This window comes from Orcinus orca, chromosome 15 (assembly GCF_937001465.1).
Source record: "Orcinus orca chromosome 15, mOrcOrc1.1, whole genome shotgun sequence".
Classification (NCBI taxonomy): domain Eukaryota; kingdom Metazoa; phylum Chordata; class Mammalia; order Artiodactyla; family Delphinidae; genus Orcinus; species Orcinus orca.
In genome coordinates, this window is record NC_064573.1 from 75,640,240 (window position 1) to 75,710,804 (window position 70,565).

The following is a 70,565-nucleotide window of genomic DNA, read 5'->3' on the forward strand; positions in this document are numbered from 1 at the left end:
TTGCACTTTCAACGTGGAAGTCTTGCATACCTTTTGTTAAATTCATTTCAAATGATATTCTAGTTTTTGAAGCTGCTGTGTCAAATTTTAATTTCATTTTCCAATTATTTGTTTGTAGCTAATAGAAATTAAGTTGATTTTTGAAGAAAAGAAAAAGAAAATCAGTGACAGGAGTAACATTGACTCATCAATAAAAACAGCAAAAACAATAAGAAAAGTAACACCTACTAGCACTATGATGTTTTATGATGATTGAATGTTAATGGCAAGGACTTTCCACAATCTGGGACACACAGGGAATGCTCAAGACAGGATGGCAAAAATAAACGGGGTTGGGGGGGGAATCTCACCTTCTTGACTTTTTTTTCCATTGGTAGGGAAATTTTTGACAATTCTTCCTCCAGACCCCCTGGACCTAAAGGCCCATTGTCATAAGAACTGTCATAAGTACAATCACTAGATCACTAGACCTTAAGGTGGTCTTTTAACAGGTGGAATGGCTCCTTTCTCTTGATCCAGGTGTCATTTTGCACATCTAAAGCAGGGCCAGTCTAACCACTGGGCATAATGGCCACCCTTCTTCAGACGAGCCCAGGGGAGTGGTTGAGGGGGTGAACTTGCCAAATTAAAACTCATAAATGCTTGATGTTGACAAAATATAATTTTATGTCAACTTGCCAAAGCATAACTCAAAACTGTATTTATACGAAATTATATTTATTATGTAACGTGGGTGCATTTTAAGATATGGGGTGAGGGCTCCCCGAAAGTCAGAATGTTGACAAGGTCCTCGCCGAAAGTTTGGTAATTGTTGAAACTAGATGAGAAGCACAAGAGCGTTCGTTACGTTTGGATATTTGATCTAGTTCCAGATTTCTCGAAACATCTATGTAAAAAAGCCCTCAACCCTTGAATTCCAGTTCATCGCCAAGTCATCCCTCTAAAAGACCTTCCACTTAGTAAAGTTTGAAATATTTCATTGAGTTCATTCCTCCGATCGCTAGACCTTAAAGTGGTCTGAGATCTCAGGGGACAAGAAGATGAATAAACAAATATTTGTTTTCTGCTTTTAAAATTCTGGAAGGTACGAGGCAGTACATGAATAAATTAGTGGATCCTGGATGGGGTTTTTCTGAGACCCTGGTGCTGTGGTCCCCAATCTGTTAAACAGTCAACCCACCCTTGTTTTCAAAGAGAGGTGGTTGCATTTCAATGTCTATCATGAATCTCCCTTCCCCAGGCTGGGAGTCCTGGACCCGGTGGCGTCTAGCTGTCCTCACAAAGACAAGCGATCTTTTTTCCTAATTCCGTCCTCCCCAGCAGGCCAACTGGGATTGCCAAGGAGGGAGAAATGTCTCTTTGGATGTTCTTCTTCTGGGTTGGTGCAAGTGTGAATCGGTGAAGGTCAGTTTGGTGAAATGTATCATAAAACTTAAGAATATGCTTATCTCTCCTTCTGCCCTTCCGACTCTTGGAATTTCTCCTGGGGGGAAATCTAGGAGATGGGGATGCTAAGGTGAATGTTACAAAGGTTTAAGGGAAAACAAAAATCACAAATGAAATATCTGTTCGTTTGGATAGAATGGTGATATAGCCCTAAAACATAATATTTTCCAGATTTTGCAAGTATTAAAATGATGGCGGGAGAGGGGCCTTGTGGGTAGGGACTTGAAAAAATGTTCTTCCTACTCTAAAAAAGTAAATTCAGTTACAAAACAATAATATTTTTGCTAAAGATAAAATTCACCAGGCTTGTGCTAAGCACTTTGGGAGTGCATTCTTCCAAGAAATCTTTTATCTTTAGATTTAAAAAAAAAAAAAATGAGGGGCTTCCCTGGTGGTGCAGTGGTTGGGAGTCCGCCTGCCGATGCAGGGGACACGGGTTCGTGCCCCGGTCCGGGAAGATCCCACTTTAAAAAAAAAAAAAATGAGGCTTATCTACATTTTAATAGCAAAGCAGCAAAGTTATTGGGAAGGGGCTCAGAAAAAGTGCTGATTCTGAGGCCAGCTCTTCCCCTTGTTGTCTATTGTTTTTAGGTTTTGCTTCTAATGTCATCTCTTAGAGAGGGTCTTCTGGTCCCCCTCTTCCTAAGTGGCCCCTCTCTCACATCAGTCTGTTCAGTCTTCAGAGCACTTATCACAATTTTTATGTATCAGGTGCATTTTTTACATGATTTTTAATCTCCCTGCCCGCTTTAGAATTTGAGCAGTGATCCTGACCATTTTATTCACAGCTGCAAGCCCCAAACAACTGTTGGTAATGTGCAAAGCGTGAGGGGCAAAGTGTTAAATGTAGAAGGAACAAATCAGTAGATGATTACATGGATGACTGAGAGTAGGAGTGAATGAATGAGGGAGTGAGTAAATGAGCAAGTGAATGATTGAGTGAGTGGATGAAGGAGTAAAGAAACGAGTGAGTGAATGAGTGAGTGAATATCTGCCTAAATGATTAAGTGGTTGAGGAAGTGAGCAAGTTGATGAATGAGTGAGTGAATGAGTGAATCAATGAATGAATGAGTGAATGAATGAATGGGTTAATGAGTAAAAGAGCAAATGAATGAGTGACCGAATGAGTGCAGGAATGAATGAGTGCAGGAATGAGTGAATGAATGAATGAGCGACTGAATGAATGAGTGATGAATGAGTGAGTGAGTGAATGAATGAGTGAGTTAGTGAATGAATGAGTGAGTGAGTGAATGAATGAGTGAGTGTGCGAATGAAATTTGACGTTAGTGCAAGGCATTTTCTCTGTGCATGACTCAGCTTCATGGGACTCTCCCAAACGTGGTCCCCGTGTACCGTGATGGCCAGAACAGGAGAGTCACATGGGTGTCCCAGGAGTCTGGAGGCCCCACACCAACCCCTCCACTCTTTCAGCCAACCCTGCTCAAGGTTCCAGGAGTGTCAACAGAAGTGCATCTCCACTCCCAGGGGAAGCCCTCCCCTGTGTTAATTTCCTTATGGGGGTTTTGTCCACAAACTTTCCTTTGGCTTCACAACAACCCTTTGGGACCAGTCTTATTATCGCTGTTTGAACTGATGAGGAAACTGAGACCCAGACAGGTGATGTGTTTGTTCTAGTTCAGAGCACTCGGGTCAGAGGGAGAGAAGGGACTGCATTTCACAGCCTGTGTCTCATGTGAATCCCTCAACAGGATTTTCCCTTTCCAACCATATTTACCAGGGGGAGAGGGACAAAGAGGAACCAAAAAAGAAAATCTTCGGAGAAGGAGCCATAGGAAGAGACTCTAGCAATCAGTCTAGAAAATCCTCAGTACGGAATGGAAAATGAATGAATGAATGAATGGGACATGGTGAAGTGGTTAGAAGCACAGACTCCAAACTCCATCCTTCCCGCTCCCCTACTGTGTGATCATAGGCGAATGACTTTAATTTGTCCTAGCCTCAGTTTCTCCAACTGTAGAATGGGAATAAAAGCATTTCCGGGATCATCAAATACTTCAATGACCGTTAGCGTTTAGTACAACACAGGCCACAACGTAATGTCTGAAGCGGTTGTCAAAGCCACATCTGGGTCTGTAGTAGCTCCCTGCCATCAGTAAAACTTTTGTTATTCTCTTTAACTTGGAGGCTCTCCGTGGAAGACAGCATTGTTCAGAGATCTTTGGAATCAGGCGAATCTGGGCTCAAATCTCATTTGCTGTGACTCACTCTGTGACCTTGGGGTTGTCACATACCTTCTCCAAGTCTATTTCCTCATCTGCAAAGTGGGGTTTACTTACTCCTGATGGAAAGGGGTGATGTTTCTACGAGAAAATTTCCAAAGGACTCAGCTCATAACCAGCTCTTAGTTAAAAGGAAGGTGCTGTTAGGTCCTCATTACAACGGAGCTGCCCAAGGGCTTTGCTAGAACCCGGGGTGGAAACATGGCACCGTTCTCTAAGGATGATGGTGACGATAGTAAATTGATTGATAACAGATAGAACTGCATGTTCCCGGGAGGGCCTCTCCAGGACCGCATTTTTAATAGGCATGAAGGAAATGTGATGGGTCAGAATGGTAGCCTGTAGCCCTTGAGGGCAGGCCCTGTGGTCCTCATCTCTGAGTGCCTGGAGCAAACCATGTCTGATATTAAAACCCGAATTAATCAGTTGTTTAACAATTGCATCTCTTAGTTGAGGCCTGAAATTTGAGGATTTCAACTTAGTAGATCTAGCCGGCAGAATTACCTGCAAATCCTGGAAGACAAAAACGTGATAAAGTTGATTCTGTGTCTTCCTAATGATAAAAGTAACAAACAGTGACCAAATACTAGATGCTAGATGCTCTTCTAGCCACTTTCAATGTGTTAAAGCCGCGAGTCTGTAGATAGGGTTGTAGCATAGTCTCTGCTTTAAGTGTGAAAATGCTGAGCTCAGAGAGGTTAAGTAACTGGCTCAAGGACACACAGCGAGAAAGCTGGGTTTTAAATGCAGACCTTCTGGCAGAATCTATATTCTCTAGGCCAGTGTTTCTCAAACTTTTTATTATTGCACCCCTTACGGAAACTTTTTAGACATTTTTTTCCTAATGGCCCCACCCCAGGAAATGTTAATATCACAGATACCGTGATATTAAACACTGCACATCTATGCATGTACTGCATATGTTTCTTTGCTTTCGACATAGAGTAAGATTTTCGCCCCCCCACCCCGAATCAATCTTCGCCCCGCCTTTTACAGTTTGCTGTAAACTCCCTCCCTCAGCCAGGGCCTCCCTGCCTTCCTTTATGGTGTTAGGCTGGCTTGAGGGGAGTGGGAGTGGTCGATATTGTGGTTGCCATGTCCCCCTCCAAAATACAGACCCAGGTCATCGAAAGGTCCCATCCTGAATATATACTAAGCCATTTCTGTCCAGAACAAGGACTCGGTCCCTAATACTGGCCGATTATTATTTCTGAGTCCGTTCCTCAATGCCTCATGTTTTGAGATTTCAAGGGTGGAATCGGGGAGCGGGGGAGGTTTTCCAAAAACAAAGTGGGCATTTTTTTAAAAAGAGTGAACAGTGTGGATGCTTCTCGATTCTGAGTTAAAACCTCATGCCCTAAGCCCTCAGGAGCCCCAGGGGGGAGTGTGCAAGCTCCCACCCACTCCCCACTTGCCTTTCGTTACTCCCTGAAGACTCAGGGGTCTGTCTGAAGTGGTTGTCAAGAGAGCCTCCCGGGAGGGAGCGCCTCACCAGGGACCCACTTGAGTCTCCCAGCCGTGGACAATGGGGCTGCATTCTTCCCTTATTTCCGCTCAGCCCGGCTCTCTATGACCCTCAAACAAGGGACCACAAACAAGGCCCTTACTGGAGGGACTGACATGGTAATGCCAGCTTTTGTGGCCTCCCCGCAGTGTCAGCAGGATCCGCCCCCGCCCCCACTCTCGGCTACTTCCTCCCCACTCCCATGAACTGATGTCAGTCCCAGAAAGAGTGGATTGTTCTCTGAGACCGCCTGGCGGCAGAGCCCACGGGTCCAAGCCTGGGAGAGAGCGGGCGCGGAATCACGGAAGCACCCGCCACCCCGAAGACGGAAAACTCATTAAACTTCTTGCCAAAGACGCCCCCATCTGCGGGCGCCAATCCTGACATTGGACAGCAAAGCTGGCATTCCTGATGAGGGAGGGGATGTTTGCAGTCCCTTCTGAGCTTGTAAAACAACGAATACGGCACCGAAAGGAAATGGAACGGGGGTGGTTTTGAAGTCGAGAGGAAAGAGATGATGATGGTTATGGGGTTCCTTGGCTATAAATGTGTGCCTTCCCTATTTTCTCTGAGGTCTCATGGCCTTCAGCCAATGAAACACAGTAGCTCCTTGGGTGAGGCAGGACTTTTGTTCTAAACATGAGGAGTCTTTTAGAAAAAAAGAAGCGAACTGAAATGGGCAAGACATTCGGCCTTGATTCTGACTGTGATATGTTGCCGAGGGCCTTGGGAATTCCACTGGTCCATGGTGCCCATTTCACAGTGATGACTAGGGAGGTCCGGAGGAAAAGAAGGAACTTACCTGAAGCTCCTTCCTGGAGCTCACCACCTAGACCCTGGGTTCCTCGGGCACATCTGCTTCCGCAACAGGCTTCTCCTGCCCAGAGCTTTCCATTGCGTGTCACATCTTCTGTGCGGAACAAACAGGGAATTCTCTTCTACGGTGACACCCAGGCACGCCGAGGAGAGCTCTGGGATTTGGATCCGCTTTGTAACCGTGCGAGTTGGGACGATCCATCTGGTTGGAAGGCGCCTGCAAGCCGAGGAGAGAGGCCTCAGAAGAAACTACCCCTGCCAACTCCTTGGTCTTGGACCTCCAGCCTCCAATGCTGTGCGATAATACATTTATGTTGAAGCCCCGCAGTCGGTCCTTTCTACGGCAGCCCTTCAGTGTTGGGCTCACTTGTCATATAATGTCCGTCTTAATCTTCCCAATGACCGTGCAAGAAGAGGATAGCGCTTCTCTCTTCTAAGTGGCAAGACAGAAAATTGGTTGTCTGCCTGGAGAAGGACGGATTTTGAAATGGGCAACATGGTGATGGTTAGGGAACAAGGAAGACGCATATACAGAGGGGTGAGGGGGACCGAAGGCTGCATCACGTACAAATGGGGAAAAAGCAGGAAACTGCAAGGGTGCTGATGGGAAGACGGCCAGAGATGCAGGGGAAGAACCAGAGGGCCATGGGGTCATGGGAACGGAGGGGAGAAAGAGACATCGAGGAGGAATGGTCACCAGGGTCAGTGGAGCCAGGAGAACCAAAGAAGATAAGGCCGTGACCTTGAGCAGTTTTAACCCAGGTCTGAACATGACAGCAGCGGATTTAGTGCCTGAGATGGAGTTTGATCCCTCGACGATCTCTTTCCTGGAATATACTTAGTGTGACTTAATATTGCAACAGTGACTTTTAAACATTTGGGAAGAAGGGCAGGAGTACCCGCTTTGAAAATTTGATGAAAACGATGGACCATCTCCCTCGAAAAATGCCCGTCTACGCGTTATCCGTCAGCTCTGCCTACGATGCCTGGGGGTCATGGATTCACTGAAACCAGACCCTGGGGAAGAAACCTAATAACCCAAACTTTAGGCCTGGGGTTCAATGCCTTCCTTCTTGTTCTTTTCAAAGCCTCTTTTGACTCAAAAAGAAGAAAATATTAGTGTTCTTTTCTTCACTGCTAAACACGACTTACGAATGAGATTTGAGTACCCTGGAGGGATTATCAATAGCTCCCTTATCAGGGACTTCCCTGGTGGCACAGTGGTTAAGAATCCGCCTGCCAATGCAAGGGACACGGGTTCGAGCCCTGGTCTGGGAAGAGCCCACATGCCGCGGAGCACCTAAGCCCGTGAGCCACAACTACTGAGCCTGCACTCTAGAGCCTGTGCTCTGCAACAAGAGAAGCCACCGCAATGAGAAGCACGCACCGCAATGAAGAGTAGCCCCCGCTCGCCGCAGCTAGAGAAAGACCGCACACAGCAGCGAAGACCCAATGCAGCCATAAATAAATTTATTTATTAAAAAAAAAAAGAGCTCCATTATCAGTGGTTTAGTTGTTCTTTGGAATCACTCAGGGAGTTTTTAAGAAGTACCAAGGCCAGGGCCTGTCCGCCAAACTCTGACTCAGCAAGTCTGAGGTTGGATACAAACCTGATGCGTGTTTGGGGCGAGAACGGCTGTTCCAAATGAAAGGTTGTCATAGACACGAAGTGACTGGAAATAATATACCTGTTTGATGTTTATCGTCCCTGCAAATGTTCTGATCCACACTCAACACTTTTATCCTCCTTTTCGCTCGCTGAGTTGGCCTTGTTTTTACTGAACACTGAGTTCTCTGGCCCTGAAATGGCTTCAGGTCCTAACATAAAACCTTGACCTTCTGGGCCTTCCTTTCCTTATCTCTAAGCGAGGGGTAAGCCTGCCAACCTCCTGCTTCCCCGCCTGGCATGATCAGCAGCGATAAATAAATAAGAACAGAGGCAAGAAGCTTATGTACTCGGAGCTCCTGCTTCTCCTTGATGTCATTGGGCCAAGCTTGCTTTTCTCCAGACTCTGTTTCTTTTGAACTAATCTACCACAGCCTATAAAACTTTAATGCATGGATTTCCCATTGTTCGGGTGTCCGTGGGGCACCAGCCTTCCTGTTTCGCTGTGTGTACTAGCCGACCGGGAAAGATACTGGCTGGGAGGTCTGGGAGTAGTTGCCTTGTTTCTGGAAATGTACTGGATTATGTCCACTTTAGCAGACACTATCTCAGACCTCATCCCCGATAATAAGAGCAGGCGGACATCGGACTTACTATATGCCAGTCCTGGGTTCTCCGTGGCATCTATATTATCTCCCACCAACCCCAGAAAGCAAGGGTTATTATCGGCCCTGTTTTAAGGGAGGGAAATGAAGTTTCCAGGAGCTGAAGCTTTTTTTCCTCCTAAGCAGATTGGAAGCCTGGGGGGTGTGTGTTGGGGGGCGAAGAGAAGGAGGGGACAAAACGACTTCACGATTCACTCTCTTCTTCTAAGAAATTAGAGGTTTATTTTCAGTTTTTAAAAAATTCTCCTTTATTTGCTTAATTTTCTTTTCTAACGGGCGGGCACACACGGAGATGCGCACGTGCGGTTGCTGCTTTGATGTTTGAACGTTGGAAGCAAGAGTTTTTCACTGTAGAATTGCTAGGGGTGGAGTGTGCCTCATGCATGGGGTTTTGATGGAAACACAAAGGTTATTGACCTCAAACACAAATTGGCTTGGCCCTCTAGGCCGGCCTCCTTCCCACCCCCCGGGGTTTTGTTCTAGCCGGCTCTCCTTAGCTACTGGGCCCTGTTCAACCCGGACAAAACAAACAGGGGCTGTCGGGAGAACTGCCTCTTGAACAGAGCAGTGAGGGGGGAGGAGTGGAAACAATTACACCAATAATTCAGACCTGGATGTTAAAACACTCACAACACAACCCCAACGTTTACCTAAATTATCTGGGTAATTGCCTTCATTTCAGCTTGGATTTGGGTTCTGTACATCCTGGGGCTTCCGAAGGCTAAATAAGGAGGCTCTCATTTAGGCCAAAGCTGAGAGGGAGGCGAGGCGTCCTCATAGAAAGAACACAGAAGAGAAGTCCCATGCTTTGTGATGAAATCACGCCTTGGATGCGGAAACCTGGGCTAATCACTGAAGTTCTCGAGGCCTCAGTTTCCTCCCCTGACCCTCAGAGTGAAGGCTATTATCTGGAATAAGGTGGAAGGAAGGAAGGAAGGAGGGAAGGAGGGAAAGAAGGAAGGAAGGGAGGGAAGAAGGAAGGAGTGAGAAAAAGAGAGAGAGAGAGAAGTGGTTGTAACCTCTTTTGTGTTTGGAATCGCTGCAAGCCTTAGAAAGGAATAAACATGAACTTATGTCGCCTTCATTCAGCCCAAAGCAAAGCAAGTCACAAAAAAAGTCATTCATGGCAAGCCTCAGCCTTTGTCTTGCCGCTGTGGGCATTCTGCTTTTCCTTCACTGAGTGAAGAATCTAAAACAAAGCTGATTTCACCTGGAGTCTGCCCAAGCCCGCACCATTCCCTTTCCTTAGACTCCCACAATCTGTTATTTTTGACTTTAGTCAGAGTCTTTTTAAACCGAAGCTGTCTATGTCTTGCAACCAGTGCCTTTTCTGCAGGATCCTGTGCTGCTGCCCTGCGGAGGTGATCTTTTGTGAATGGCTATTTTATTGAGAACCTACTAGGTGCTGGGAGTCTTACCGCTCTGTAGCTCATTTCCATTTCAAAGCAACTTTGAAGTTGTTATCCTTAGCTTCATTTAACCCATTCTGAGTCCAGCCTTCAAGCAACGGGGCCCCTGGCCTGCATTTTTTGTTTGTTTGTTTTAAAAACAGCTTTGACAATTTCTATGCTTTACTTATGTATTTGGTCTGCATTTTTTTCTTCTCCCAAAGTCCTCCAGACTTTCTCGGGAATTGTAGCACAGTTTTCCATCTTGAAAAATGGGGTGTAGGGACTTCCGTGGTGACGCAGTGGATAAGACTGCGCTCCCAATGCAGGGGGCCCGGGTTCAATCCCTGGTCAGGGAACTAGATCCCACATGCACGCCACAACTAAGGAGCCCGCCTGCCACAACTAAGACCCAGTGTAACCAAATAAATAAATAACCGATTTTTAAAAATTGGGTGTAGTAGCCACTCTTTTCTTTAGATGTGAGGCCGGCAAACTTTTTCTGCAGTAGACCACATAACAAAGATTTCTGATTCTGCAAGTCATACCATCTCTGTCAAAACAACTCACTCTGGCAGCCGGGGAGAATATGTAAGTGAATGGGTGTGGCTGGATTTCCAATACAACTTGATTTCTGAACACTAAAATGTGAGTATCAAGTCTTTTTTGCACGGCACTAAGTATCCTTCTTTTGACTTTTTTTAACCATTTAAAAATGTAAAAACCATTTCTAGCTTACAGGCCACATGAAAAGAGGTGGCAGGCTGAACCTGGCTTTCCTCTGACACCTCGATCCCGCTGTATCTTACCTTCAGGGGATGGCCATGAAACTGGCTTTACTGGACTGCAAATCTCATGAGAACAGAGACTGTGTCTCAGGTACAGTTACCTGCTGAATAAATAAATGAACAATGAATGAGTGAGTGAATGAATGAATGAGTGACCCTCTGTCTTGCCAAGTCTTGAAAAAGCCCCCTTGCAGTTCCCCATAGCACCAGCAGATGGCGGCAAAGGAACGGCCAAGCGAAGGCGAGTGAGGGCGGTTGGAACTGAGCTGCTTTTTTTTTCTGTATCCTCCCTCCCGTGAGCTCTGCAAAACAGGTAGCTTGAGTTTTTTTTTTTTTTTTTCTCCCGGGAGAAACCAAGAGTTAGTGCTGATTGACTGCAGTCTCCCCTTCCTGTTTGAGCTTTCTCACCTTAGGTCTCTGTTCTAACTCAGAGACCAGTATGTGTCAAGAAATCGGGGGAAGTAACACCAGGGGGGCTTTTATGTCAAATAAAACCAGCGCAGAAATGGCCTGTTTATCGACAAATGGGGAGGGGGAGGGGGAAGCGCGCTGCGTCCTCAGCTCCCTGAGGCAGGCCCAGGCTTTCGCCAAACGCTGGTCTCACCATCCACGCTTTTCTTGTGATACATCTGCAGGAAAGTCTTGGGGGAAAGTTTGGAGTGAACTTGAGGTCGGTGGGGAATTTGTGGATTTAGGGGGGCCGAGATGGCAGCGGTGGAGAGAAGTTGGGAGCCTCTGCTTACATCACCTCGTATGAAATCCATCTTGTCCTGATGCCAGGATGAAATCCATCTCGAAGTGGCCAAGTACGACCAAAAGGGGTTCATTTAGGCAAGGCCTGGGGGGATGAGGGGCTTCCCCTGGGGTCTTACTTTATCAGAGAGGAGGAAACAAGAGAACCCTTCCCTCTTTCCTCAAACATTCTGCCCTGTTTAGGACGTTTCTTTAAGTGCTAGTAAATGTTCATGTGTGGTTGGTGTGTTTGCTTAAATAAAACAAAAGAGGGAAGCATGACAGAGAAAAACGCAGGCGACGTTTTAAAACATTTCCACTGTAACCTCAGCCTTCCAAGTTAATGGGGTTCCTAAGCATGTTTAGGCTGGCCTCACACACACTTTGGGTAGGTGCCTACTTTGTTCTAGGCTCTGCTGGGCAGTAAAGATAAAGGGAAATTTCTGCATTGGAAGAGATCCCAGCCTTCACCTTGTTCTTTTTTTTTTTTTTTTCCGCCCTGGAGAAAAGGCTCAGGTGACCCTCAGACCCCAAACTGTTCCCCCTGCCAACACATACGCGTCTATCTTCCAAAATTCAGGTCCCCAATACCACCAGATGTGGTTTTAATTTTACAAACGAAGTCCTTCAGAAGATGTGAACAAAGATGAAAGCTGCCAGATCCCCATGGTGTACGTGGGGATGGCTGGTGATGCAGGGGAGCCCCTAACCCGGACCCCAATGGTCTCTCCACAAAGGAGACTCCTCTGTGTTTCCCCTTGCCCTAGATCTTGAGGAGGAGGACATGTAGTAAAAAGCAATTTTGTTTTATGAAAAGTGGTTTCCTTTGATTACCTGTGCTAGTTGAGTGGGGTTGACCTTAGCAACAGGAAATTAACACAGAAGTCATTAGGAGTGATAATGACTGTTCATAATCATGTGGTTGATAAGTTAATATCATTAATTAGTCATCTAATTAGACAAGGCTTGAGGCTTTCCGGATCTGGAAGCTTAGCTTCAAAATAAGCAAGGAAATTGTGTCCTTGGAGAAGGTGAGAAGGGTAAGGAGAGAGCTGGAGCTAGTCCCTAAAGCTAAATTCGACCTGGCCAAGACAAGGGTTTCCAGGACCCACCCTAAACTCTCCCCCCATTTCTTTTTGTCCTCAGAGCAGTGAGTGCACCTTAATTTGGTTGGGTTCAGACATGTCTGAGAAACTGAGGAAAATTGTCAGGTTCCCTCCCCCCAAATCTGCATATATGCACAGTAACAAACTTTTGTGGTTTCTGGGGATCCGCTGAAGCCAAGTGCTCTGGCCTCCAGCTGGGAGCCTTCACCCTAAAGAATGTCCATAGCTAAAGGGTGCAGGCCTTCGGGAGAGGGGCGCCTGGGACAAGGCAGCGTTGGGGTGTGGGTACACCATCCGGCAGACACACTGTAACGCTGGCTCCGTAACAGTAACAGGCTCACACCTCGGGTTGGGAGGATTGGGGCGTGGAGGCGACTAAAGTAACGAGCCGTGACAGCGGGTGCTCCCCTGGAGCTCCTGGGAAGGTGAGGGGTGCCTGGTCCCGGCACAAAAAGAAAAAAAAGTGACGTCAAAGACGCCCGCACTGGGGACTGGGGTGGGCGGCAAGGAGCGAAAGTGGCAAGAAGGAAGTCAGTGCACGAGTGTCAGTTCCGTGCCTGGGTGTCCTTGACGCTTTGGAGACCTTGAAGGGGCAGGGGGCGTACCGTCCTGGGCCCGCCGCGCCGGCGGGAAGAGCGCCTAGACAGGGGCGGGCTGGCGCGGGCCCCGGGGAAGCAGCCCCTCTCCTCCGGGTGCGATCCCCCAACCCGAAACCAGAGCCCGGGCCATTAGCGGGAAACCGAAGTGGCGCGGGGGATCGCATTTCAAAAGCTCAAATAGACTGGCTGACTCGGATCGTTGGGCTGGGGGGATGGGGGGATGGGGGGTGTGGAGAGCCGGACGGCTCGGACGGTACCAATGTCCCTTTTCTAAGTCCCTCCCCCCCTCCCCCCGCCAGGGACTGCCCCGAAGCTGCGCGATCGGACCGGCACAGGCCGCCTGACTTCAGCCCAGCCGCGGGACAGAAAGCGCCTTGCGTCTTGGGCGCAAGGAAGACGGGTCCCTATTCCCTACCCGAGCAATGTGTTGTGTCCTCCCCGTACCCCACAGCCCTCCCCGCCCAGCCTGCAGTCAGACCCGGGCCTCGGCTCCTTGGGTGCATGGGGCCTACAGTTGCCCAGGCTGGGGAACCTGGGCCGCGCTGTCTCATAACCAGGCACCCCCTTTCTTGCGTGGGGCTGCGCCCTCCGTATCCCTTCTCCCGCCTCTAGCGGATCTATCTCCCCACTAGCCGAGCGCTCGGCTCCCACCTGGGGCCAAAGAGTTGAGAGAACGAGGGGCCGAGGAAACAAATTTGCTTAAGTTCCTGGAAGCTGAGAAGGGTCGAACCAGGAAGGAATAAACGATTCTTGTGCCGGCAGGGTCCCCACCTGCAGTCTCCGGCCTTCGCGCCCGGGCAGATGGAGCTCAGCAAGTGCTAGGGACGCAGGGGAGGATCGGAGGCCGGTGGTGAAAAGCCTGAGACACCCAAAGCCCGAGCCTCGCTCTCCCACCCGGCGGGAGAGGGAAACTGGAGTTAGCGTGGTCTCCCTGCTGCCCTGGCGCGCGCCCGCGCGGTTGTAACTCCCTGTCCCTAGCGACTCAGATCGGGACGAGAACACTGTATCAGCTTCCGGGCCCCGCCGCAAGTATTTGTAAGTGGGGTTTTGTCACCAGCCAACCTTCGCTTCATCCGCCTGGGAACCAGGGTCCCGAGCGTGCGGTCTCCTCCTCGACGGTACCGCACGGGGGAGAGAGGGCCGGAGAAATGTAAAATGTTCTGTAAGGACGCCGAGATAGAAACTGCACTTCCTCACTGCACGAGAGACGCCCGAAGAAATGTAAAATGTTCTCGTATGAAAAGCGCGTGAGACGCACACCGAAATCCAGAACACGCCCGTAGATTTCTCTACGTCTTGGATATACACACCGCAGGTATGTACATCTCCACCTGAACTAGAAACAGTGGTTCCACTGGATTCTGGGGCCCACTTGGTCTCGAATCCTGGCTACACAGTGTCCCGGGTGCTCTTGGGTTAGTGATTTCACTGTTCTGAGCCTCAGTTCCCTCCTTTGTAAAACAAGGCATAAAGGTCGTCCTCACACACCATAGGGTTAATTGTGAGGCGGTGTTGAAGGAGATCTCTTTTGTGGGGTGCCTGAACCGAGTACCTAGCTTGTGCACGGGCCCCTGGTATGCTGGTATGCCAGCTCATTTTATTATTGCTGTTCCGTGTACTTTGAACGCCGACATCTGCAACATATACATGTTGATTATACGCATCTTGATTATAAAACAACCAAAGGCATCTACATCCGGAACTGTCTTGCGCAGGAACTTCGAAATACAAATTGAAAGAGACGTCTACTGGTGGAGCACGCACAAGTACGTACACGCGCGCGCACACGCATCTACTTCTAACACCTGTAGCTCCTGGCCCCAGAACGCCCAAAGAGCTACCCATAGGTATGAACTTTCTAGAGCTATGTGTATAAGAGCCAGGTCGCGATCGCGGCCTCGCATCTACACTCGAATAGCCACTCTCTTGGCTGGTTGCCGTGAGGTCAAATTTGGAAACCAGCGAGGCAGAAAAGCGCACGGACGCGAAGCGTTTGAAGCCTCTTGCAGCGCCCAAAGGCGGCTGCCTGTCTGCTGGCTTAGGGGAAAGGTCAGGACAAGGGTTTTTCTTCGTGGATGGAATTTCTGTAAGGGCCTACGCGCCGGGAACTCGCCCCACAAAGGAGGGGTGGGTTCCAGTACAGCGCAGATCCAGAGGGAGGCTCTGCACACACGCGCACTCGCACTCGCAACCCCGCGTGCGCACCCCCGGCTTCTTCGGGCTTGTCGAGACCTGGGAGGAGGGAGCGCAGGGTCGTGACCCCGGCCTCTGCCGAGCGCGCCCTTCGGCCCCTGCAATTAGCGCCGGGAGGTCAGCAGGAACCCGGACGCCTTCACCCGCGGCTCTGAGCACAGCAAAAAAAACGAGCCCGCGCCCTCCCCCCTCCGCCGGTCTCAGACGCCTGGGCGCAGCCCGGCTTGGAGACGACCTTCCCAAAGGGCGGGGGCCGGAGGGCTCAGGCCGGCACCCGCATTTGTCACCTTAAATCTACAAATCACTAAGTCGCTCGGCCCTGCAGGCTGCGGTAGCTGACCCCGGCCCGGGCCCTTTACGGACCCTGCTCACGAGAGCCATGTGCCCTTCGTCCCTGTAGACGCGGCCAGGGTAGAAACCGAAAAAAACCAAACCAAACCAAAACAGAGTTGTAAAGAAAGAAAGAGAAAGCTAATCAGGCAAAGGGGAATTGCATCCAGGGTCGAATCTCAGTGGTGTATATTGGGGAGGGGGAATCCTTTCTCTCGCCATCTACCCAGCATGAACTCAGGTTATCCCCTGCCCGACAGGGTCGGGGGAACTGGTAGAGGTTTCTACACGGAGCGGCAAGGTACTTGGGAGAAAATTATGAGAGAGGATCCCCCTCATTGAATTTCCGAAGGCTCTTTGGAAACCCGAAGTCGGGAAGGACTGTTTTTCTCATCTGAGGCCCAAACAGGAGTGAAAGCGATATCCAGGAAAGAGACGACGGCGGCTTCTTCCGACGTTGGGGTGAGAGGTGGGGGGTGGCGCGGGGGGCAGAGGAGGAGGGGAGCCTGGACTGGGGTTGGCGAGGATGAGAAGGGGCAAAGGTGAGACGTCCCAGCTCCGGAACCCGGGAGGCACTGGGGAGCCGAGCAAGCGGCGGCCACCGGGGCGCGTTCGCGAGCCAGACAGATAGGTGGCACTCGAAGCTCGGGGGAAAAAAAAGGCGAAGGCGCCGGCCCCAAGTGGCCTCCGCGGCGGCCGCCGCCACCATAAAGCCCGCGGCGAGATTGCGACCGGCGCCAGGTGAGTAATAGGCAACGAAATCCAGAGAGATTGCGAGCCGCTCACCCCCAGTCCATCAGCGCCACCAGAGTTACTCATTAACATCACTATATACAAATAAGATACACGGGAGATTTAAAAAAAAAAAAAAAAGGCAAGCACTGGGAGAGGCTAGATACATGTCTGAGCACCGTCCCAGAATTTGGGGGGTGAGGTGGGGAGGAGGTGAGCAAATCTGGACCGTGAAAGAAGAGCATTCCTGCCCTCCTTGAGGTTGAGGCTGTTTTCGTCCCCCCATCCCCCACCCCCCGGCTCGGGGAGAGCGCTGCCGAGCACCCCGAGCCGACTGCCACCTTCCCGGGGAGCAGGCACCGCGCGTAATCGTTGGGCCAACAACCAGTCCCAGTCGGCTGCGGCCGCTGCGCGTAGGGCGCACGCCCGGGAAATCTTCGGACCCTCCGGGGAGCTAGCGCCCCAAAGATCCCCAAGCCTTGCAAAGCTCCCCCCCACCCCTCACCTCCGACCCTGAATGTTTTCCCTCCCACCCCGGGAGACAGCGCAGGAGAGGCTATGGGGCTCCCCACGTGCCTGGTTGGAGATGGAAGGGGCTATGCCCCCCTCTCCAAAAGGTCTCGACCTCTATCCCCTTCCAAGTACAGCATGAGGGCGGGGAGGGGGGGGTCCTCCTTGTCGGCCATTCAAGGGGCCCGAAGGTGACAGGGACTTGGGGCCGGGCTGGCGGGCTCCAGGGAAGGGGAGGGAGGGCGGCAGCCGCCAGGCAGGCTCCGGCTGCGTCCTCAAGTCAAGGCCCCTGGGGCAAGCAAAGGCCTGGAGAACCTTCCCGTCCTCCCTAAATCCCCCCCCCCGCCCCCAACACACACACACACACACACACACCTCCGAGGCGAGGCTGGGGTGGGGAGGGCAGGAGACCAAAGACTCTCATGGCCTCACCATTTTTTATCGAATGTTTCAAAGATAAATCGAACTTCAAAAGGCAACTCCCCAAACAGCCTGGAGGCTGGTTGGAGGGAAGAACTGGAGGAGGGTGTCAGCCTCCTGGGTGACTTTTCCCTCGGAGGGGGTCAACTATGCGCCCTGGAATTACCTTTCCCTTGCGGGGAAAACTGCCCTCCTCCCTCCCGTGACGCAAAGTTTGCGCAGAGCTGGCCGCGCTTCGCACGCACAATTCGGGCTGAGGCCTCTGAGGGGTGTCTTGGGTCAGCCTGGTCCAATCTGAGACACCGGGGACTACAGGGGGGCGTTCGATTTCGTCCCCTTCTCCTGCAGCTTGGAGGGCTGCTGCCTTGCCAAGCCGGGGCTGGCCACGAGGAGATTCTGCTAGTTTTTGTTTGTTCGTTTTTGTTTTGTTGTTTTTTTGCACACTGGGGCAGGGAGAAATTGACTTCAATTTCCCATATCGACGTGCAAAGGGAGAGCGAGCCTAAAACGAAAACGTTCGGATTCGTGCGGGAAACACTGACTTAGGGAGCGAGCATTCTTTTTCCATTAAAACTTAAGTATCTGAAATTGCTATTCTATCCAATTCTAATCAGCCCCCCTTCCGTCTCTCGTTTTGCTTCCTAATTTAAAGGAAAAGTAATTTCAGATTGAAACCGCTCCCTTCGCCGCCGCCGCCGCCGCCACCGCCGAGTAAGGGACTTTTGTTTTTAGTTTTGTAACTTGAGTGACATCTCATTTTGGTTCAGTGGGGGCGGTCTTAATTATTTAAAGGCAAAGAGAAGGGGCTAAAGGAAGCCAGGAGAGAAAGAGGCCCACTCTCCACTTTCAGTAAAGTTCCCTAAAGAAAGCACTTAACACGAGGCCCAAAGACATTTCAATAAAAATTTATTGAAATTTCAATGATATTTTAAAGAGAGGGGGCAAAAATACAGAAAACCAAAGAACTCATCAACAATTATAACACAAAATATACCTTCATGAATTTTTGTCTTTAAACCAGCTCTCAGCACCTGACTTTTGAACTGTGAATATATATCTCTATAGGCACCAATTCAAAACACCATCAACACTGAAGACAGTAAGTAGTCAATTCCACTTTGTTTTGAAGAAATCAGACTAGCAAATACAAAAGAAAAATCATGAAGTCAAACCACAGCCTCCGCACTCCCCACCCCACCCGCAAGCAATCTCAGAACCACTCTTAGGGATTTCAGGTGGGGCTGGGAAGCAGCCCCACCGCCCCAAGTTTTGGTAAAATAGGCAATAGCACTTTTCCCCACTTTTGGACATTAAAAAAAATTTTTTTTTCTTTGCAGACGACTCTTTTGAAAAGTGTGTCGGTGTCAGTGCAGAAAGTGTGTTTTCTACTTTTAAAAGCGATCCTGTGACCTTGAAATAAAACTGACTATAGGAAAACAAAACCACAAAACCTGACAGCTGCAATCCTATTTACAGAGAGCTATGTACAATGTCAATAAATTAAAGTTTAATTTTTCGAGCATTCATATTCCACCTATTTACAAGAGTTATCAAATAATTACATAAATACTTTGTCTAATAGTCTCGTTTCTTCTTTATTATTTTTAAAACCTTGTTATTGCATATACAGGAAAGAGAAAGAACTGTCAGAGGGACGACATGAATCCTGCTACAGAGCTTAGATAAAATAAATTCATTTTTGGTGTTTTCCCCACCCCCTTCCCTTTAAATCATCCCCCTTGGGGTTGTCGAGAATCGAGGAAAAGGGTAAGGGGTAATGTCCTTTTCTCTCTAAAAGCAAGCATTCAAAAATAAAACCCACAAATACATTACTGTGGAACATGCAAAAAGAGACCTATAGCTCTTAAAACATCACAAGAATATTAAAAAGACACAGATTTCCTTAATAGAGACTAAACAAGGATGGCAGGGACTTCCCTCCCCAAACAATGCTACCCAGTAATTTATTTAGAACTGATACGCAGGTCACTAGAAAGTTTTTAATCTTCACAAACAGAATCATATTAATGTATCCATTTGTCCCGGTACTTTTTTTTTTCAATTTTATTTGTTTCCACTTGACACGGTGAAGGAAAAAAAAATATATATATATAAATCTGCACTGGGGGAGCTTTTCAACCCCTCCCCTCCTGGGGCCTGGCTACCTCGATCTTCCCACAGCTTCCAGACCAGCCTCGAAGGAGGTGCTCCGGCCGCCAAGGCATTGACTCCCACCCCCAAGAGCTCAGTGCAACCGACGTTTCTGAGCCAGATCCCGGATGTATAAACCACGCCAAGAAGAAAGGGCTTGTTTCTAGCGCATTCTCTCCAGGGAGTCCGGCACCCCTTCCCAGACAGGGCTTCACAAAGAAGGGCTGACCTCACTGCACGCCCGTGGTTTATTTGACATCCAACAAAGTGCACTGCAGACTGGACTGGACTGGACTGGAATGAAGAGACTTTTCTGGGGAGGGGTTTACGGGGATGCGCTGCGGGACCTGTCGGGCTTGGCTTCCAAGCCGCTGACCAGCCGCTGTATGTTCTGCAGTTCGCTGGTGGCCGCCTCCTTCTCCGGGCAGAGTTTGGGCGACAAGGACACGGAGCTGGAGGAGAGCGTGGAGGAGCGGCTGTTGAGTTCCGAGCCTGAGTCCACGGCCACCGAGGCCGGGCTGGCGGCCAGGGCGGCGGCCTTGCCATCGAGGGGCCCCGGGGCTGCGGCCATGGACGGCAGGGCGGTGGTGAGCAGGCTGCTGCTGTCCGGCACCGGCACGGGGATGGAGTAGGGGCTGTAGCGCAGCCGCGGGCGCATGGTGTTCAGGTTCAGGAACGGGTGGCGGTGCACGGAACTGGAGGCCGCTGCCGAGGAGGCGGCCGCCGCCGCGGCCATGTACGTGTAGGGATAAGGGAACAGGCTTCCGAAAGGCGACATGGCCAGGCCCTGGGCGAGGAAGAGAAGGCAGGGGCAGAAGAGTCAGGGCCCAGGCTCTGCGCAGTGGGGAGGAGCCAACCTCATCCCCCACCCCTCCCCCACCCGTCCCCACCTTGGGTGAGTCCTTCACCTCTCTCCCTGGGGGGTAGAGAGCAGGACACTCAAACTTCTGTGTCTAGGTCCAAATCTGAGCTGTGTCAACCTAGGCCAAAGTATTCCCTCCCTGTGCCTCAGCTTTCTTATATGGCAAAACCAGGGAAAAGCTTAATAATTCGCATACTTCTGGGGGACTTTGTGGGTATGAAATGAGCTGCTGCCTGCAATATACTTCACACAGGGTGCCTGGCCAATAGGACGGTTGGAAATTCTCCCATCAGAGTCAGTTGTTCCACCTGTTAAATGGGGCTACAGACAGTCTACCCCACAAAAGTAGCTGGGTGAAAACCAGAGGGCATAAAATATTGGACATGAATTTTTTTTCATTCTTGTCGCTCCACCCCTCCGTCCTCCTACTCCAGTCTAGAAGTTTAAAAAAAAAAAAATCTGGGGAAGATCCTTAAGCAAAAGGAAAACAGGGGTGGGCAGGATGGAGGGGGAAAGAGTAAAGGGTGTTTGCTATGAACCAAGAAATCACATAGCCCCAGATACGCTGGTGTTACAGGTGGAGAGACTGAGTTAAGGTAGGCCCCGGGTGCAGGAATTCACTCAGCTAGCAAGTGGCAGAAGCACAATAAAAATCCGGGGACCCTGGCCCGGGTTAGTTCCTCTGACCCACTGCCTTGGGTACTGTTAGTACCTGTCTGCCCAGGCAGGCCCTCGCCCGCCTATCACCTGCCCACCAATGACAGGAGGGTCTCCAGAAAGGGCTAGCACAGGAGATGGGAGGGATGGAGGAAGGGCAGAAGCCAGCCCTTTTCTCAGTCCCCTCCTCTTTCCAGAGGGGGAGGCCAGTCCTGCCTCTTGGCTCAGGGAAGGGAGATGAATGCGCTCAGACAAAACAAAAGGCAAGGGCATGCAGAAAACCCCATAGAACCTTTTCACCGGGGTTCAGAGCACTTTCAGCAGCCTGAGACTTCTCCCCAGCTGCTGGAGCCCCAACACAGCTGTCTGAGCCATACACAGGCCGCTAAGCCTGCCACAGCCGCAGCCTGTCCTTCTCTGACATTTCCCACGTGTGCACAAGCCATTAACCCTTTGGGGAACAGGCTGGCCTGCGAGGGGTGGGGGAGCAGGAAAATAGCTTCATATTGGAGGTTCAAGAATCAACTCTTCCCCAGGGAGTCACTTCCCTTACCAGGTCATGGTCTCTCCCTCCTCTAAGTCTTGGGGGAGGGTTGGCTGTGAAACATTTAAGAGACATTTCAACTCTGAAGCTAAAATCATAGCCTCTGGAAAAGGCCCTGGAATCTGACTGACTGCCTGGGGTAGAGTCTCAGGTCCACCACCTACCAGCTGTGTGTCCTCGGATAAGTTACTCAACATCTCTGATCTCTGTCCTTTCATCTAGAAGGTGGAGGTGATCATAGGATCACTTAAGTCAGAATAGATCGAGTACTTAGAAGAGCACCCGGCACAAAGTAAGCGCTGTGTAGAGTTATTATCTGTTATTACCATCTAGTTACTCTGCTAGAAATAGCCCTTAACTTAGAAAAAAATTTTTTTAAGTTTTGGTGGGGAGTGTGAGGTTATGATGAATCAATAAGTCTTACACCTAGTAATAATAATGATGATGATAATAATAATTATTATTATTGAAAGCTTCTAGGCAGGGGGACTGGGTGAGTGTCTGGAATCTAAGGACAGGCAAACGAGAGTCAACGAGGGGCCGGAGAGGCGGTTGATAAATACCTGAGAGGCCAGGACGTGCTGCTGGAGGTGGAAGGGCAGGGTGGCCGCGGACGCCCCCGACAGTCCCTGCGCCGCGGCAGCCGAGGCCATGGCCGTAGAATCCAGGCCCGAGACGCCAGTGGAGGCCCCGGACACGGTGGCCAGCAGGGGCCCCATGCCGGCGGCCATGCTGGAGAAGGCACCCCCCATGGCGAACTGGCCGGGGTGCAGGAAGAGCGGGTGCCCGTTGAAGAACTGCTGGCCGGCCAGGCCGGGGGCGAAGCCGAGGCCGGGCAGGGGGCCCTGGCCCAGGTGCGCGGCGGCCGCGTCCGTCTGCACGGTGAGCGGCGCGAAGGCCTCCTTGCCCGGCAGCGCGCGCGCCTCCTCGGCCTTGGAAGGGGCCGCGCCCTCGCGGCCCGGGCTCCGGCGCTCCTCGGCTCCCAGGCCGCGGGTGCTGGACGAGATGGTGGCCGGGCTGTGGCGCGAGTCGGGCGACGCCTTGTCCAGCCGCCCGCTGTCCCGGGGCCGGCCGCCGGGCTCGGCTACGAAGAGGTGCGCCTTGACCGCCGGGCTGCCCTTGTCCCGGCACGGATCCTCCGACGTGGTGGTGGAGATTTTGGCCGCGTCGCAGGCCTCCGGGCCGTGCTCCTCTTTGCTCTCGGCCTCGGCATCGCTCTCACCCTCGCTGGGACACAGATCTGCCATAGGAGGGAAACAAAAGCCAAGCAGAAGGGCGTTAGCTCTGAAACCCGGGCCAGCAGAATTCCAGTTCCCCACTTTGAATCCCAGCTCAGCCACTTCCCAGCTGTGTAACCCCAGGAAGCCCCTTAACCTCTCTGCGCCTCAGTTTTCTCATCTGCAAAGTGGGAGCGATGATACCGCAAATTTTAGTGGAAGGATGCAACAAGCTAGTAACGAATTTCCAGTATGTAGCAGAGCGGCACCCCTCCGTCCATGGATCCTTCCCCAAATGGGTAGTGAATTTTACTATTTTACACAAGTGAGGACTGAGCTCCTACCAGGTCAGACAAAGCCTTTACTGGCCTTTTCCCCCATTCGATTGCACATTCAGTTTTTAAAAATTAAAACTGACTTACAATAAAACTCACTGCGGGAACACCTTCCAGTTACCCTCTCTTTGTTCCCTGAGTGATTGAGAGCAGCCCCTTCCACAAATTTGTGGATTTCTCTCAGAAGGATTTGTTTGGAGAGAACCCTGACATTTGAATTGGTAGTGGCAGAATTGAACACTCCTCCCCCAACACGCGTGCACACACACACACACACACTCCACTGAGCCTTCTCTGTTTCTCCTGTCTCTGCAGACAGAGATGGGTGATAAGCGGCCCACTCACTGCCTGAAGACAATCACGGATTCTCTTTTGCTCTCACCACACCCTCTGTGGGTGTCCTACCAGAAAAAAAAAAAAAAAAGAAAAAGGGATCCCGTTTTGTGTTTAAAGCTTGAATGGATTGAAGACATGAAGAACTCTCATTTTATTTCACTTAAAAAAACAGGTCTCTTCCTATTGAGAGCATGTGTGTCTTTCCAAATAAATAGTTCTTGCTCTTTAAACACAGGAAACCAACTGGGGATTTGAACAGCTCCTCCTCTCCCACCCCTGCCCTCCCCAACCCAGATTCTCAGTGCTTCATCTTCTCTCACAGGTCCATGGTGGCCCTATAGCTGGATTTCTCTTGGTCACCTTCCCTGTTCCAGGTGGCAGAAAATCCCCTGACTCCTCCCACCCCCAGCCTAACACATTTTAACCTAGAGTTTGAAGATAGAGTGAAAAAAAGTCAGCTGCTGCTTGGTTGGAGGGGTGGGGTGGGGGAGTGTGGGAAAAAGAAAGAGAGAGAGAGGGATGCTCCAGGCGCCCACCCAGAGGGAATACAGGAGCTGGGACCACTCCTTCCTCCCTGCCAACTCAGTGTCTGGGCGAAAGGGGTCTGAGCTCTCAGAGGAACTCAGGGAAGGGGGACACACCTGATCACCCTTTGTGAGATTTGGCTCCTGTTTACAAACTTCTAGAAGGATCTGAAGCTTTGGAGGGGTCAGGTTCCCTGGTGGGCGCCCCCAGCCCCCAACTCTTCAGGCTTCCAAGAGCTGGAGAAATCTGAGAAATCAGAGGTGGCCAGACTTACCTTTGAGGTTGGATGTCCCTACGGTGGAGACGGCCGGAGAGGAGGACTGAGCGAAGCAGCTGAAGGAAGCCTGCTCACTGGAGGACTCGTCGGAGGTGCCGTTCTCCTTTTTGTGTCTGTCGTCGAACACCCTCATGGACTGCAGGGTGAGCTGCTTTCTGTGGCAGAAGCCCACACACACCCAGCGTTACACATCAGAACAGGATTTTCCCCTCGGGCGGCCTCACCCTCTCCAAAGAGGCGCACACACGCCCAGGGGGACGGGAGGGGGAAAGAAGGCTTTGGGTGTATTTATTCAAGACCAGAGGGATTCATTAGGGAAGGGGTATTGGCTGGGGCAGTGAAATCTTGTTTAAAAGTAAAGAGCAACTTTGGGCCTCACTGGTTCCAGTTCTCACACCTCCCCAGGAGTTACCGATTGCTCCTTTGGGAGCTGCAGGTCCAGGTGATGGCAAGATAATGTCTTCATGAGGGGCAGGACCGTACCTGGTGACCCTGAGCCACTAGATATCAGGTTGGGCCATCTCATGATCATGCATTTGTACCTGGATTTCCCTACCCTCAGAGTTCAACGGGAAGGCAGGAGGGGTTTGAGTCTTTGTTCTTGTGAATTAGACATGAATTATGATGTCATCTTATGAAATAAACCATGATATGAAAAAAAAAAAAGTAAAGAGCAAGACGGGAGATTGGAGCCAGCCAGAGACAGCTGAGCAGCCTGCCTCACAGACTGAGGGGAACAGAGGACTCAAAGCAGTGAACACAAAGGGCGGACCAACTCCGCACGGGTTGCTAAGATTGGGAAGAAGTGGTTATTTCATGGGGCACTTTACTGTAATCGGTTCACCAACACATTAATTGGACTTAAAAAAATCTATTTTGATGTGAGAAATTATTTCTTAATGCCCAGCCCCTCCCCCAGGGGATAGGTTAAAAATTGGGGCTGATTTTCTGGATTTTCGAAATTCTTTGAACGCGGGTGGGGGAGGGGAGAGCTTCTTTTATATACCAGCCAGCTGTCTGCTTAATACAGAATGATACATGTCCCCACAGAAGGAGGGGGCCATAGATGTCTCCAGGGGCTTCAGTTCTGTCTGAGGGTATTTGCCAGACAAGACTGCAAAAATTCCAAGGCATTTTGTGAATGGCTCAGTCCTTTCCTGGGACCTGCCCAGGATGAACTTAAACTAATTAGAAATTAATAGGCATCTGCATATAATCTGTATTCCTGATACTTTTCTTGCAGAGACATCTTTCTATGGGGTGGCCTAGGTAACTTCCTTTAAGGTAACATGGAAGAGGCAGAGAAAGTGGTGTACCGACATCGGTAAGCTCTTGGTCGAGGGGCATCAGACTGTTTTCCACCCTTCCCCCGCCCTTCCCCCACCCTTCTCAAGGTAAGTGTCTGCATTCCACTTCTAACAGTTGAGTGTTGGGACCTAGACAAGCGATCTTCTAAATTATCTGAGAAACAACCGTCTCAGCTCACCTTTTTTCTCTCCTGCCATTTCCAGTGTCCCGGAAACCTTTTGCAAAAGGGTTGTTGTCTATTTTTAACTGAGTTATCTAGAGAAGGAGACACAAGCAAGAAAGAGACACTGGCTTCATTTTCTAGAATGTTCTGGGAGTGTTTCCCCCAACTCATTAATCTACTAGAAATCTGACTTCCAACCACCGGAGGAGAAGTCATTTGGATAGGCCAGGTTGAAGAGAAAGAGAGAGGGGAACACAGAAGAAGTTTGGAGGGGGCCAGGAGGAAAACCAAAGCAAACTGTGTCATGGCTGGCATCTCCCATTGGAGGCCAAACCAGGGATTCCAGGCTGAAATGATCCTGCCTGGGCAGCCAACAGCCTGGGCTTAGAAATGGAAAGGCTGTCAAGGGGCAACCTGTAGATCTAAAAATTATGCTTTCCTTTAGATTTTTTATACAGTGCAATGATCATAAAATATGTTATGGTAGATTTCCTGCCCCCAAACACACGCACAAACATACACACAGCACATCCTCCAACCTTTTCTGTAAATCTAATAAAATGATTTATGGGGTTTCACTACCCTTGTGCTGGAGTGGACTTGATTTTTTTGCTGGGTGTCGGGGGAGCGTGTTTCAGGAATTACGATATTGACAATTATAGATTTAGAAGGACCGAATGACCACTGGAAACATTTGTTTTCATTTATATGCCCTGCCACCGCCATTAGGTGGAGAAGGCCCATGGCCGCTTTGATCAAAAATGCTATCTTTTATTATTCCGTTAACAACTTAGATTCACAGCATTCTGGGTCTAGAGGGTGCGTGCATTTTTACACGCTGAGGAAAAATAGTATGTAATCTTTCAAATCCCTTCCCTGCGGTGGGGTCGGGGATGGGGATGATGTATACAGAGTTCGCTAGAGGTGGGAAAAGGGCCCCTTGGACGGATTATTGTTCTTGGAATAAATCCTGCTTGCACTTCTTGCAGGGAGAGGAGGTCCTGATGTCCTAGTCTCCAGACCAAGGAAGCAGACCTGGAACACCCCCATCAGCGGGCCACAGAGGACCCACCCATAGTGAGAGTGAATTCAAAATGTAGGGCGTCGTCGTCTAGTGAGCTGGCCTGGCACTGAGGTCCAGGGTTCAGAAGTTGAAGGGCAGAGGTCCTCAGGTGCCCCCCACCCCCCTACCCCCCGCCCCCCTTAACTGCCTGCTAACAGCCAAGCTGGCGCCTGGTGAACCCGCAGCAAGACTCACTTTTCTCTGTGTCTCTCTGTGCACACGCCCATGACCTTCGGGCCACCATAGCTTTACATACCAGGTGCTGCCTGCTGTTCCATTTGGGGGTACTCGTAATCCCCGGCCTCAGGCCCAGGGAGAAAAAAACCCTTCAAATGAAGTGGTGACTTTGGTCATCTCATCTCAAAAGCCTCAGACAACTCAATTAGCATGACCCTGTGATCAGAGTAGGTTTTTCCAAACACACACACACACACACACACACACACACACACACACACACCATAAAAAACACAGCAGCGTAAAAGGTAATAAAAACCAGACCAGCTACTCGGGATTTCTGGCTAGGGGAGAAAATCTGGTCTCTGCTGGGACTCTCCTCCCAAGATCCCGAATGGCTTTTGCCTTCAATTTTAGCTGGTTCCTTTCGAACCTGATTTCTCGACCCTTCTTCCCGAAGGGGAAGAGGATGAACCTTGAAACCAACAGGAGAAAGCCCTGGGTCGGGTGGGGCAGGCAACGGTAAGGACGGGTGGTTACAGGAGCTTCTCACTGGCAAAGTTAGTGTGGCATTTTTTTCCACTCAGCATTGGATTCCTAGCTGGTCAAGTTTTTTTTTTTTTTTTCCTTCTGCCTCTGCAGTGTGCCAGTGCCCCTTCCCCGCAAAACTCCAGTGAAGGTCAAATCACAAAAGAAAAATCAGAGTCCCATCCCAATGCTCTTGTAACTTTCTTATCCTCTCCCCAGAGCAGCTTACAGGGGGGAGGGGAAGTGGGTGTTAATATCACGATTAAAAAGAAAAGCGACCTCGGTTACCTTATCATTCTGGTATGCGGTCACAGCGATGAATTCGGTTTCCGGGAACAAGTACGTCCGAAAAGTACTATAAGGAAGTTTTAAGATGTCATTGGCCCTCACAATGTGGAAGCGAGGCTGGTATTTATGCATGGAGTTCAGTATAGTCTGCAGGGGCCGGAAGAGGAGAGACACACATCACAAGAGGATTTAGTGGGAAGAACAGGACCCTAGGACCCCTGTCAGGCTGACGTCTACCCCACCGAAGGGCACCACGCTTGTACCGAGCCCACCTCCTTGGAGTACCTCTGTGGGAACGTTCAGCTCCCCACGTAATCTTCTGGAGAATCCAAATTGCTCCTCAATTTCCAAAGGGTCCTCCCCCACCCTCACCATCTAAGGATGATTCGTACCTTGAACCCTAGCCTACCTGAGTACCAAAACTATAATTCCCCTGCCACGTTGCTTGATCACTTGGGAAGGCCAAAGTCTTAAAAGATAGAGAAAAACATGCATTTTAATTTACAAAATGATTCAGTCTTTTAAGTGCCCACTAATTGATGAGCCCAATCCACTTAAAGCCCTGAAAGGCTGAACTCTAGAGAGGAATATTTATGTCTTAATCAAATCAAGGGCTTCAAATGCAATTCCTGCCCCCTGAAGATATTTCCGCGCCATTCACGTCTTCCTGGGCCTAATCTTTCTGCTTATTCCTCACTTATCACTGTTTATTTTATTGAAATGTTGGGGAGGCGTAGGGGCAGGGGGCAAAAGGTCCTTTGCTTGACTTTTACAAGCAATCTAAGTCTCCTGAAAGTTTCTAGGAACTCCCTCCCTGAATCCCTACATATACTCCCAACACACATGCAATTTTTGTACCGGGAAATCTAAGTCTCATTTCTAGTAAACCTGACTTTCACCTAAGCCCAATTCTTTTTTAGTCCAAGGGAAGAACATCTTTCAAAATCTGTATTCACACCCTCTCACCAACAGAGTCAAGACTTCGAACCTTAAAACTCCCCTAAGCAACAATATGGCTGGTTTCAAAACAGAAGTTTGATATCGTAAAACAAATCCCTTACGAACGTCTACCTTTGACACTGATTTTATGTCTTCACGATTGCTTTTTAACTTCCCTGTCAGGTCAAACAGTTACCAAGACCTGGACTTGCCACAGAACGTGAGCCTCACTTCTTTCAGAATGCCAGGCCTTCCATTATCTGAAGAGAAACACCCTGGAATTCTCTCTCCATCTCTGTTTGCGGATCGAGCAAGTTTGCTATGCTTGGCAACTGAGAGCGAGGGAGAAACTCTTTGATTTTACATGGAAGGTGGAAGCACTGCCTTTGCTAGAGAGAAGAAAGAGAAAATTTTGTGGAAGGGAAGCAGTGAAACTTACAAATCCGTGTTTGTCCGAAATGTTGTTGGTGAGTTTCAGTTTGTGGAAAGTGACAACTTTGGACATCCACTGTTCCCCGGTGGCAGGGCTGTCGGGGTGAATGTACATTCTCTTTGGCATTTCAGGGTCAGCCTTTCCCGCCACCATCCACCGAGAATTGTGAAATTTATACCGACAGTCATCTGCAGCGATAATGTCCATCAACAAAATATATTTGGCTTTTTTATCCAGCCCTGAACACCTTACTTTAAATGGAGGAAACATTCGCCTACGAGGGGAGAGAAGAGAGAGGAAAAAAAGAAAAAAATATCACTCAGTTTCCCAGGTTTGATCGTCTACCTAAAATATTTAAATCAAATTTAAAACTTTCGATTACATTTGATGAGCTTGTGCCATTCAGAGTAGGGCGACTGGATGCAAAGTTGTTTCCTTCCACAACAGAAGGATTAAATATGCTCAAATGGCTCTATTTTAAATGTCCCAAGATTCAAAACGAATGAATTGTGGCACTGGATTTCTCCACATCATCTAATAATTTCTTTGTAATTTTTGTGGTCTCTTGTATGACTTTATAGATTGCCCTCCTGAGAGGGAAATTCCTGCCTCTGCCTTTTCCTCTGCCTTTTTTTCTGGGTGTCTAGTTGTAAACAGCTTGGGTAGGATTTTAGTCAAGTTCAGTCAGTCGAGGTAGAATTTTCCACCACCCATTGACGAGAAAATGTTAAACGTATCAAGAAAAGAAATGTCAAGTTGCACCCCTCCCTGCTGTGGAACAGCAGTCCCGCTGCTGGCGAAATGAAACTGTACTTTGGTGAGTTCTCAAAACGAATTCTGTAGATTGGGGTGGACGCCCAGGCCTGATCACCAGCCTGACTATCGCACCGCTAACCACATTCTCCCCACTGCTCGGGGCCAGTCCAAAACGGCAAGACTCCACCACCAAATTGCTTTTTACTTTCCAGAGGCGTTGGCATTCTGTACTTTTGACTTAAAAGGGAGCAGAGAGCGGGTCGCTGTGAAACTGCCTGTGTGTCTTCTGGGAGGATTTTATGGCAAACTTTGGCCTCATTTAGCTTGGAAAGACACAGAAAACTAAAGACCTGAAGAGAGGGATTTTCTTTTTATTCCTTCAACTTTATGCCTTGGTAGACTTCGATGCCATTTTAAAAAAAATCAGTGATTTTAAGTGACAGGCACGTATTGGTCAGGCAAGGACCTCTAAACGTTATGTAAAATGTGGTTGATAATATTCACACATGAAACAGCAGTATGGGGCTTCCTACTGGCTCCTTGGGTCTGCAAACATAATCTTAATTAGTCAAAATTGCCTATTGAACTCTCCCTCGATTACAGACACACGAAGCAGTATGGACAAACCCCAAATGCCCTTCGGTTTCTCTCTGACGCTGGCAGGGGCAGGCTCAGGCCCCCTGCAGACCCAGAGGCTAGGCTGGAGGGCAGAAAAGGCAGGGCAGCTCCTTCCAGGCCTCCTGCTACCACACAAACAAAAAGGGCTGTAAGTGTTTCTCTCCGAGAGCAAAATGAACCAGACAAAAATACAACATCTACAAAGACACAAGGATGTTCCAGAAAGGTTTGAAACACTCAACTGCCTGCAGTGGGGTGCTTTTCTTTCTTCCTGCAGAGATGTCTGGGCAGCACTGAAAAAATTCTACCTATCCTGTACGGAACCCGGGATGCAGACCCAGGTAGGAAAAACGGCCGGCTGCAGACGCCCAGGTAAGCTGAAATCTCCTACCACAGGGGCAGGGCCCGGGGAGGTCTCTGTACACAGTTCTGGTACACAGTTCCGGGGGAACTGTGTTTGCCTCTAAGCCGGAATAACTGGCAAACCGACCGTTCTGGGAGGCGAGAGAGAAAAGGAGGAGAGAAACCTTCAGTAGTTTGGGGGAGGGGGCCCGCCGCTTGCTTACCTTCCCGACTTGGTAATGACCATCTCCGTGCCCCGCTTGTGGAACTGATCCCAAAGTTCTTTGGCCTCGAGGTGCACCTTGGGGTCATCCTCCACTTCTTCTTCCGGCTCCATGGTCTTCAGAGGCCTCAGATGTGTCTGCGGCCCCAGGGACGAGAAAGGGATGCCGGTCTCGGCCGCCCCCACCAATTGATCCATGATCGGCTTGGCCAGGGCGCCGGGCAGCGAGAGCGCCGCCGCGCCGTTGGGCGGCAGAGTCAGCGCGGGGAAGAAGGGCGGCTGGTGACCCAGCACCGCGCTCATGGCGAAGTCCGGCGCCCGGTGAGGTAGGAACGGATGGTAGGCCATGCTTGTCCCAGGGATGACCGGATCTCTCATGGAGAGGCTCATCCACTCCAGGCGGGGCGCTGGGCTCCAGCCGGGGACGAGTCCGCAGCTGCTGTTCTGTTTTGTTTTTGTTTTTTAACAGCAGCGCATAGTTTGGAGGGGGGAAAAAAAACCGAAAGAACAAAAAAGGGGGGGATCACAACTAAAGCACCTCCAAGTGAGGGGAGGGGGAAGTGTCTTTTCGGGAGGGGAATGCCGCTTTTAAAGAGGGCAAGGCGAGAAATCAGGAGACATAGTCGCTCGGATGACTGTCCTTGTGTCTTGCGTTTTCAAAAAGCCGCTCCTGGAAGTCGGTTTACGAGGCGAGAGGAAGGAGCAGGGTCTGGACTCGTGCCGGAGCCCTGCTGCTTGGCTCGAAATAGACACTCCAGCCCTCGGTCCCGGCAGTCCCCCTCCAGCCCCCAGTTCTTTGTTGTAAATGCGAACGGTTCTCCTAGGAGACTTTTTACCTTTTCTTCTCCTTCTTCTTCCCCCGCCCCCCTATCTCTCTGCCTCTCCCTCTGGCTCGCAGGAGGCGTCTGCAGTTGCGCTAGACCGGCTTGAACTGCGAGCGAGAGAGAGGAAAAAGTCTCCCTCCTTTAAAAAAAAAAAACAACAACTCTGATTGAAGCCCTCTTCTACCAGCGCTATCAAAACTTGAACTGCAAACGGGCTTCCGTTCGCCCTCCTCCTCCTTCCTCCGCTCCGAGCCTGGTGTCTGGGTTTCAATCCGAATCTTGGTGTGCTCTTCTCCCGCGCCTCTCTTCCTTGTCCTAAAACGTGAGCGAATTCGCTTCCTAAATCTGCGTCCAGACGCGCAGGGCAGGGAGGATTTAGGGGGGAGGAGGGGAATGAAAAGAAGGGAGAGAGAGAGAGGGAGAGAGAGAGAGAGAGAGAGAGGAGAGAGAGACAGAGTGGGAGAGGGAGCGCGAGGAGAGGGAGGGAGCGAGAGAAAGCCAGAGAGAGCTCCTCGCCACCCTCCTCCGCCTCTAGAATTCCCCGGGCGTCTGCTCGGCGGTCTAGAAGGTCGGGCTCTGCTGTGGGCTGCGGAGAGCCGGAGGCCTCTTGATTGGCTCTTTGACGCTTTCGGACCAATTGTGTTGCTGCATAGGCGTGGTTTTCACAGGTCGAGTGCTGGGGGATAGAGCCGAGTTATAAAAAGAAGGTGTCGGAAACTGTAATGTCGCAGCGCCGCATCGGTACTACTGCCTGTCCTGTGAATATGTCAACATGATCAGAGGGAGGGCGGGGAGCCACTGGGGAGCGCGCGCACCGAGTCGCCTCTAGGTGGCTTATCGAGAGATCGCTGCAGCCTCAGAGCTCGCTCGCTCTGGCTCAGCCCACGTCTGAAATGCCTCAGTCATCCAGCCCGGGATAGAGGGAGGAGGCCGGGCAAGGAGCACGGGGGAGGGAGGCGGGAGCGAGCGAGCCGGGCCAGGAAGGCGGAGAGCGCGCCCGGCGCCGGGCAGGGGCGCTCGCCTCTCGCGCGCTCGGCTCGCCTCTGGCCGCCGCGGTCGTTTCTCTCTCCCGCTCACCCTCTTAGCCCGGCCCCGGGCGAGCCGAGCGGACGGCCCAGGCTCCCGCGAGCTGTCCTCCGGCCGCCGGGCGCAACAAAAGCCGACCGCCGCGGAGAGGCGAGCGCCACCGAGTCTCCAGGCTTGCACACCCTCCAGCCCCACGTGGAGCCAAGCTCTTCCCGGCCGCCACTAAAGGGCTCCCGAGCTCGGGTGTCTCTCGGTGCCGGTCTCCCTGGCAGCAGGGCTCAAGGGCTCCCGAGCACACGGATGCGGGCAGATCTCAGCCCACGCTGGTGGGGGCTCGCGCTCCACCGTGCCCCACCCGAAACTATGCGCGGAGACCCAAACACTCCTAGCACATCTGTACGCGAATACGCGCCGGCCCACTGAGACCCAGCCACCCGCGAAAACAACGTACACGCAAACACTTAGCCTGCGCGGCTGCCCGGGTCTGCGCTCAACTGACTCCGGGAGGCGGACTCGGGCTTTTCTGAAATACATTTACCAGCCCTTTTAGATCTCGTTTTCCATTTGGAATCGGGCTCCCGGTTTTCCACCTGAATGTGTGTGTGAGTGCAGAGGGGAGAGGGGAGATCTGAACAAAGTGAGCGCAGCGAGGGACTAGGTTCTGGGCCTGTCCCCATCCAGCCGCCTCCCTCCCTTCGGCGGCCGGCTCGGTGAGGAGTGGTAGGGGGAGGTGCGCCAGCCCTGTATCTTCTCCAGGCATCGCACTTATCTCTCGGTGCCTCAGTTCTTTCTCCACCCGGGGACTTATCTCGCCAGAAGTCGGGGGGTGAATTTGTAAAACAAATCGTGAAACGCCCCCATCCCAGAGGCGAGGTGACCGGCTCCAATTCAGGTAGGGTGGGGGGCCTCAGCAAGGGTGAAGGGGAGGTAGGTAACCGGATCTTAGCTATCAGACCTCTCGCCGAATTGGTAACTGTTACCGCAGGTCCCTGTCCGGGTCAGAGGATTCCCCAGACCCACATTTCCCATTTCTGGGGGCCAATGAGTTGGGCCGTCCCTGCTTGGATGGAGGGAAACCTTGGGGACAATATTCTTTTACCCTTCGTGAGTTGGGAGCTTCCTCTAGTGGAACGAAGGAACGGCTGATTGCGCGGCCTAGGGGGTTAAGAAACCCCAGGCTTGGGATATGTGTGTGTGTGTGTCGACAGCCAGTACCGTCCTCTCTTACATTTTGCCTCGTGTACCCCCTAAGCCCCCAGCTCCCAGACTCCGAAGCGAGAGCAAGTGGGGGGTGAAAATGCAGTTCCGTTGTGGGCCAACCGCGCCGAGATAGGGGCGGAACTTTTGAGGCGACAAGATTTTCCAGCCTCGCATTTTTGACGCACATGGTTAAGAGCGCTTGGCGCCAGCGCTAAGAATTCCCTGAAGTCACCAGAGAGAATAGAGTGGTTCTGCGAACTCCGTCTGGCTCGCCACCTCGCCCCTTTCTTTCCCTTTCGGTCTTTCTCTGGCGTCCTCTCGGCCTCTCTCTGCAGTGGTGGAGCAAGAGGCGGCGGGGGCCAGGGTGTCGGCTCACAACGCCCCCCTCCCGCGTCCCTGGCGGCCCGATCCCGAAGGGTGCGAGAAGCCAGGCCTTCCCCCTTCTTACACCGACCACGGAGGTCACCACTGGGTTTCAAGAATCTCTGGAGGCTGAAACCCGCCCCTCCCCCACACTGCTGGCCGCCGGAGCCCGGGGCCTCACCGCTGCGCTTTCAGGAGCGGCCCCAAACCCCCGGTCTGGTTTTGCCTGCACTCGCCGGCCAATCTCTGCCCCGACGCTCCGACTAGAAGGAAAGTAATTCTGCAGCCACGAGATGACTGACCCACCCCCTAGCTCGGTGCCCCAAGCGTCCAGATGCCCAGGAGAGAGACGTTTTACTCGGTCCTCCGCATTCTGGCCTCCCTTAGGTTTGGACGTGGGAGGGGAGCTTGCTGATTCCACTTGTAAATTCTCGACTTGCCTTTGGCCTCAACGGCGGAGGTGGACCTAGCCTTGATTTCAGCCCCTCATACGGCACCCTCCCTCACGTGCCTATTTTTGCCCGTAGCTCTAACTTAACCCTGGGGTCACCCCAGTTGCCACTCCTGACCCCCACTCCCACTCCAGCGCGCAAGGGAGGAGGGGGGAGAGGAAAGTTTGCGGGGTTCTGAATCGAAAATGTCGACATCTTGCTAATGGTCTGCAAACTTCCGCCAATTATGACTGACCTCCCAGACTCGGCCCCAGGAGGCTCGTATTTTGCAGGGAGGCCGCAGTAACTTGGGATCAAAAGCGGGAAGGTGCGAACTCCTCTTTGTCTCTGCGGGGCCGCCGCGCCCCCCTCCCGGTGGGTGATAAACCCACTCTGGCGCCGGCCGTGCGCTGGGTGATTAATTTGCGAACAAACAAAAGCGGCCTGGTGGCCACCGCATTCGGGTTAAACATTGGCTAGCGCGTTCCGAAGACTTGTGCCAGGCCTGGCGGCCGGGAGAACTCGCAGGCCAGCGCGCCCTGGGCCCGGGCTTTTAGGCTCTAGCCGCGGGCTCTACACGGTCTTTTTTTTTTCCTCCACGCAGACCCCCTCGATCTTCTCTGTCTCTCTCCCCGCCTCACGTTCAACAAAAGGCAGACGGGAAACACTGAAGGAGCCTGCCCCTGGGCAGAGCCTGAGAAACGGTGCTTTAAAAGAGCGGGAGAAGGGGGCCAAATTTTGAATCCGAGAGGACGCGCGGAACTTCTGGTGTCCCCCCAACATTCCTCCATCTTTTGCAAAGAGTATTCACATAATTGTAGGCCTGAATTTTTTTTAATTAAAAAAAAACCCCAACACACACCTCTCCAAATCTGTGATGTCTGCAGAGTTGAAAGTGAAGAAGTAGTATGAGTGCGGATTTTAAAGTGGAAGGGCAGGAGGAGCCTCAGAATAAATGGCGTATGTGCACGCGCGCGCGCGCGCAACCATGTCACCTATCCTCAGACCAGGCCGAGGATGCGGCAGAGAATGTTCAGTCTTGCCGAAGAATTCCCCGGGAAGCCTCTGCTGATCCCACTTTTCCCTATGACACAGCCTGCCTCAAACTATAAGGGGGCAAATCGACCCTTTTGTGACCGAATGGTGTTTATCTGAAGTTTACAAAAGGAGGGGGGGGCGGTGGAAGGGGGAAAGGATGGTGGGTAGGCGGGGTCGTTTACTTTGGCAAGTTTGCTGTAAATATTCTCTTCAGCATGTGTGAGGTCTGGCGAGGGACTATTACACGCTTATTCCCTCTTAAACTTTCACCCACCGTTTGCCGCGGAGCTTTTCTTCGGTCCGAGGTGTCCCTAAACGGGGAACTCTGTTGACATAAGGACATCCAGGGGTTTCTCCGTAGGTCTCAGGCTTAATTAAGAAGTTTACTACGGGAGTCGGTCAAGACGTAAACTTTTTCTGGGGAGGGGCTTTCTGGGCAGAGACGGTTCCATGTTTTTGCCCAGTGCCCCTCGCTCATGGGATACCAGGCTTTTTTTTTTTTTTTTTTAATATTGACAAGCGTTGAAACTGACTAGGTGCCCGCTACAGGACTCCCATCCTCCTTTGCGCTCAATTCCCCTAAGCCGGGACCTGATTTTCTTATCGCGGACCTCAGGGAGGCAGCTCTCTTGGGAGTGCCTAGGTTACTGCTCTTGTTTCCTCTCGCAAATCGCCGCTAGCCCCCTCCTCCCCACATTAGCACTCCTGTGCTACCCCAAACCCTGACTCTCCCACACGCAGCTCTGAAGCGAAAGGAGGACTTCACAGACCTGGAGGCTTGACCTTCCTCCTGGAGTTTCGCATCTTCCCTCGGCGCGCCCTGCCCGCCCCCGCCCCCAACTTGCTTTAAGAGCCTAGTTCTTCTCAGGTCTGGAGGCTTCAGAATCAATCTCTTTGGTCAGTTTCCCCATCTTTCTTCCCTCCGGGGGTAGGCACAATCCTCTTGGTTACATCAGACAGGGCACCCATTTCTGTTTCCCTTCCTTTTTTTTTCTTTTGGCTCTCCTGTCTCTCTGTCTTTCAAGATTCTGTGACTGCAGATCTGTGGTCTTTCCTGTGTTTTCTTTTACTTTCTCTTCCCTGCCTGGCATCTATCCTGTTCTTGGCTTCTATATGTCTCCTCAGTCGCTACCTCCCAGCCTTTACTTCTCTTATTCTTTCTGTTTTTGATTTACTCTTTTCTATTCTTTCTTCTTCTCCCTTTCTATTTTCTCTGGCTTTCTTGGTCCTCTCTGAATTCTCTCCTACCTTTCTGGATTTCTGGGTTGCCTCTGTATTTCCTCCCTCTCTCCCTCCCTCCTCTTCTCCAGGAACCATGACAGGCTGGCGATACCTCTTCCCGGGATTCAAGTAAACACCTTCCCCTCACACCCCTGGCTGGGAAGATAATGTGTCCTAAGAGATAGAAGAGCACTGGTCCCATTTGTGTAGGTTGGAAGTATCACTTTCTGCTTTTGGTATCCCCAAAGTCACCCTTTTCCCCAGAGCTGGCTCTCACCCCTGTTCCAATGCTCTGATCTCCCATCCTCTCTCTCTCTTTCTCTCTCTCCCTCCTTTCCAAGGCAGGAGCCCAGGGTGAAGGGCAGCATGTTGGGTTCTAAACCCCAGCTTCTAGCCTCTGTCTCGCCCCAGCAGCACAGGGCTTTCCTGTAAGGCACATTTCCCTGTCCTCTGACAGCCCTCTAAATTATTGATTAGGGCGATTCAGTACAAGAGTCTGAAGTGTGTGTGTGTGTGTGTGTGTGTGTGAGAGAGAGAGAGAGAGAGAGAGAGAAGATTGTCAAAGTTGTCTAGCTTGGGTAAGCAGTATTTTTAGTACAGAGGCTCACTTTGGCGCCAGTTGGTTTATGCTGTTTCTAGAGCATCATTCGTTATATACTTAATCCATGCTTATCATACCTCCCTTTAATGTAAATATGTTTTTGGCAGAGGCAAAATGAAAAGATTTCACCCTCTGCATTATTCTTATTAGCACCCACCTTTCATCAAAGCCGATCACTCTGCAAAATGGCAAATTTGTAAACGGCTAGTGATTTAGAGAAGTTGGAAGGGAAGCAGGGAGGCAAGGATGCAGGAAGTGTGTGTGTGTCTGGGGAGCACGCCTCTTATACATCTGTGAAGGTTTTTTACCCCTCTCTCTCTCTCTGTCAGGAAAAGGAACTAATTGTGGGTTCCTAATTTCAAACCAATCTACATCTTCAATGCTCTCTTTGTGTGTTTTACCCAATTACTTTAAAGAAAAAAAACCCAAGATAATGCAATGGACATTTCTTAGTCCAGCAGAAATGAATTCACTAGGAAGAGGCCGGGAATTTTTCCTCTCATCTTATCTGACCCAGAATCTGCAAGACACAGAGGCAGAGCTGACTTTGGCCTCAGGCACCAGGCACCGTTCACCACCCAAAATCTTTCTTCCTTCAATGTCCTGTTCCAGATTTTCAGTCGAGACAGGTAAGGGTATAAATGGCCCTTCAGCGATGTGTCCCAAGAATGTGGCCTGGGGGTGTGGTGGAGATCTCTGGGACAGAATACTTTAAAAAGGGTGAAGGGAAATATATTCTCCAGTCCCCAACTGCAGATTGAGGGTGTCAACTGTACAGGAGCCCTTAATTCTGTGACTTCCTGCTTTTGCTTCTATCCATTATTTCTGGTGTTGTTGTTAGGTGCCAGGGGCACCGGGGCAGTGGGGTCTTGCCCTGTGAGAGCCGACGGGGCGGAGGGAACAGGGTGATCTGTAAGTGAGAGGCCATGGCAAATCAGATGACCGCTACTGTCAGGGAGGTTGACAGGGCAAAGAAAGATCAGCTCCTCCAAATCTGCTGAACTAACTGTCCCCCGGTAGCCACAGACACGTTTTCTCAATTTGAGCACAATATCCATTACTGTTTCCCCTACTGGGTTTCAATTAAAAAGGGTGAGAGCAGAGAGGGAAGACAGGAGATAAATGAAAGGGACCAGTGAGCACCGAAGTTGTGTGTGTGTGTGTGTGTGTGTGTGTGTGTGTGTGTGTTTCCTCTCTTCTTTTCATTTCTTTCTTGTAGCCTCACCACTGCTCCTTGCCAGCCAGACAATCTTCCTGTGTTCCCAAAGTTAATGTTTTCATGTCTCCCAAATCCAGTAGGGTGAAGAGATAGGAAAGGAGGTAACCCTGACAGAGATTCTTTCATATCCACTGAAGCCCGCAAGAGATATAGCTGTCTCTCGGGGAGCAATGGCTTTGGGGAGGAATTTGTCTTGCCTGTGTGGTCAAGGGGTTTGGGGGATTGGAGGGGTGTGGGCATTTCGTGTTCCAGGCTTTACTGTCATATTGGAAACTGATCAAATTCCTCCTCCCTTGTACAATCTTATAGACAATATACCCTTTTGTGGTTCTAAGACACGGGGTGTTTGGAAGGTGGTTTCACCTGCTCCTCTGGCAGGCTTGGCAGGTAGGGGGCTTACAGACCTGCTTCCAAGGCCAGGATCTGGGTTGCAGATGCAGGATCCTGACTCCAGGCCTAGCCTGTCTGTCACCGAACGGCTGCCAGCTCTCCGGCCAAACACACCTCTCACAATTTGGAATCAGGCACCAGCTCCTTTACTCGCTCTGCGTTCTGTGATCACTGAGCCTCTACCACGGCCACTCAGATAACTGCACAGGGGTCGCTGCACCTCTGTGTGTTAATTACCTGGCAACCTGGGGAGCCTCTTCCTCTGTGTCAGTGAAAGAAATGGGAGGCCTCAACAATGTGATTTCATTTTAAGTCAGAGATGCCTTGCTCCCGACCCAATCGTCCTTGTCTGCAAATAATACATAAATCCTGTTGGAGTCTTGTGGGATATCCAGGGAGTGATTGGTACAAGCCAGCTGAAGGTCTGGGTGAAAGTTTTGGCCTTAGAGATCCCAGAAGCCTTTTAAAAAGTCTCCAGCTTGGGCTTGGAATACAGGAGGGCTCGAGAAGTTTCCTTTCTTTTTAAATTTGTATTTATGTTTTAGAGGAAGAAGAGAGAGGGAGGCAGAGACACACACTGACATAGAAAGAGGGACTGTTTGGAATTGTGAGAGAGCCTTTCCTGAGAGCTGGCGCCCAGGCCTCAGTTCATTTCATCTCCAAGCCAAATATTAAAAATCCTTCTGGTGGGCGGGCGGGCGGGCGGGAGGGAGGGCAGAGAGGAGCGGCCTTACGGATCTCGGAACCAACCTGCCCCCTGCGTTCCCTCCTAATGCCCTTTCCTCCTTTCACTTGGGAAAGGAAAACTTCAGGCCCCGGAAGGAGTGGGAGACAGCGACAGCCCAGTACTCCTCCTAAGGTCCTTTTGGCGAAGGTTTCCGCCCGGGGCGGGGGAGCGGGGGGCGGCTTCACCTACCGCTGCCCTCTCCCCCTCCCCCGGTTCCCAGTACGGAAGCTGGACGTGCCTCAGTGCGGCTCCAGGCCTGGCCCAGCGCGGAACCAGAGAAGACGCTCGCGGCCTCGGATTACACCCGCACCCGGGGGTGAAGGGGACCGGTGCTCGGATCGGGGACCCCCCCCCCCCACCGCCCCAACGTCCGCACTGGCCCGCAGGGAAGCAAAGGGGTCTCGGACAGGCTGGCCTGCCCCGGCTCTCAGTCGCGACAAGGTCCCTCCAGGCCCGGGAACCCGCGACCGCGGGCACTGGCTCCCTGCGCGGGTTACCTGCCTTCCGTCTGCGGCTGCCGGGGCGGGGCGAGGCGGGCATCCCGGGTGGGAGCGCGGTCGGCCCTGCCCGCGGAACTCACGTCTTTTCCCTAAAACTGGGATCCCGGGGGGGATTGAGTTAGGAGCTCCTGACCTCCCCCGGACGTCCGATGTGTCTTTCTGCAGCCTCGATTCCTAACTCCCGCCCCACTCCGGTGGCAAAGGACTAATGGGGCGGGGGCTGGGGGGGGGAGTGGGGGGGATAGTAAAGACCTTGGGGAGGGGGGGTACCCAACAGAAAAGAGTCATGTAGCACCCTCTGTCTCTCAAAGTGGTGGAAAAATAATTGCAAGGGATTGCAATTGCCATTCTCCGAGGGAACCAGGCTGAGCCCGGGGAGGTTTTCTGCGTGCAGAGAGAGGGTGGGGTGGAGGAAGCCATCTCCTCTCCCACCGCGGGGGTGTGTTTTTACATGTTTTCTTAGCAGCAAGTTCTATGAACAGGTCAGCCTTACGCTGCCAGCCTGGGGAGTCTGAGGCTATTTCTGGCTTCCAGTGTAGACGCCTCTCTTTCCCCATTCGGCCCCGGTGCAAGTCAAACACTCAGGAGATGGGGGTGAGGGTGCGGGAGGGGGGAGAGCGCCACCTCCCACTTCTGACTTGGAGGGTATATTTGCTTTTGAAATAGCTTCTCTTGTCTTCAGACGGTAAAATACGAGTTCCCCACAAGTCTGAGTCTGGTCTTCTGGTACCTCAAGCAGGGTTTGGGTTGGGAGGGGGGGAAGGGGTCTGCTCTAATGACCTCTGAGCTGAGTGGGCGTGGGGCGGGGGATTCTGTCTTTGCAGCTCAGCGCTGCTGGGGTACCCGGGCGCATTATTAAACCCAGACGCTCCGTCCAGGAGTTGGGGCCATGCGGAAAAGATTTACAATTAAGCCAATTGGGGCCGAATACAACCGTCCAAAGTTTGCAGGTGTAAATAATGCCTTGCTTTTTTTTTTTTCCATTCCAAGCGGCTTCATTTCAATCCCCCCTTCTACCCCACCCACCCATCCACGGCTGGACCCTAATTCTTTTGGGGTGTTGGGGGGAGGACGGTGCAGCAGAGTTAGGATTTTTCTATTAGACAAGTAAATATATGATGTTGCACTCACTTTTATGTCCCTGTATTAATGCCATGGATAACCAGGACAGGCTCCTCTATTTCATTCCTCCGTCTAGAACTGAGAATTGCTGGAGTCCATGAAAGCCCTTTTGAGTGTGGGTTATGAATTCTTTTTTTAAGGGAATGGGACAGATTTCTATATAACAGGGATATTGGAGTTGAATTAGTATAAAGTTTTTGAGTTGTAGAGATTGGGTGAGAGGGATAAGAAAAAAAAAAGTAAATTCCCTTTAGTTGGGGTATCAGAACATTGCCCCCAGCTGAATCTGGAGAAGAGGTGGGCTTTCAGAGAGTAGAGCCAAATGCTTTTTGAGCTTCAGTTTAGATCTTCCTAATGTTTGGAGAGCTAGCTGAGCGGTTTATGGGCCCAACTTCAAGGCTATACTTCACTGCGTTATTTAAACATAATAGAATATGCATGTGTGTTTCTAAGATGTTCTATGTGGGTACAAGTGTGTATATATGGACTTGCAAGTAGCCCCAAATATGAAATTAAATCTCAGATTTAAAAGTGCATTGTAATCACACCTCACGGGGCTGACTCCCATTTGATCAATATAGACAGAGTGAAATTTGTTTTGCCGCACCGCAGTTACTCCTTTTCTCTCGGAGCAATAAAGTCTGTCTGTTACAAATTAGCAGGGAATTGGAGAATACGCCCCCACCCCACCCCAAGTGTTGTTCGCTGTTTTTAGTCTTGAGCTAACCCGCTCAATAATATATGTAATATGTGTGTACACAGGCACTTTTCCAAAAAATTAGCGATAACATTCCGGGTGTATCAAGAGGGGTGTTTTTCACCCTCTGCGTGTAGGGCTCTGTCCGCATATGAGTTGCCACTCTGGAGACCCATCACCGGGGGGTTGGCACCTACGGGGATCACGGGGGAGGAGGCTTTCCAGCCCAGGTTGCATGCAAGGGCAGGGAATCAAGGCGCCTGACTCCAGCCAGTATCAGGTCATGGGTGTAGAATTAGGAAGGCAGGATTTAACATGTCCGCAACAAAAAGAGGCAAAGCGTCAACCCAGCCTGGGATGAAACCTCCGAGCTGCCACAGGAAAGTTTCTAAGCAGTGGAGCAAACACTATTTTCCCCACTTTTCTTTCTTTTCCTTTTCCCCCTTCCTTTAAAAACTTCCCTGTCCAGTGCATATGTTGGGCATAAATAAAAGGGGGTGGGAGGGGATTGAACGCTGGGTGAACCCGAATCAGCCTTAAGCAATGCGGGGAGTACTTGGGGAGGGTAGGAGATAGATGTGCCCTAAGTTGGAGGTGGGGGGTGGCTGGAGGAAGGGACCGCTTCCCGCTTGGAAACCTCCGTACCTCGTTTCGGGAGGGACTCGCCAGGAACCTCTGCCCAGTGTGCCCTTGCCGTCTCGCCCGCTGGATGGCGCTGGGGGGAGACGAGGCTGGCGGACAGTCGTCCTCCTGTACCCCTCAAGGCCTGAGCGAATCTCCGCCGACGCGCGGGATTGGGACCTCGGTTTTGAGCGATCACAGTGGCAGTCCCGATGCACCAGGAGACCGGAGCTGTTCCTGGAGTCTGGAGCGGGAGAGGGTCACCCAGAGCCCCGCCAGATCAGGGAGCTGGACCAAGAGAGGCTGGGCAAGAACGGGGATGTGGGGAAAGATGGTTCTCAGGGCAAACTAGTGCCTCGTTTCTTAGGTGTCACCTGCACTAGCTCCTGTTTACTGGGAAAGGGGTGTGTGTGTGCGTGCGTGCGTGCGTGTGTGTGTGTGCGCGCGCGCGCTCGCATTTGGGGGGAGTGGTCTGGAAAGGAGGACAGCCAGATAGGTAATGGAGATGCAGAAAGGGTACACGGTTTGCAGAACCTCACCGTCCAATGTCCCTTTTTGCAAAGGCCAATCTAGTGGTCCCCCGGCCCAGGTATGCTCCGTCTAATCTGAGTGGCTGGCCTTACCAACCAGAATTGCATCTGGAATTGGGAATCTCAGGGCTGGGATGATCTCTGGCTCCTTGGGGACTTGGGGCACTGCACATTGCCAGAGTCCTCATTTGGGAGTGTCTCTCTGAAGGCACTTAAGACCTCAGGCTGGCCCTTGCACAGCCAAAGGAGGAGCTGTGGGCTACAATTTGGGGAAGAATAAATTCACGCCACACTTACTGAGTGCTTTCTGTGTGCCAGGCACTGTGTTAGACATTGCCATCTTGTCCAAAGTTTCTTATAGAGCTAGAAAGGAGAAAAAAATAATCAACCTTAACCACAGAAGTTAATCGGCTACATGGCCTGGGTAGGAGAGTCTAGTATTAGTTCTCCACCCTGTAAGCTCCTGGAGGGATGGGACTCATCACATCTCCAGCTCTGATCCCACTGCTTGGTACTTGGTAGGTGCTCAGTAAATAATCTTTTGATATAGGAATGAAAGTCAGTGAAGAAAGGGAAAGAAGGCATCAAACTACAGGGGATTCTCTGTGCACATGAAAAACAAGTGACCACTTCCAAAGAGTACTTTTTAAAAAACGGCATTAAATTTGTTAGCTGCTCCCCCAGACAGATTCTGACACGAGACAGTGAAAAGTTGGTAATGGGAAGAGAAATTTGGTGTAGTGGATAGAAACATCCCCTTGGTCATCTCACAAAATACTGACCGAGAGGCTTATTTGCCTCCGTCCTCTGCTGAACACCGGAGACACGTGGGTGAAAAGATGGGTCCTCGCCAGCTTGATGCTTACGGTCCTGAGCTTTGTTCACTGCAGTTTAAAAAAAAGAGAGAGAATTCCCATTTTAAAGATGAGGAAAGTCAAGGCCCAGGAAAGGTGGTGTGGGAGAGGGCTTAAGCTCCAGGTCTTAGGGCAGGAAGGCTGAACTAAAGTCAGCCCCCAGCTCTTCTGCGCTCTGGGGAGAGGGAAGGCTGGGTGAATTTTCGCTCCCGGGAAGAGGCAGAGTCTGGGAGCCCTGGAAATCCTGGTGGCGCTACTGACCTGGTCGGGCGTGGTCATCCTGGGCCGGCTGAGGGGGAGCAGAAGTTTATACCCACTGAGGTTGCAAAGGCCATCCCCAGATCTGCTCGTCCCAGCTCCGACCTTGCCTTGGGGCTGTGATGAGGGATCTAACCTCTAGACTCTCCGATCTGTTTTTTTTTTTCCTTTCAGCAGGTAAACGTAGCCTAGGACTGAGCAGCATGGCTGCTCTCTACAGACCAGAAATTGTGGGACAGAGAGCTAGGGAGTCTCCTCCAAGGTCGCATTGCTAACAAGTGACCGCAAAGAAGATTCTACAACCCCCCCCACCAGGGTTTTATGTTTCTGTGAAGACTCCTCCCCTCAGTACCCCAGTGCCCGGCGCAGTCTGGCACGTGCGGTGTGTTCATCAAATGTTGTTTGATTGAATAAACTTAATTCTTGTTTGGTTTCTATGTTTTAAAAATAGAACAAACTAAAAAATGAATCAGTGATCGAATAAAGGGCAGTGGGGTGAGAAGCTCATTCCCCCGACTCGCTGCGAGGGGGTGGGACAGCCTTGAGTCACCCACGCGCCCTCGCACAGCGGCAAGCCCACTTCCCACCAGCTTTCCAAAGACGGCTGTGATTTCCTTCCGTCTATATTTTTGTCCTAGACTTCGTTGGGTTGATCGATAGAAGAGACAAGCTGACCCACGGCGAGGTCAATACAATTGATTCGACGATTTCGAGGACCGCTCGGAAATCGCCCTCGTTGCTGCGCGCTGGGTGCCGCGTTGCTGCACCCAAAAGGTTTCGGGATTTAGGGTTTCCCGCTCCCCCGCTTAAGTTACCGAACTGGAGCGAGGATGGGGGTAGGTGGACGGGAAGAAGCCTCAAGCCTCACACGAGGGAGCCTCTGGGAACACTAGGTCGGGAGAGTGCTCTCCACACCCAGCCAGCCCGCCAAGCGCTCTCGAAGCTCTGGTAAATTTCGTTCTGGAGTTTCTCGGCCTTGGAATCAGACACCCGCATCTTTTTGCAGCCGGTCCGCTCTCCTTAGCCCTTTGTTCCTCATCTGCGAAATGGGTTTGTTTAAAAAAAATCTTATTTATTGGAGATAAGATTTGTGAAATACCCACGAGGAAGATAATGTTCTAAGAGCTTTCCCACACATCAGCCCACCAAATACAGCAATCCGAGGAGGCAGGCGCCTTCTCAATGATGTCCATTTCCCAGATGAGGAAACTGAGTCATGCAGAGACATACAGACTTGCTCGAGCTCCTACAGCTAGTTAGTCCCTCGTGGAGCTGAGATTCAACCTGGGGATGGTCTAACTTCTTGTCTGGCTTTTAACGACAAGGTCGTAGGTGCACCGCGCATACATACGGTAGGTACAGAGGGGTGATCTGTTTCCTGTACTTCTTTGCCCTTTTGGGAGGAGACATTCCATTTAAACCTTTCCCAGGCAGATCTGCAGCTGCTTTGATCCTTTGGTCCCTTCCTTCTGGAAGCAAATGCAATGGCGGGGGAGGGGGGGAGGGCGGTTTCCGAGTCTGACAAACCTTCTTAAACTGCGAAATCCAGAGCTTTCAAGACTTTTTTTTTTTTTTTTTTGTACGAAGGAAGGAGGGGGACGTGTGTGTATGTAGAATCAATATGGTCCAGACAGCCCTTCACAAAGGGGCTCCAGGCGGGCGCCTCGGCCGCAAGACCCCCGCCCCACCGCCCGCGGCGAATTAATTGGGCCCTGAAAGAAGGGGCGACGTAGCTTCCAGTTAATTAGTCAAGAAATGAATCAAGCCCCAGCGGCCTGGCAAAGACCCCTGGGGCGCGGGTTTTGTGCAAGCCAAATTGGTCGGTGGGGCGCTCCCCTTTGGGCCGGGTGGGGCGCCTCGGGCTGTCCTGCACCCGGCGCCCAGCACCCCGCGCCCCGGAGCGGGCTCGCGCACTCCCGCTCTCCCTCGGGCTCTAGCTTTCCGCGTCTCTCTCCCTTTTTCTGTCTCCCTCCTTCCGCTTCTCTCTTCCCTTTTCGGTCTTTGCCGTCGCCCCCTCTCCTGAGCTTTGCTCGGGGTTTCCCACCCCTCTCCCAGCTGCGTCTCTCTCCAAGTTCTTCGTCTGGGACGTCTCCCTCCAAAGCCTCAGCCTCCGCCTAGCAGATCTGGGGCTGGGTGGTCTGGGAACGGCGCTGGGGATGCCAAGAAGCGCTGACTTGGGGAGACAGGGTGGAAATGAACACGGGCTTTGGAGCCCTTGGCCTGCTATGTGTTCCTGGGTACACGACTCTTCATCCTTGGGTCACCTAGGATCCGGGCTCCCGGCTGCGGTTAAAACACTGAGATAATGCACGGCTTTGAAAGGCTTCGGTAACCCGTGACCCGTGTCCCCATGCGATGAGGACTTAGGACTGAGGCAGGCCTGTGACACACAAGCAACTATTGAGCGCCTGCGGTGTGCCTGCCTTACTTTGTTCCTCCAGCACCTCCTCCGGTCACGCTGCGGTAACCCAGGCAGCGAAGATCCCGGTGTTTCCGTCCAAAGCAGCTCTGTTGGAGGGAAGGAAGGGGAGACACCAATCGTAAACTCACTTATTTCAAGGTCTTTTTGTGCCACGTGCCAGTGCTCTTTTCTGAACTAGAGGGGTGGAACTGGCGGCTCAGAGAAGTGGAGTGATTTTCCTAGAGTCGCACAGCAAAGGGGATGCACGGCTAAGGGTTTCACCCTGAACCAGGCGTTCGGTGCCTGCCCCTTGATCCCGCCAAGAGCTCAGGGGGTCTTCAGAGGTCCTGCTGGCCTGGCACCGAATATTTATGTACAGGAAGAGGGTCGCCAGAATCGCGTTGCCTCCTCCAGCTTAGAGCTAAGGCCCGAATCTCTCTCGGACTGCTTCTTTCCCTCTTTCTTGGTCTTTCGAGCTCAGTCTCCACTTTGGTCTCCCACCCACCAGTCTTTCTGTTTCTCTCCTCCTCCCCCTCGAATCCGGACTCGGAAGTTGAGGCCAGAGTCTCTCCCACATTCTTCCACTTGTCCAGGTAGCTGTTCACATCTCGAGGCTTGGAGCCGGGTTGACATCCAGCTGCCACCAACTGCCAGGATCCGAGCTACAGAAACAAACTCGATCCGATTCCATGCCCTCCCTGCTCCGTCGCCCGCCCGCCCAGCCCCTCCCCAAGCCGCATCCACGGGGTCCTAGGAGCAGACCCCAGAGGATGATTCGATGAATGCCTGCGTTCCAAACAGCAGTCCGGAACCGCGTTTTTTCTTTCTTCTTTTGCCCGCTTCACCGACTTTGGCTTCGCTCAAGGCCCCGAGGTGCCCGCGCTGCGCTTGGCATTCGCTTCCTGCCCCTCGCGGGAGGCCAGGGACTGTGGTTTCCGCTCGCCAAGTCCCTGCCAGGCGCGCACGCAAGAGCTTGGCGAGCTTGGCGCACGCGTTTGGCGCAAACTGCTTTGGGCCTCAGTTTCTCCGCCCCTTTCGGATCAGAGAAGCGACAGACGAAACAGTTGGGAGAGGAGGAATGGCCAACGGATTGGGGGTGGCGGGACCGCGGTTCCCGTGTGTGGAGGGGAGTCAAGACTGGAACCACGGCCGCCCGCCCTCTCCCTCTCCCCCTCTCCGAGGACTGTTATCCACTTCCACGACCCCAGTCTCCCCCAGGCGCGACCTACAGACTGGTGGGGCTCAGCTGGCCGCATGGGTGTGCCCGGCTACCTGGAGGCGAGGACAATCCAGGTCCTAGCCAGCAGGTGCGCGCTCCGGTGCGGGGAAGACTGGTTGCCTGTGGCGCTGCCCGCTCCGCTGTAATTGCTGCTGGCCTTGGTACATTTGCGGCTTCAGACAAGGTGCGTTCCAGCACAGTGTTGGCACACCTGCTACTGCGCTTTAAAAGGGGGCCTGTTAGAGCCCTGGAGCTTTGGAGGAGTCCCTTAACTCTTCTGAGTTTCAGTTGCCCCCTCTGAAAACTGGGGATGATAGGTCCTGCCATAGAGGACCAAGGCAAGGAGCAAATGAGATCACGTGTGTACAGCACTCAGTCTAACCCCTGGCACATAGTAAGTGCTCGTTAAGCGTTAGCTGTTCGGGCGCCCTAATCTCTCTGTCCGTCTCTCTAGATATCAGATAACAATCTATATATCTATCTCTCTCTCTCTATAACTATCTATATATAATAGATACAATCAGTATATACTTAGTACATATTATATATGTATTTACTAAAAGTATTGACTCAGTGTATATATACTTAGTACATCACATATATACTAAAAATATATACTATATATATTTAGAGTATCCTTAAGAACATATTCTTTTTCTTAGAAGACTACCTAGCATATATTAAGCCCTCTCTCCATAAGCATTGCTCTCTTACCCAGTTCCGTTTCCAGCTCAGCCTAAAGCTCCTTGGCCTCCTCCCAAGTTGATCCTACAGTTAGAGCCTTCCTCAAGCCTCCCAATCCAGGTTTAGTGCCGCTGTGGGCTCCTTTCCCAAATCTCAGGATCTCAAAACCGCAAGTGATCCCAGAGAGACAGTGCTCTCTTCCTTCCCTTGCATTGGAGTTCAGGTCCCAGTAGGGCTTGGAGACCAGGTGTCCTGACTTGGGGTCCAATGCCTTTTCCACCCCCACCCCCGCCCCCCGCATCTGCCCCAGGCCGTTTCCATCTCCCGAACTGAGAAAAAAAGTTTGTCAGATCTATTGAGGGAATGGCACTTGTGGAAAATGAAGGAACGTGATTGGGTGCCTGGAGCGTCCTTGGGCAGAGCCCCCGGGGCAAGGAGCTCTGTAAATGGGGAGGGGGCTGCCTGTGACCGGGGCTGAAGGGATTTCAGGCTCCTGGGAGGGGTCCTGGATGCCTCGTGGCTCTCAGCGCAGCTGTGTATGGCTGATGACCCCAGACTCTGAGGCCCAGACTGCAGCTGCCCAATTTGTAGTCAGCAGCAGGAGTCCACCATCCCTTTCCTCAATCCTCGAGGACACTGGGACCACTCCTTCCAAGCCTGAGAGCGGGTGGGGGAGGGGAGTGATGAGAAAGGAAAGTTGGAGAGACGGAGAAGGATGACGAAAGGGAGTGTGGAGAGAGTGAAAGCAAGAGAGAAAGGGGACACTTGGGGAGAAGGGAGGAAGGAGAAAACAGAGGGAGACAGACAGACACCGAGAGATAGACAGAGACCCTTACCCACCCGCAGAGAGGCAGAGAGATAAACTCAGGAGACAAAGAGAAAAACAACTAGAAGCACAGAGAACGAACGACAGAGGAAAATGTGGGACAGAAGGAAAGGGCATGGAAGAGGAATGCCCCAAAGTAGAGAGAAGAGAGATAGTGGGGAAATGATAGCCCAGGGAGGTCTGGGGCAGCCCAGCCACACGCCCTGGCCCCCTCTCCCGACACATGCCTTAACTTGCTAGAAGATTATCCAGCACAGTATAAATGCCTCCATTCAATCATGACTGAGCTACTCCAACTGACCAATTCCCGAAGTAGCCTCCAGCCTTAAGGGAATATGGTTTTCACACCATACGAAGCGTCAGATACCAGCAATTTAGGAGATAAGTTATCATTCATTAGGGGTTTCCAGGGCCCCTACAAGGCCTTTGGGGTAGGGTGGGGGAATGTGTGGCTGAGAGCTTCCGAGTCAGTGTGCCAAAAGACAATGCGCCTCTCTCTTTGCCGTGGGCTAGGCGTGGAAGCCTCTCTCCTCCCCCCAGCACGTAGTCACTCAACCCCACAGGGAAGGTTTGCTTGGTAGGGCCCAGTTGGCCAAGAAGAGGAAACATTCCGCCAGAGTCCTCCAGATTCTCAAGAGTGCACTGGGCGAGATGGAGAGGGGCTGTGCATGCAATTTCTCAGCTGCTCCCTCTGGAGGGGGATGGGGGGGGATGGGGAACGTCCCCAGCTACTCCTGGGAAAGCAGATCTTTGTTTAACCAGGGGAGGGTGGTGAGCGATGAGGAGGGGGTTAGATACTAGAGAGGAGCCTGGTTAAGGTGACGTTTCCCGCCTCCCCGAAGCATCACTCCAACTAGTTCAAATAAACCAGGGCTCGTCTTCCCTCCGGCCCTGCTTCTTCCCTTACTGGCCTCCCGGTCTGCTGAGAAAGGTATTTTAAAAGGACATTTTCATGGTAGCAAATAAAGGGATTTCTTGTCCTTTTTCTTCCTCCTCTTCCTGCTGCTGCTTCTTGGTCTTCTTGCAAGGCTTGTGTTTGCTTCGCTTTAACAAACAGCTGATAGAGTTTGCTTTAAAGGAGCACTAAAAAAAAAAAAAAAATTTGTACACCCCAAGGCAGACCAAGCATTAACCGTGGGCATGCGTGCTCATGTGGATGTGTGTGTGTGTGTGTGTGTGTGTGTGTTTAGGCCTCCTGAGTGGGCTTGTGGTTATAGAGGGGACCTGCTTCAGGTGCAGAGAGCTGGGAGGGGGGAGGGGGAGGAATGCACAGACAGATTTACACCTGTGCTTACAGCTGCCACTGGCAACACTTACAGCCTCCAGAAATGACCCTCGGTGCTGACTTGTCTGGAAGCCATCAGGGTTAGTTTTGAAGCAGGAATCTTCAAGTGGACCAGAGGGCAAGCTCTGCCCACCCCCTCGCACCCCCCTTCCCCGTTGCTGTCCTCAAGTGCCGCTCCCTCCCCACCGCCTGACAACCCCCTCCCGCCTTGTCTGTTTCCTCTATCAGACAAACGTCATCATTTGAATGTCTGATCCCTTTGGTGCTACCGCCTAATGAGGGCCGGGCAGGGTGCAGGGTTTGCAGCCGGTCCATCACAGCCACCCTCCTCCCTCCCGCCGGGAGCTGGGTCTGGCCCCAGGAATCTGTGTGGGATTCCTAACTCTACCCTCCAGCCAGGTTCTGCCCCCTGCCACCAGCCCCACCACAGCCTACTGGCCAGACAGTTGAGTGACTGATAATATCCAGATGCCTCTGGAATCTTGCTTCCAGTCCTCCCAGCGCTTGGCCAGGTCCGCAGAAGTGGGGGCAGTGGGCAGCAGGCATTCTGCCCCAACACTTGTTGCCACCTCTCAGAGGCCGATGAAAGGCCCACTCAGCTGGGTCCTTCAGGACGGGGGACCCTGGAGCCAGGGCACTCAGAAGTCATGTTTGACACCCTTGCTGGGAACTTTGAGTCTCCGACTTTCTCCCCTCAGCCCCACAGAGGTCTAGGAGTCTGGGAGGGAGCAGACTGCAGGCCACGGGCTGCCGGAGAAGCCACAGGGGAAAGCCAAGCACTTTGCCTGAGAATTAGCAGGCACTGGGCAAGTATCTGGCCTCCATTCCATTACTGGTAAAATTGGGAGTGGCTGGGGAGGCAGATCTTTTTATATACCTTGGTTTCACCTTCACAGTGATTTCCTTAACATATGTTTCAGTCATCTACTCACTTTTTTTTTTTTTTTTGGCCGCACTGTGTGGCATACGGGATCTTGGTTCCTTGATCAGGGATCGAACCTGTGCCCCCTGCGGTGGAAGCACGGAGTCTTAACTCCTGGACCGCCAGGGAAGTCCACATCTACTCACTTTTTCAAAACACCTAACTTGTTGAAAATTAAATCTTTAGCTGGATACCGTAAATCAAACTTGTGTCTCACTTCCCAGCAGTAGAAGGAACCCAGAAAATGGCGAGCAGTGGAAAGAAAGCAACGTTACAAGGCTCTGAGCTGGAGGTTCGCTCTCACTTTGCTGATGCTGCAGTGATTGTTAGAAGGGTGAACGAGACAGGTAGGTGGGCGCTCATCTGAGCCTGGACTTAGTCCGAAGGTCCGAAAAAGAATTGAAAGGGGAATGGTTCTCTTCCTCGGGGATTTAGTTCCATATAAAGCTATGTTCAGTTGCCACCCTCGTACCCCCTTTTTTTTTTTTTTTTTTTTTTTGTGGTACGCGGGCCTCTCACTGTTGCGGCCTCTCCCGTTGCAGAGGACGCGCAGGCTCAGCGGCCATGGCTCACGGGCGCAGCCGCTCCGCGGCATGTGGGATCTTCCCGGACCGGGGCACGAACCCGTGTCCCCTGCATCGGCAGGCGGACTCTCAACCACTGCGCTACCAGGGAAGCCCCCTAGAGCTTTTTAATGCTATGGCAGCATCAAGCATCCTGTGCTCTGATTTGGGGTTTCTAGGCTCTGCTCTTCCCTGAGCCTCAGAATCATGGCTCAAACCCTCCCTTTGTTTTCTCCATCACCAAGAACGGCTTCACCACCTTTTTGGGCCACAGAGCCCTTGGGCAATCTCGTGAAACCTGTGGATACCGCCTTGGAGTTCTCTTTTTACAAGACATAGGATTACAATTTTAAATAAAAGCAACATTAAAAATATAATAGTAACACAGTTACTAAATAAATATATATAGTAACGTATATGCTCCTTAGGAACGCATTAAATCACACAATCCAGCCATGGCTCTAATGTTGTACCTTTGAAGTCGGGATGAGCAAAACAACATTTGGGGATCTCAGTTACACCTGTAACGCGATTACGAAAATACCTGTGATTCTTTTGGTGACCAAGTCATAGCCAGTGCGAGTGTTCCCGTGGGTGGTCACCTATATTCATAATGGAAGAAAATACTCATTTCACTGCGAGTCATCCAAGTTCATAGATGCCTGAATCCTATTCGGGGACACCCCTGTAAGAGTTCATTGGAGGACAGCAGGGTAAGAACCGCTGAAGTGTAGAGGGAATGAATTGGGCTCTTGGTCTCTTAGGAAGGTTCTCCTGGGAAAGAGCCATGGCTTTGAAAGCCTGCGCAATCTACAGATCCCATGAGCTCAGGCAGAAAGGAAAGACATTATCAACATCTCAGGGAATATTTCTCAATAGGCCCAGAGGGGAGCGAGGTCTGGCTTGGAACGGTTTGGCTCAGAGAAGGGAATTTTCTCCCCAGAGTGTTCAGCAATGCCTCCATCCTACACACCCACCTCTGGGGTGATGTTCTAGGCAGCTCTGCCCCCTCTAAAACCTCAGCTTTCCCACCTAGACAAAAGATTGCTGCCCCTTCCCCTCCACCAACACCATAACTCCTGCACAGCTCTTTTGCCCCAAAGGGTCTGTGGACAAGTCCGACCTTAGCATTGGGTAACCCCTTCGTAAGGGTGAAGACACTGAGCTGATGCATTTTTTGCTTTAAACAAAGCACTTAGTCAAACCTCTGTGATCAGGGAAGTTGCAAATGGCCCCAGTACAGTAGCTGCCACTGTCCTCGGTGAAATACAGTGCAAAGAACTCTGAGCTACTGGGACAGGCACTTGGAGGCTTGTTTAGGGGATAACCAGAAACACGAAAACTGGAAACTGTCAGAACACCCTCAGGTAAATGGAGTGTAGCTTAACGTTGACTAAGGTGACCTCAGCAGATTCTGGGGTCCCAGTAAAAGGAGAACAAAAGTATTTGTGGACCAGCTACTCTGTGCAAGACCTGTGCCCTGTTCCTGACTTACAGTGGACCTTATCTAAAGGTCCCATTACAGGCTCTAATATCCATTCACTCAACTCATTCATTCCTTAGCAAATGTTTACCAAGGGCCCATATGCATCTCGGTCTAAGGATATAGCAGCGAGCCTAGCACATAAAAATAATTGTCCCCAAGGACCTTCTAATGTGGGAGAGAATAATGAGAAACAAAATAAAGAGGAAAAATAAATGTTTAGTGGTGATGAGTCATATGGAAAAAAATAAATCAGAAAAGGGAGTTGTGAATGGAAGATGGAGGGGGCTTCATTTTTATTTTATTTTTTATTATTTTATTTTATTTTTATTTATTTTTTTGGCCACACTGCACACGCAGCATGCAGGATCTTAGTTCCCCAAACAGGGATCGAACCCGTGCCCCCTGCAGTGGAAGCTCGGAGTCCTAACCACTGCACCGCCAGGGAATTCCTGGGGGCTTCATTTTTAAAGGAAGTGTGAGAGAGAAGACAGCTGCAGGAGACCCACATTTACTTGAACACAATCCTGGATTCTGAGCTGGGCACCCTTTGTCCACCGTCTCCATCATTCTAGGTAGTTCTTATTTTCGTCCCTATTTTATTGTTGGGGAAGGTGAGGCTCAGAGAGGTTAAGTGACTTACCAAGGTCTGCATAAGGCAGAATTAGAATTTGAACCCAGGACTCAATTTCTCTTTCTTCCATACCAGGCTGCCTCTGACACATTTCTGGGAAGACAGAAGAAAGGAAGAAACAGGAAGGTCATGGAGGAGTGGCAGAAGAACACCAAAGAGTAAACTTTACCCTATGAATCATTAGCTCAGTCTTCTAAGACTGGGGAAACTGAGGCCCAGAGAGGAAAAGTAATTGTCCAAGGTCACAAAGAAAAAAAAAAATCCTAATGGCTAGATGTCCTAGCTCATCAGCACCTAGTCTTTTCTTGGCATCGTATGGCAAGTCACTTTGGGTCTCTGGGCCTCAGTTTCCTCATCTATAAAATGGAGCCAAGCAGATCAGTTGCCCACAATGGATGAAAAGGAAAGACAGAATCACTCAGGAGAGAGAATTTATTCTAATGCTTGGCACAGAATTTGTACCCAATAAATATTAGATTTCTTCACTCTTCCTCAGCCAACCTTCTCCTTGGCACCATTTGGTCAGAGTAAGGGTCATATGTCTGTTGGTTTTCATGGTCTGGGCTAGCGGTCTCCAATTTTTTTTTTTTTCTTTTTAATTTGGCCATGCTGCTCAGCTTGTGGGCTCTTAGTTCCCCGACCAGGGATAGAACCCATGCCCCCTGCAGTGGAAGAGAAGAGTCCTAAACACTGGACCACCAGGGAATTCCCTCCAAACTTTTTTTTACTGAAACATTTCCAACGTAAAAGAGTACAGCAACTGGTAGAAGGAATTCCCGTATACCCACCACCACTTCAATAATTATCAACTCATGGCCCATCTTGTTTCATTTACGTACCCTCACTGGATTGTTTTAATGCAAACGCAGACACCATATCATTTCATTTGTAAATACTTTGGTGTGTATCTCCAAAAAATAAGAATAAAAATTTTAAAAAACAACTACAAGACTGTTATCACACACACACACCCCAAAAGCAATGACTGGGTAATCTTATGAAATACCCAGTTCGTACTCAGTAGTTCCCAGTCGTCTCCATTCTTCTTCTTTTATCACAGTTGGTTCATTCCAGTTAGGCTACAGGCAATGTGTCTACATTGTTTTTGATTATATGTCTCTTACATCCACTTCCCATTTCTTTTCCCTGAAAAAATTGTCAATAGAAATAATGGAATCATTCTGGCTGTTGCCATTTGCATCCCTGTAGTGTCATTTATTGTGTTTCTCTGTCCCCTGTATTTCCTACAGACCAGTGGTTAGAAAGAGATGTTTGATGAGCTTCAGAGTCGATTCTTTTGGCAAATCGCCTTCATGGATGGTGGTATGTACTTTTTATTTTTTTCGCTTTTATTATTTATTTATTTATTTATTTTTGGCTGCGCTGTGCAGCTTGTGGGATCTCCCTGACCAGGGATGGAACCCGTGCCCCCTGCAGTGGAAGCGTAGAGTCCTAACCACTGGGAAGCCAGGGAATTCCTGGTGGTGTGTACTTGCATCAAAAGACTTGCAATGTCACTTGTTTTTCTTTTTTTAATTTTATTTATTTTATTTTTATTTTTGGCTGTGTTGGGTCTTTGTTGCTGCACACGGGCTTTCTCTAGTTGCAGCGAGCGGGGGCTACTCTCAGTTGTGGCGCACTGGCTTCTTATTCAGTGACTTCTCTTGTTGCAGAGCACTGGCTCTAGGCGTGCAGGCTTCAGTAGTTGTGGCACATGGGCTCACTAGTTGTGACTCGTTGGCTCTAGAGCGCAGGCTCAGTAGTTGTGGCGCATGGGCTTAGGTGCTCCACGGCATGTGGGATCTTCCCGGACCAGGGCTTGAACCTATGTCCCCTGTGTTGGCAGGCGGATTCTTAACCACTGCACCACCAGGGAAGTCCCACTTGTCTTTCTTCTTGGTTTACGAGTAGCTGCTGATGACTGTTTGTAGGATGGACCCATTATTTCATTAGGGGTTTGCACAACAGTGATATTTCATTTCTTTCATTTCGTCTTCATTTATTATGTGAAATACTCCCAAATTTCTCGAGAGGACACCACATCACTAAACGCTAAGGTTTGAGTAGACACCGTCCGCTATCTAAATTTTCACGCTTCCAAATGATATATCTCTTCTGTTGAATTTGACATATGACATATAATTGAACTGCACTCAACTGGAAATTAAAAGCGATAACGTTTCCAAACAAATGTGCCGGGAATTTCTTCCTGTACTCAGTGGTCAGCCCCTTTCTAATCCAGGGGTGTGCACAACATCATCGGGAATTTCTTCCTTCTTTTTCTTTTTAAAAAAATTTTATGGGAGTATAGTTGACTTACAATATTGTGTTAGCTTCAGGGCTAAGGAATTTATTTCTTAATTCAGTCAGGAAGCCCCTTGCGAACCAAATGAGAAAGGAGCCTGTGGAACTCTCTGAAAATGTTGATCCATCGGACCCCGTCTCTCTCCCCCCTACCCCCCCACCTCCCAACTGTTCACCGGTGCTGGGAGAAGGAAAGGAAGATTCTGCCACAGCTGTGTCCATTTGGGAGGGTCCTGTGCAGAGAGGTTTACAAACTGGAAGCTGCCTCAGGGAAAGGCGAATTGTTTTTGTTTTTGTTTTTTTCACTTTTCATTTTAAAGTACTCACTCCATCAGAGCCAACGGGAGATTTTGAACAAACCACATTGCCCTCAGGTCTGCTTCTCGAAGGAGGGGATTTACTCTTCACCCCTCCCCCCCATGAGTGTTCACAGCAGAATTAAGGCTAGGGAATCTGGCAGGGGCTCCCTTGCTGAGGGGAAGGTGTGTCTGTGCCCTTTTGCAAGGCTTTAATCACTTGTTTATAGAGGGGGAAGGAAAAAAAAGAAACCAGAAGGAAGACAGTGGAAGCTGTTCAGTCTTGGGTTCCCTCCCAGGCAAACCCTCTCACACCCACCCGCCCTCCATACGCTGGGGACCAGCTCAGCTTTCCTTTGTCCTGGGTTCCAGAGCAATGGGGGTTGGTCCCCTGCAGAGCTGAGCCTGACGGTGCGTCAGCGGTGACCGTGGGTCTGCCCCGGGTGTACCGATCCGCAGGCCCGAACCACCTTTAAGTATTTACAAATCTCACCCTCACCTCCTCACACACATATACCCCTTTTCGTACCTATTCTCATCACCATATTTCCCAAGCTGACACGGGACCCATGTTCCAAATAAAACCTTCACTATTATTTTCACATAAATATTTATCTAGAGACACTGGTGTCCTATGGGGAGTTGAACTTGGAAACCAGAACTGGAGGTGAACCTACTTTCAACTATAAACTATTTGGAAGTGTGTCATTTATGGATGTATTTCCCATTAATAAAGAAGCGCATTAAAAAAAAATGCTCATGGGATAAATCTGAAATCTAGAGAAAAACTTAATAACAACTCTAATAATAATCACTTTCCTTTTGTTCCCGATATGTATAACGATATGTTATACATATCGTTAAAATAAATAGAAGTATTATTTCCTTTTGAGTCGGTTGTGTGTATATGTACAGGGTATCAAATGTAAGAAGTACAAAATGGTAGGGTGAAAAGTAATTCTCTCTCCTATAACTCTCTCCTACTTCCTCTCCTCATGAGTCACCATGGTAATGACATGTATCCTAGTTATATTAATATACGTGTGTGTATACATATATATATATACAAGTGTATGTATAGTTTTGACTGATGCATCACTTTCTTTTGTTTTGTGAAATATATTCATGCCAGAATATATTTTTTCAGGATTCCTTTTTAAATAAATTAATATACATGGAATGTCTTTTAATAATTTATATTTCATTCAACATGTAAGGAACCAGCCTATCAAAAAAGAGAGACTAAGCTAGACAAAAATGGGCAATCCACAGGGAAATAGTAGCATGTGGCAGCTCGGGGTAAATTACAAATATCTGCTATGTAAACAGTAAATCTGTTGGGCCAGGTGTTACCCAGACACAAGCCATTTTCCCTTCACCTTTATCAATAATAAATGCAGTCCCCCATCAACTGGACCTCAAGACTTTTGCCTACACTGCAGACAGATCTTGCTAAATGGACAGAAACTGCCAGGCTGAGCAACTGTACTGAAAACATTGACATCTTGAAACCCTCAGCAATTTGGCTATGTATTTAAGGGTGTTGGCCCCCAAAGGTTCCGGCCGAATCCTCCATGCTTTTCACTGGCAAGGAGCGCCGCTTTACTGTGCCCGTGATGCTGGATAGGTCTTTAAACGAGCCTTCTACAGTCCCTCCGTGGTCAGGGCAGTCTACTGCTCTGCCGTCTCCAATCCATTTGCGATGGCTGTAAAAAGCCACCTTCCGATGCTAGCAGTAAATCTTGCCCTCCCATTCAAAAAGGCTGACAAGAGGGAAGCAGCTTGAGTCTTCACCCCAGCCTTGCAAACTTGCCGTCCTGCTGTGCACGCTTGTTTTCTGTGTTCGACAATGTGTGATCCTTTCTCCCCACCATGGTTCTTCCCTACGGTGGGCCGAGTGCAGACTTAAGCCATCGAGTCTGAAGTGTGGTTCCATAGCGATGCAAGAAAGTCAGACTGGATTCCTTGCCACTCGGGCTGATGGCTGTTCAAATCACACAGTCCCTCTCTTTCTGTCTTTGTGAAAATGGTGAACTTTTGCTGGCAAACAGGTTTTTCTGGCTGATTACCCTTCAGATGGATGTTTCTCTTGACTGAGGGAAGCCAGGGCCTTTCAGGAATGTTTGTAGTTGTTTGGAGGAACCCCGGGACTTGGGTATAGACCCGTTTCTGAACCTACCTCTTAGGGTAGTCGCTGCCCCATCTGGTCAAACAGTCTTAGAAAAACAGCATTGGCTGGACTTACTGATCAGAATATCATGACCAGGTCAGACAGGGGAACTGGCTGAAAAGCTAGCTATGGGTTTTGAGTGCAAATAACTGGCTTCAGATTCATCTCTTCTTGATATTGTGAACAAGTCAGCCAGACAACCTCTCCGACCCTCAGCATCTATCAAACGGGGCTGAAGCTTCCTGTCCTATCTCCTGGAGCCCGTGGATAAAATCCTCTGCAAACTTAAAGTACAGAATGTTTGGAAACTGGTATTGTTATGCTGGTGATCACAACAATAAGGGAGACACCTCTCGGGAGTGAAATAGATTGACACTTGTAAAACACGTGGGAATCTTCCGGCTCTCCGTGCTGTAAAAGTGTGAATCTCAGGGAGCTTGAGAGATGGAGCAGTAGGATTGCTGTACCAGTGAATGTACAGATAAGCTGCTCTTCAGATGCGTACAATGATAAATCCTAGGGCATCACCTCTCCGAGAAAGAACTGGGTGTGTAAATGTAGCGGCATAAACACACACTCACACACATTCAAACACACGCAGGATTGAAAGCTATCAGACACGTGGAATTTTTATCATTTCGTGTCCTTGTCCAATCTGCTTCCTTACAGCAGCCAGAGGATGACTTCAGAGTCCAAATCATTGTCACGCTACATATATTTCCAAAAGCTTTCCATTGTTCTTACGAGAAAGACCAAAAATTCTCAATAGACCTGCGAGGTCTTCTCCACCTCAATTTGTCTCAAGTTCTCAGTCATTATTTTCTGCTCTTGCCTTGTGGTAGATTGAATTATTGAACCCCAAACCTTCACACCCCTGTATCCATGCTCTTTGCCTTGTGTCTTGGTGGTTTCACTCATCTAAGATTAAGGTAACTTCCCTGACCTTGGTCCTTGGGCTTGGTCATGTGACCTGCCTCAACCAATCAAAAGCAGGTAGAAATGATAAAAAGGAATGAAATTGTGCCATTTGCAGAGACATGGATAGACCTAGAGACTGTCAGAGCGAAGTAGGTCAGAAAAAGAAAAACGAATACTGTATAATATTGCTTATATGTGGAATCTAGAAAAATGGTACAGATGAACTTATTTGCAAAGCAGAAATAGAGACATAGATGTAGAGAACAAACATATGGATACCAAGGTGTGGGGGGAGGGTGCGATGAACTGGGAGATTGGGATTGACATACATACACTACTATGTATAAAACAGATAACTAATGAGAACCAACTGTATAGCACAGGGAACTCAATGCTCTGTGGTGACCTAAATGGGAAGGAAATCCAAAAGAGAGGGGATATATGTATATGTACAGCTGATTCACTTCACTGTACAGTTGAAACTAACACAACATTGTAAAGCAACTATACTCCAAAAAAAATTAATAATAAAAAAAAAAGTGGGCAGAAATGACAGTGGGCAATTCTGACCCCAGGGCTTAAGAGGCATTGAATGTTTCCACTTGTCCTCTTGTATGTCAGTTACCACTGATTGAAGACCTTTCCCTGAATAGCTGTTGCCCCTTCAGCCTGGCTCCCACCCAGAGTGAACACACATGAATGGAGCCAACTGGACCACAACCTATGTTTGGGAGCTAAGCCCTGTCAAACTGGCAGCTTGAAGCTGAGAAGCCTAGGTGAGTCCAACCAAGATCAGCCAATCTGAAAACACATGAGAAACCAATGCTTCTTGGTGATGCCACTGAGGTTTTTGTGGTTGCTCGTTTCACAGCAGTAGCTGACTGATACAAGATACTCTGATTTTCACCACTTCTTCTTGCCATACTTTCTCTTCCACAGGCTCTGGGTGTTCCCCTCATCACCTGAGTAACTCTTACTCATCCTTCAGATCTCAGCTCAAAGCTCACTTCTCTTGAGAAGCCTTTTCTGACCCTGCAGGTTAGGTATAAACCCTCTATTCTATACCCTTCATGGCACTTATCAGAGTTGTACCTTTATGGGATGATTCAGTCATTATCTGTCTTCCTCCTTAAGGCTCTGTGAGCTCAGGAACCCTTTTGTTTGATTTACATTGTATCCCCAGTTCCTAGCACAGAACCTTTCCAGGCATGTAGTAGACACTCAGTACATTTTGTTCAATGAATCAATGAACAAAGGGGTTGAACACAATTTCTCCAGGTTAAAAATATTTTAAGTCTAAGACAAACAGCTTAATGGTCTAAAAGACCAGTATAGAAGGAAAGAATAAAGACATGAAACAAAGAAAAATATGTACATAACAGCACATTAACAAAGGTGACTGAAAATAAGATTGAGTTGGTTGCATTCACCATTCATTCATTCAAGTACATGCCAGGCCCTTGGAGTCTGCTACACAGTGCCAGGGAAGACTTCTAGAGTGAGTGATCCTTGGGCTGAGTCTTGAAGATTCTAGTGTCAGAACATGAAAAGCTGTGGAGATTTGAAGGAGGGAATGATGAACTCTGGGGTCATGGAGGAATGCGTTGCTTGGAGGACACTTTTGAACTGGACCATATAGGTGAGCTGGATTCTCCAGGTCAGATTGGAGGCAAAGCAATATATTCAAGACAGAGGGAATAGCACACAGAAAGGTGGATAGGGGCATGAAAGTGTTTAGAGGACGGCAAATTGTTTGATGGTATGAACCAGGAAGGGTGAGGGCGTGAGTGCCTGGCTGGTTGGCAAATAATGAGGATTAATATTTATTGAGCCTTAAGGTAAGTCGAGGACTTACCCTGTGCTGTGTCAAACACTGGACGCATAGCACACCCACCTCCACCATCACCCACCTAGCCTCACCCACCTCCACCATCAAGGAAGTTGGTACTGTCATCCACCTGGTTTACAGATCGGGAAACTAAAGCACAGAGAGGTCGAGTAACTTACCCAAGGTCACAAGGGGAGGAAGCGACAGGTTAGTGCCATTAGACAATCCTGCAGCAGCCTGTGGAACTCTGGGCTTAGCAGTTAGGGCGGTGTTCTCCAGCGAAGGCAAATCATGGAAGGTTATACATAACGGAGGTCAGTGGCCGGCCGTGGAACCGGTGGGAACTAGGTTAGGGACAGTAGCTCAGGGCATGCATTGGCTAAACTGAAACAAACAAAAAGAAGGGGTTCAGGGCAGGGGCTGATGACTCAGCCTAGTTAGAGGTCAATTTAACAAGTGGTCGTGGCTCTCCTGAGAAGTCCTCAGAAGTGGGAGAGGACTTGGAGTGGCAGCTTGTGGGAGAAAATGAGAGAAGCAGTGAGATGCTCGGGAAAAGGTAAGGAGGATCTAAGTAAATATTTGGATGCCGGGGTGGGGGGGAAGGGTGTGGGTAAGGGGGGGAGCCCATTGATTTTTTTATGCTCAGACCTCAGTGCAGGAGTTAATGGGAAAATCCATAACCCAGGGTTATGGAGTATGGGTGGAGAGAAGTCAGATGGAAAAGATAGAGGTATCAGAAGGAAGGGCTAATGGAACCACACGGGAGACATTAAAAGGCAATAAATCTGGCAGCCTGGATGGTATTTACCCAGGAATTCTGCAGAGGATGGTTAACTCTTAGAACCCTGCTCACCTGGGGCTGGAGCTGGAGGGACCCACGTGGGCTTCCAACAAGGGGTTTGGATTCACCCTGAGAAGAATCAGATGGGAGAGGAGATGTGTTTCTAGGCTGAGGGCCGCCCAGGGTGTCTTTGGAGACAGAAGGGAGCCCCAAGTTGTGGGAGGTTGGGCTGGCAAAGGGGCTCCATCACCTCAACCACTGGGGAACGTTCTCTGGAAGAGTTAATCAGCCCGTGGGAAGGGAGAACCACAGGATATAATTTATTTACCTACTCCATGACAGAATCCTTCCCAGAAGACCGTGGATGGTAATTCTCTGTAATTATATCTCATGCGAGGTTCCGTAGGCTCTTAGACACATTAACTCATTAGGGCTCACAGCACACCTGGGAGAAAGGTGTGGGGAGGTGAGGACCAACTTCATCAGCCAGATGGGGGAAAGCGAGGCTCCCTCCCCATGGGAGGAGCAGAGTTAGAACTGTGATTTCCTGATTCTCAAGTGCTTAAATGGAGGAGAGAAAGAGATTAGACACTGGAGCTGCCCTGGGTTCAATTTCTCTTTTTCTCTGTGTCATCTGAGGGAAGTCACTCAACCTCTCCGGGCTGTAGTTTCCTCATCTACAAATGGAGAGAGCTATGTGGTTTCTGACTCAAAAACCTGTTTGCCTGGAAGTTTAACCTCCCCCTGAGTTACGGAGAAGCACCGACTTTGTCGTGTGATGATGAGGGTGGACTGAGATTAGCCTGTAGGCTGAACTGCTGCGTTGCCCATATGAGTCACAGTGATGAATTCCTCACGGCCTTCAGAGGTGCAAAAATTTGAGATGAGACTTTCCAGTGAACTGAAGCTACCAGTGAGGGACAGCAAAGCTGGGATTCCAGCCTTGTTGGAGGACCGGAAGATGGATTGGTGGATTTCAAGGACGTTCGCAAAAATTCCTCCCACAGTCCTTTGTGCTGTTTTTGCCCCTCCTCCCAATCCCCTTGGACCTGGGCTGATGCTGTGATTTGCTTTGGCCAATAGGATGTGGTAAACATGATGCCACATGCATCTGAGGGTGGGCCTTCAAAGAGTTCTGTTCTCACCATGTCGTGGTCCAGGTGCCAGGGAAAGAAGTTACAACTGGACTCCTGACTTTTGAGAACACGTGTGAAGGAGACAGGTCTCAGTCTTTGGCTGTTGCCGTCAAGCTCCAGAGGTATGGAGGAGGTACGGTGAGGTTGCCTCTTGGGGAACCTCACCCCTCAGACTCTTCAGCCCCAGCCCACCCACCAGAAATAATATGCCGTGATCCTTTGAAGCCTTTACATTTGGGGTGGTTTATTTCAGACCAATGAGTAACTGATCAGAGTGGGTCACTGAGGTTTTTCTGGGTTCTAGAAATCCTAATTTTTCTGGCTTTTTGATCTAAGTGCTGATGTCTTCGAGCATGTTCTTGAGCCAGTGGGCTGGAGACACTTGTAAGCTGCATCCTTTCACCTCTTAAGAGTTTCACCTTGCCTGAAGGAATGAAACAGCAGCCCTGGAAGTTCTTCATGAGCCATGACGCAGTCCTAAGGTATTGGTGTGATGATGGTTGTTTATTTTTTTCCTTGCCTCCTTACTGATTGGGTCAAGGAGAGGAATTTAGGTAAAGGAAGAGGGAAGTTAGAGAAAGGAGATGAGAAGGAGACCAGGAATTTACTGAGCACCTATGATGGTTCTAGGTACTATGTGATTTACTTTCCATCTGCTATCCTGTCCATTCAACAAGCCTATGAGGTAGACATTATTCCCATTGTACAGATGAGCAAATTGAGGCTCAGGGAAGTTAAGTGGCATGTCCAAGGCCTCATAGCCAGGCTGTGATAGAGGCAAGATTTGATCTAAGGTCCTTCTGGATATAGCAACCAGATTTAGCCTGTTCTTTACACTGGCCTGAGCTTGTCTGAAGAAAGCTGGAGAGAAGCGGTGTCTGAGGCCATGAAAGATCTTTTGACTTCTTCTACTTTAACTTCACCTGCGATGGGTTTTGGAGAGACCATTAGAAACCAGGATTTCTCTTCTGATTCGTTCCACCCCTGACTTTAGATTAGGCAAGGTCCTCGTAGGAAACAATTCATTCCAGACAATTCAACCAGGAGGAGTTTGATACAAGGGCTATTTATGGCAGGGGGTGGTGGTGGTGGTGAGCAGGGTTAAGGAAACGAACAAAGGATGTTCAAGTTCTCTGGGGCCAGCAATAGTGGGAACCGTCACCCCACTTAGGGTTGCAGGGACCAGGCGGAGGTGTATGGAGCCAGCGAGGGCTGGAATGTGGAGCTGGGCTTTCCAGAGTGAGCCCCAGTCACAGCGGGTCACTTTCAGGGAGGGGTAGGGAATAGACACCCCGATAGGACCTCTTAATCCACTCTCCCTCCTAGCTGCTGCCAGGGCTGTCCTGAAGCTGAGGGTAACCAAAAGTGAGAGGGCAAGGAGCTGGTGATGTGTCTGCAGGGGTCATTCCCTGGGTACCGGGCAGAGCAGAGAAGATGGAGTGTGGATCTGTGTGTGTGGAGGGGCAGGGGGCAGAGAATAAGCAGCACAGACTTGACCCCACACCTGTCCTCTTTGACCCTCCGATTGGGACAAACACATCCAGTGACCTTGAGATTGTTTTCCTCAAAGAAAGGGGACTCTTGGGTGCCTTTTAGTAGATGCGCTGGGAATTTCCTGGAACCGCTGCGTGCTCCCCAAGCCCTGCACAAAACACTCTCTCCACCTGTCAGCGCCCAGATAGGCTCAAGTGTGTCGCTGTCGCACTTGGAGAGGAATTTGGAGCGTGTGTGTCTTCCAGACACTCTCCAGTCCCCCTTTAATGGGAGTCTTATTTTAAAGGTAGTATTTATTTGCTTAATCTATTGATTTTATTATTTCCCAGCTGTGTGACTTTGAGGATGTCCTGTGACCTCTCTGGGTCTCAGTCTTATCATCTGTAAAATGGGGGATTATAATGAGAATCGAATAGAATGTCCATGTATAGCACTTAGAACAATGCCAGACGCCTATTAGGCACACAGGGATTGTTCGTTTTCCTCTCCTGTATCTCCTCCTCCTCCTCTTCTTCTTCCATCACGGAAGACAGACAATGTGTATCAGAGAAAACAACAGAGAGGCCCTAAAGTGGATACTCTTTCACCAAGTTGGAGAAGCACAAAATAAAAAATGATGGAATTCATATATCATTGGATACTTTCCATGTGCTGTGCACTGAGATGAGCTCTTGATATATTCGGTTTCTAACTTTCACAGAGCTTTGGGGGGGTGGGTATTTCCATGCCTTCTGTGACGATCAAGAAACAGAGGCTTAGAGATTGAACTTGCCCGAAGCCACCCACCTAGGAAATGGCAGGACCGGGATGGAAGCCCAGGTCCTGCTGGGCTGGGGTAAACCCTTTACTGACTACCTACAGTGGGCTGGGAGAAGGGAGGCAAATGGGAGGCTGGGCCAGCTTATCAGCAGAACAGCGGCTGTCAGGTCCAAGCATCTTGCAAATACAAATAGCTTCTTCCTTAGGTCCGCCCTAAAAAGGGGGTGCAGCCATTACCCCCATTTTACAGATGGGGAGAATGAGGCATTGAGAGATTGCACAACCTCCCTCGAGTCACACATGCTAGCAAGTGGCAAAGCTGGGCTTTGGACCCATGAGGACTGTTCTAGGTGCCGTGCTTTTCTCCACTCTTCTTCACTGCCTTTGGCAGGACAGATAAGTCCAGCTGGGGACATCAGAGTGAGAAGGTGATGAGCTCCATCTCAGATGGGTCACTGAGGCAGGATCTTCTTTTTCCAGTGTCTGCTCAGGGGCAGAATTCCGTATCAAGACCAGGGTTTCCTCCAGTGCTTACAGTCTCTGTGGCCTTTTTGGTAGGGGACCGGAAGTGACAGCTGAGACCTGCTTTGTGATGTGACATCATGGGAATCTAAGAGCACAGAGGCTCTGAAGTTAATGCCGTGATAGTGATTACTGGCCTCAGAGTGTGACGGGGAGGATGGATGAGACAGCACAGGGAGAGAGGTTGGCATGGTGCCGGGCACTCAGAAGGCACCCAGCGTGACTGAGCTTGTTGATTGTTCTGTAATCTGTCAGTTCCTAGGACTAGAACTGGGGGTACCTGAGGGAATTTGTTTTTACAGGAGGGGCAGGGGGCAGGGATGAATTGAGATTTGCAGAACATGTATTGCAAGCAGGCACCCCTGGAAGCACCTGTCATATATCATCTCATAATCTTTGCTAGTAAGTCTAGGGACAATTACACCCATTTAACAGATGAGGAGACTAAGGTGTAGAGATAAACTTGCTCAAGGTGACTCACCTAGTAAGTGGTGGAATTGGCTTCCTTGTGGTTTCCTGGTTTCTCCTTGTGCTTCTCTCCTCTCAATTCTCAGAATACCAGCCACAGGGATCTTGAGAGTATAAATCTAGGTCATGTTATTCCCCTACAAAAAAATTCTCCCATAACTTCCCAGGGCAATTAAAGTACAATTTAAACCCCTCCGTGTGCCCAGCAAGGCTTTCCACAATTTGGTCTTTGCTAAGTCCTTGGTCCTTATCTCCTGCTTCTCTTTCTCACATACGTAAAGGTAAAGCCATCCTGGTCTCTTTTTTCCCCTCAGATATGGGCATTGTATCAGTTAGCTACTGCTGTGTAATAAATTACCCCAAACTTAAGTCTGGGTCAGTAATCTGGACATGGCTTAGCTGGGTAGATCTGGCTCAAGATCTCATGAAGTTGTAGTTATGATGTTGGCTGGAGCTGCAGTCATCAGAAGGCTTGACTGGGGCCATAGGGTGCAGTTGCAAGATGGCTCATTCACACAAATGATAAATTGGTACTGGCTGTTGGCTGGAGACCTCGGTTTCCCTCCGAGGACTCTCTGTGGGCTGCTTGTGTGCCTTTATGACAACAGGCCTGCTTCCTTCTGGGTGAGAGATTCAAGAGGGAGTGACGCAGAAGCTACAATGTCTTCTATGACTTACCCTTGGAAGGCACACTCCATCCTTTCTGCACATCCTGTTCGCTGTTCAGGTTGGCCCTATCTGATGTGGGAGGAGACTGTACATGGTCTGAATACCAGGAGGCAAGAATCACTGGGGCCGCCCTCTTCCTAGATCCCCTGTCCCTTTTCTTTATTTGTGTCTTACTCATCCTTTAAACCTCAGCTTTTGAGCTCATCTCCTTTAAGAGACCTTCTCCAACAGCCCAATTTATTCATCCCACAACTATTTATTGAACATCTACCAGGTGCCAGACACTGTTCTAGATGCTGGGACGTAGCAGGCAGAAGTCCTATTAGACCTATCTTCAAAAATACATTCTTAGCCCAACTACTTCTTCTTCTTCTTCTCCTTCTCCTCCTCCTTCTCTGTTTTTGGCTGTGCGGCATGTGGGATCTTAGTTCCCCCACCAGGGATCGAACCCATACCCCCTGCAGTGGAAGCACGGAGTCTTAACCACTGGACTGCCAGGGAAGTCCCCAACCCCTTCTTCTCACATGTGCCTTTGCCACTGAGGTTTAAGCCACTATCATCCTCACCCGGGTTGCCACAGTAGCCTCTTAGCAAGTCTGACTGCTATAGGTTGTTCTCAACAGTAGCTGGAGGGATCCTCCTAAAGCCTATGTCCGGTCAGGTCCCTCCTCTGCTCTAAATCCTCCCATGGCTCCCATCTCATTTACAGTAAACACCAAAGTCCTTACATTGGCCTGATTGGGCCCCTTCTTACCTCTCCGACCTCCTTGTCTACTACTCCCTTTCTCCTTGCTTCTGCTACACTGATGTCCTTGCTGGTCCTAGAACCTGCAGGCATGCTCCCACCTCTGCCCTTTGACCTGGCTATTTCCTTCCCCAGCAGTGCTCTTTCCCCAAACTGTTGTGAGACTCATTCCCTCCTATCTTGCAAGCCTTTGCTCCTATGCTCCCTTCTCACTGAGGCCTTTGTTGTCCACCCCCTACAAAACTGCAGTCCTCTTCCTCCCCATTCTTCTTACCTTCTACTTGTTTTTATCATAGCCCTTCTTGCCTTTTAAGAGCGTTTAATGCCCTTACTTATTGTTTATTTTTATTTATTTATTTATTTTTGGCCGCACCCTGCGGCATGCAGGATCTTAGTTCCCCGACCCCTAACCGCTGGACAGCCAAGGAATTCCCTGTTTATTTTTTTTTTTTGAATTATAGTTCTTTTCATCTCAAAATCTAAGCTCCACGGGCATTTTGGTTTATCGTCTTCATTGTTGTATCCCCAGAACCTGGTCTTGTGCCCACTACCTAATAGGCTTTGAAAACAGTTGTGGAATAAGTGAACAAGTCAACTCCCTCCAAATTGGGCGCTCTTTCTATCACAGCTGAATGCTTTTCTGAGTGCCACGTCCTGTATCTGTTCAACGGGGATGGATTACATCACCTCAGTCAACCTCTCAAGCTTTCTCAGAGGGTCAAATGCAATCATGGATGTAAGAGCCTCGTGTAACAAATTGTTATGCCAGTGACCATGAGGATGACAGCTGTTATTCCTTCCCCCAGTCCTGCGGAGGGTTACCTCCCTTGGCTTCCTTTTTGTGCTTTTCAGTATGTCTCTCCGGCTGGCCTTCATCTCCTTTCCTCCTCCCCACTCAGGGATGCCATGTGGCTGCTTCATCATTTATAGTGGCGGCTGAATAATCGAATTGTTATTGGTTTGGAGAGGGTGGGGGAGGGAGAGATTTTTGCTAAATTGTTTCTCTTTGGAAAATGTTCATCTCCTGCCCAGTTGTGATTTATTTCTGCCGTTGGCAGTCTTGCTTTCTGGAAATTAATTCTTTGATTGGCATGGAAAGGGAAGTTGATGGTGGCAGGGTATGTATATCTTGCGGGCTTCTTTTTGGATGTGAGAGCTAGCTGAAGCTTTTTGCGGGCTTCTTTTTGGATGTGAGAGCTAGCTGAAGCACTGATTTGTTTCCTTCTGGGTATGGTGAAAGGGAGCAGGTAATCTGAGTGTTGAGAATCTCAGGGTGCCCCACCTATGCTCCCAGCCTCTGTCTGAGCTGGACAGTTCTAACCTCTTAAGTCCAATAGGCATACGTGCCTGCTCATCTGCTATTTGTATGAGCACATTCACTCCCAGGATCACCTTTGGAAGGTGTTCATATCCCCATCTTGCAGATGGGAAAACTGAGGCTCAGACTGGTGAAGGGCATTGTACATTTACATGGTTTTCTATTGCTCCATAACCAACCACCCCAAATTTAGTGGCCTAAAGACCACTGCTTTATTATGCTCACAAGTTCTGTGGGTCAGGCATTTGGACACAAAGGGCACAGTAAGGATGGCCTGTTTCTGCTCCGTGATGTCTGAGGCCTCAGCTTGGAAAACCTGAGTGGCTGGGAGTCATTTGAACATCTAGGGGCCTGGAAACACCTAAGGCTGCTTCGCTTATGTGTCTGGCACTGGGGCTGGATGACTCAAAGCCTGGGCTGAGCTGGGACAGTCGATTGGAGCAGCTCCACGTGGCATCTTCCTGCAGTTTCCCACATCATGGCGACTGGGTCCCAAGTAAGACTATCTTGAGATTGAACACCTAGAACAAGAGAATCAAATGGGAATTGAATGGTCTTAGCCTTAGAGTAGCCTGCATCATTTGCTGGAATAGAATCCAGGCCTAAAATCAAACCTGGATACCCAATGGGGAAATAGAACTATAGGGCATTTCTGGAGGAAAGACATCCCCCACTCCCACCAACTCTGCCAAAGGATGTTT

At 50.2% G+C, this 70,565-nt stretch overlaps 1 protein-coding gene across 2 annotated transcripts; it reads right to left on the minus strand.

Annotated features, from left to right (window-relative positions):
• Nucleotides 1-17,964: 17,964 nt before the first annotated feature.
• Nucleotides 17,965-43,027, minus strand: TBX3 (T-box transcription factor 3). Of its 2 annotated transcripts, XM_004281468.3 has the most exons (9): nucleotides 42,822-43,027; nucleotides 30,819-32,317; nucleotides 28,885-29,152; nucleotides 27,916-27,975; nucleotides 27,507-27,653; nucleotides 25,466-25,542; nucleotides 23,977-24,134; nucleotides 21,853-22,529; nucleotides 17,965-20,013 (listed from the first exon to the last, which is right to left on the minus strand). In XM_004281468.3, exons 2-9 carry the CDS (start codon nucleotides 31,205-31,207, stop codon nucleotides 19,552-19,554), a joined length of 2,238 nt encoding a protein of 745 aa, XP_004281516.1. In that variant the 5' UTR covers nucleotides 31,208-32,317; nucleotides 42,822-43,027; the 3' UTR covers nucleotides 17,965-19,551. The 2 variants fall into 2 exon arrangements, with proteins under 2 accessions (XP_004281516.1, XP_049553563.1); XM_049697606.1 differs by lacking the exon at nucleotides 27,916-27,975 and having other exon boundaries at nucleotides 42,822-43,026.
• Nucleotides 43,028-70,565: the final 27,538 nt, after the last annotated feature.

Excerpts from the sequence above, each read along its gene's own strand:
- TBX3 (XM_004281468.3), bottom strand. The coding sequence starts at position 31,207 with ATGAGCCTCTCCATGAGAGATCCGGTCATCCCTGGGACAAGCATGGCC. Across the intron at positions 27,654-27,915 it reads ATTATAGTTTTGGTACTCAG|ACTATACTGAACTCCATGCA; the intron begins GTAGGCTAGGGT and ends CGGCCCCTGCAG. Across the intron at positions 25,543-27,506 it reads CCGCATACCAGAATGATAAG|ATAACTCAGTTAAAAATAGA; the intron begins GTAACCGAGGTC and ends CTCCTTCTCTAG.